This window comes from Chenopodium album, chromosome 4 (assembly GCF_948465745.1).
Source record: "Chenopodium album chromosome 4, dcCheAlbu1.1, whole genome shotgun sequence".
Classification (NCBI taxonomy): Eukaryota; Viridiplantae; Streptophyta; class Magnoliopsida; order Caryophyllales; family Amaranthaceae; genus Chenopodium; species Chenopodium album.
In genome coordinates, this window is record NC_137837.1 from 79987485 (window position 1) to 80050409 (window position 62925).

Here is a 62925-nt window from a genome sequence, read left to right on the forward strand (position 1 = left end):
CATAATTTGTACGTATATGCATTTAGATTTTTGGTTATGAATGGAAAAACAAAAGTATGAACCCTTCCATCCAAAATTTTACCTAAATTGTGTGGTCAAATACTCTACTTATTTATGTTTATTTTCTACCCAAATGAAATGAAAGACAGTGAGAGTGACATAATTAAATGTTGACCAAAGCTAACTTGGGAAATGGGAAAGAAGATGCTCTAAAGAAAAAGTGGAATTTTTAAGGTTAAAAAAATATTGATCAAAAATAACTTGGGAAGAAAGATCTTCCTACATTATTTTAATCTTAGTAAAAAAAAAAAAAAAAAAAAAAGAGAGTATCTTAATCGGAAATTCCACCATTAAAACCGAAACCCCTTCTTTTGATCGTCAAATTAATTCAATTCAATCAATTCTAAAAAAAAAAATGAGTTTTCTGGCGGGGAGATTGGCGGGGAAGGAAGCAGCCTATTTCTTCGAAGAATCTAAACACGCCGTAAGTCGTCTGGCTGAGAAAACCACGAAATCATCCAAAACCCCAATTCATTCAAATTCAAATTCGGAATCTCCGGATATTCTCCCGGAGATTCTCCGTCATTCTTTACCGGCGAAGATTTATCGGACGGAGGTTTGTTCTGATTCATCACTGTCAACTTCGGCAAAATGGGCACTTCCCAAATCCACAAAAGCATCTGTCTCCCCTGATGTTTTGAATCCTCTCACTGGCTTTCTCTCTCTTCCCCAAGTTACCTTTGGTCCAAAGAGGTTCTCTCTTTTATTCATGTGTTGATCTCTTTTTTAGATATATATAGTCAATGTCATGGTGTGTATGCAGGTGGCAGTTGCCGACAGCGCAGTTATCGGCTACAGCATCAACAGCCAATGAGTTGCGCCTCCAACATCAAACACACATCAATCCTGATAAAGCCAGAGCTGCAGGCCTGCAGCCGAAGGTCTTGCACACAGTATGCATTCTTTTCCTTGTTCCTTGCCTTCATTCTCTATTCATTTTAAATTCAATTTGATTTACCAAACCTCATGCTGCATTCACTCCAACTTGTCAAACTATTGGATAAATCAATCTCTTTGCCCATTTCTTTAGTAATATTGTTGATTATTTTTGCTTCTAGTTGGGAAAGCCTTTGCTGTTGCCACTGCAATTATCTTTGGTAGTGCTGCGCTCACATTCGGATTCTTTGCATCACAGCTAGACCTTCATAATGTAATTCACTCAATTTCTCTTTCTTGCAACCATTTGTGTATCTTGATTCTTGAACATGTTCTATTTCCTTCCTAAAGCCTTGATATTGATATTTCAAACTATTCCAAGGATACTTGTTAGATTGAACAAGTACCAGGATAATGGTGATTTTGATGTGACTTTTGTATGGTTATAATAATATTTCTGACAGGAATTAAGGGTACTTAAGAAAGATCATATAGCACAATCCAATTGCTCATCAACTTTTGGAAAGATTGCATATTTGCATCCTTTTTTATTGACGAAAAGCTTATCTTGTCGGCTACTAAATCATTTAAATGGGAGCCTTTGTATGTAGACTCCATATTAGATGTGCTCACTGTTAGAGTTTGTGCTGATTCAACCATGTCCAATATTGTGGATCCGGGATTTTGAGGAGTCCAACGTCTCCAACCTAAGATGATCAGGGATATAAGTGTAGGGTAATATTTATTATTATCACAAATTCACAATAGGTACATTTTAGAGCCTGATGCAACAATTGACACAAATTGAAAAAAGCTTGCTAGTGAATATTTTATGGATAATGCCTGTTTAGGTTAGCGTTGCCATAAAATTCATTTGAACCTTATTAATGTTTTAGTTTCTATCTGATTATGTACATAGATCTTTTACATTAAAGCCAAGTCAATTAGTCAAGTTGGACTTAAGTTTTGAACCTGTTGGAATCCTGGTCTTATGAGATACAGAGTAGTATGTTTCTTTGATTTGTTTGCTTACATGAAATTAATACATTACAGACTGATGATATTCGGACAAAGGGAAGGGATTTAGTCCGGCCAAAATTCGAGAATATCAAAGAGCAATTGCACCCCCTGAAAGATTGGGTACATACTAGCTTTGCTTGATGAGTTTATTTTGTTAAGCTTTTGTTTTATGCTTGTGTAAATGTGTAATAAGACTAATAACTAGAAGTTTGCTATTTTAGGCTGAAAACACTTCAAAGAAGTGGCACCTCAAGAATGAGCAGGATATAAAAGAGAGGCCCATTGTAAAGGAGCTTTCAAAGATATTACGTGCAAAAGATTCTGCGTGACCTGAATCTGTTGTGTTCTTCGTTTTCTCCTTGTCTGTATATCTCTGTAAGTGGTGACTGGTGACTGTGTTGTTGAAAAGAAGAAGCGTAATGGCAATAGATTCCAGTGTTGTCCTTAAAAGAAGTCTAGATGTTTCCATGCATTTTTATTTTTTTTAAATGGCTCTCTGTGTTTCAGATAATAGAGGGATATTGAATGTAAAATTTTTTGTTTTCACTTGAAAATTTAAGCTGGAAAATGTATAATATCCTGTACAAAGTTATCTTTTTTGTTTATGTAGCACTGTGGCAGAGACCTTAAATAATCCTACTTGTCAAATTCTCATGTAATATACACATTAGTAAACATTTTTTTGACAATCACATTAGTAAACATTAACTCACTACATCGCAAGTATATGCTTCTGTAGTTCAGATTATGGATTGTTGGCCACCTCTACACTCAAGTGCTGAAGCAAAGTCTCTGAAAAAGCAAAAAAAAATCATAGGATAGAGGTTAAAGCTTCTTTATCATGATGGAGGTGCTGAGTAGCCAGTTCTGAATTGAATATGAACCTCATTCTTGGAGTTCTGGCCTTGTGTTTTGGGCTACCTTTTACCTTGTTTTGCTTTCGTTTCCTACATAGTGTTTCTTTTCTTTTCTTTCTTCAAAATTTGTACTAAGTTGGTTGTGTGTCTGATTTGTTTGCTGATTAATTATGTAATGAAAATCAGCAAATGCAAAGAAGATGAGAGAAGATTGGGAGATTGACACAAAGATATTATGTGACAAGGACTATTTTGGCCAGTAGAATACCATTCCAATATGGATAGGGGTATTCACTATTCAGGTAGATGGCAAGGCCAATTACAGTCCAAGCTAAAAATAAAAAATAAAAAAAAAAGCACTAAATTGGGCAGTGCTCTTTGTCTCATTAAAACGGTCAGTGCTCTCGCTACCTATTTACAGTACTACAGTTTCTGATATCAGGAGTCCACTGTCCAGAAGAAGTGTCGCGTATGCTCCGATCCAGGAGGAGACACTCTGTATTTGATTAGTCATTTAAGGTCTGTTTTTGAACTTTTAAGTTGAATAGAAAGTCTTGTTGAAGTTTGGTGGAAGTTGAGTATAAACTTGGTATGACATACTCTGCCATTTCAATCTATCTCGCTTTTTCTGCACATCACCGGAAAACAGGCAAAATGACAAATAAGATGATCTCACAGTAAATAATCTTATGCATTTATAGCCATACTTATTTTGGTGCTGAAAATGACATGTGAAATGTTATGCATACATTTGGCATTAAGCTTCTCCATGATTTTGTTGTACCCATACTACATTTCCAGAGGATAAGATAATATTTTATTATATAGCTGAAAACTACATGTATGTCGATCAATACTTATATTGAAAACAAATACTTTTGTAATGTACTCTATTATTGAATGCAATCAATGTTTTTGTGGAGTCTAGTCTACATGAATTGAAATTAAACATCTAATTAGATGGACTAGTGCACTATATAAATTAGTACTATTACTGGTTGATTTGGATCACCTTTATAGATTAGAAAAATCTGGTGATGGCTTAGATTTAATGTAGGTTGAAGGATTCAGAGACAGGGACATGTATTGTGTACTCCTGTATTTTAGCACTCACAGATTCCTCTCTTTTTTGTCAACTTGCTTATGCAGCAGCCTTTTCTCTCCAATCAGGAATTTGCCTTCTTTTTGTTAAAAAAAAAATTCTTAAAGTGGTGGTGAGAAGATTCTCAATGATTCCAAATCTTCATATGTGGCGTACTCTATTTACTAATCAATTTTCTATCCATATAATGGGGAACTTAAATCATACGAAATGTATTTTTTTAATACAAAGATTTTGTTAACAGTAAGTAGTATGATATCTTATTTTAAAAGTTGGTTTTGGAGATGATACGCATATATATAAAATATGTTGTCCCAATACTACTCACAATTCATTTGGTACAAGATTGTAATAAGGTTTGAGTGAGTGATGATGAATTTGATGCGTAATTTTGTTCCTAAATTTGTGGTATGATGTCCAAGTAATCCGAGTATATTTCAACTCTAACTTGTGTATTTTCATTGCAATGTATTACCAAAATTTTAAACATTGGATTCCTTCATCTTGTATTTGAAAATATATATATATATATATATATATGGAGAGCAATAAGTGTGAATGGATTAAATATATAAAAATTATACTCTCAACTTTGGAGAAGATATAGAGAGAAAAGTCATCAAAATTAGAGAGCAAAAATCCAATTTAAACAATGTGAACATAAGAATGTGTTCTTCCCCTATCTTTTGAATATATTTTGTCTAAACTAAATATAAGCGGTAGTAGTTCATTATGTTTGCCTTTGTTTAGATGATAAATATGTGAATTAATTAAAAATAAACAACAAATTAAGATGTATTAGGGAAAAATGCATGTATGAATGGTTTGGATTGATTAAGATGTATTGAGCTCCAAATGTCTTTATGTAGACGCTTACAGAGAATTGGTCCACATAAACTTAAAACAGCAATTAGTCAATTAAAGAAGATGGCCCACATTGATTAATGGGTTGTTGCTGAAAGTGTTAGATTTTGGTTGGTTCAATGGTCGTTTTCTATTGGTTTGTCAAGAAAAAGGTGAGCTACCATTTACCCTGAATATTATGATATCATGCCATGGTTCCACATGTCACTCTGCTTTTGTTAAACCCTTCTTCACAAGCCATTTTGATGCAACCTTACCTTACATTCATCTATCAAACCATTGATGTTTACAACCTCAATCTTTACTACTTTAATCAATATGGATAGAGTATTAATGTATGTAATTCTACTATTAATTCGTTTAATTAGTTTCATTATTATTATTGGATATGTGATGGAAATGAGGTTTTGGATTTCTAGAATGAAGACTGATAAAGTTAATTGTATGATACTTTGCTTCTAAGCCACCAAAGGCCTAAACCAAAAAAAGCAAAATTCTTTACCTTCCTTTAACTACAACTTGAGGCTTACTACTGCAAAAGTTGAGTACAAATCTCATTTAAATATAACTGATACCCACTTAATATCTAATGTCTATTCTACACTCGGGTGTAAATTTGCACTCTTATCCCATTTTATATAGTACTCTGTATGTCTCTAGAATGGAACGACCTCTTAATGATGTTCAAGACAAATAATTAAGTTGAGTTAGGAAAAAATATCTAGTCAATAATAAAGTTGTAAAACGACCATAGTACCCCTAGAAAAAAAGATAGATAAAAGTAGCTACAAGGCATACTGTATGAGTATGTCTGAAAAACAGAGGGGTTGGTTCAGGAAGGCTATTGCCTGGAAGCAAAGGGTTGAAAGAAGAGTGACGTAAAGCAAAAAACGAAAATGGTATCTCAAAATGAATGATTGCGTGCCCGAAAGCACAATCCAAGTGGGGATTAATATTATGGGTCCAACAATAACCTTAATGAATGAATAATATTAATCAGGGAATCTTTCTTTCTTTCTTTGTGAATAAATAAAGAATCTATAACAGAGAAGATAGATGGAGTAAAGAGTAGTGTTATGTGAGTTAGAAAGAGATTGAGCATGCATTAAGAAGCTGCAGTTGTGGCGGACGAAGAAGAGATAGAAAAGCTGGGAAAGGCAGGAGGTGGAGAGTTGTTTGATGGTATATTTGATTGCATCCATGACATCACTGCTGTCATTGCTTCTTCTTCAGCTGGGTGGAGAATGAAGGATTCTGCTTACCGTGTTCATACCACCTCTCGCCTCGCTCAATGGCGTATCGAAAACCTCTCCTCCTGCACTTACCGTCGCTCTGATCCTTTTAAGATTGGTCTTTGGAATTGGCACTTGGCTTTAGAGAAGAATAGAGTGTTGATGTTAAAGTTGTATCCTGAGGTTTCCAATCTCACCAGAGATAATCCTCCCATCGCGTCTTTTTCTATCCGCGTCTTGTCTTCTGTTGGTGATCGCAAGCCCCTCGTTCACCCTGGTATGTTTGTTACTTATTCGTGCACATTTCAATCTTTTTTTTTTTATCATCATTTGATTCTTTCCATTTATAATAAGATCCATCTTGTCAGTGCAGGTATAACAGACCAGCAGCTCAAAAGCAACGACGATTTTGTTTGGCCTATCGACGTTCCACTTACTGGGAAATTCATCATTGATGTTGAATTTCTGGACTTAAAGACTTCGTCTCCAAAAGTAAGCATTTCAATTAATCAGTAACAGTATGTCTCATAAAAAACTGCCTCTAGACTGTATCATGTGCTGTAGATAGTACAATTACATAGAGATTTTTGTTTGTTGAGGTGAAAAATGAAATTGCAGGGTGGGCAGCCTTGTTCCATCTGGGCAGAAGGTTCAAGCAGCAGGAGGTCTAACAGCTCAGCTCTCAGCGGCCTCAGACGGATGCTGACAGAGGGCATCTACACAGACATCACGATCAACACGTCCGATGGGTGTGTTGGAGCCCACAGGGCAGTTTTAGCTGCACGCTCCCCGGTGTTTCAAAGCATGTTCTCTCACGACCTCCAGGAGAAGGAATTTTCCACCATAAACATATCAGACATGACAGTTGATTCATGCCGAGCCTTACTCAGTTACCTGTACGGCTGCATAGAGCACAAGGATTTTCTGCATCACCGCCTCTCCCTCCTCCGTGCAGCTGACAAGTATGACATCGCAGATCTCAAAGAAGCGTGTCATGTCAGCCTCCTTGAGGACATTGACGCCAAGAATGTACTAGAAAGACTCCAAAATGCTTCCCTATACCAGCTGCCTGAGCTTAAAAGCAGCTGTATGAGGTATTTGGTCCAGTTTGGAAAGATATATGATCTTCGCGATGAATTCAATGTGTTCCTTCAATGTGCTGATAGGGAACTGATTGCCGAAATCTTCCAAGAAATTCTTGCTACCTGGAAAGGTTTCTGATTCTTTGGTAATGCCTGATGGACCAGGAGGGCTAATTAAGTTATTGTTTCATGTGTTGATGTACATACAACATGATGTCTGATCTTGAATCAATCATATTAAACCCAATTCGAGTACTGATTTCTTTGTGTTTGGTATGAATGTAAACATATGTTTACAGCTACTGTATATAATACTACTTTGAAGAGTCAAGATTGTAAGCGTATTGATTTGGCAAGTGAGAGTATCTTCTGTTAGAAATAACTTTGGTAATATGGCAACTAATAGGGCATATACTGTCATATTCATAAAATGGGCAAAATGCTTGGATATATGTTTCATTTCATCATTTTGTTTTTCTTCATCTCCCACCCATTACAAGACGGTTATCGCTTAATGATAAAACAAAACTATTATAAATTATATAAATATGAATCGTACACAATTGATTTGCAAAATGTTTTGAACAATAATACCAAGAGTATATTTTCTGTTGTCTTAGATACCACAATTTTGTATTGATTTAAGAATTAAATTCTTGTCAACCTCCAAAAAGAAATCCGGCTGCTTGCTCTTCATTGCCATTGAAAAGCTGGAGAGCTTGTATAACATCATTCCTTGGAAATCCTAGCTCAACAAGCTTTGCGACTTTGGCTTCGAAATCAGGACCCTGCAGCAGAGACATAAATCACTCAGATTCAGCTTTCTATACCCTCACATACTTGTCCAAGAGTCGGAATACTATTTTGGAAAAAGAGAGAGAGAGAGATTTAATGGATACTTTAATATTCCAAGTGAGACTGTTTTGAATACTTATCTAAGAATTAAACTACCATGTCAATGATTCTTTAAATGCAGTTCATGTTGACATACTAAAGTGTACTGAGGACTACTAACTATCCTAAATGAATAAATTGTAACATGACATGTTCAAGCATCATAGCAGACTTAGACTCAATCAACATAGCAATATAGCTCACTGTAGAAGATAGTGAACAAATAGAAGAAAAAGATGAATTTGGGTGATATGTGGTCACAAACAGGCTTTTTGATAAGCATTTCAACAAGATTTAACAATCAAGTTAGCCTAAAATGAGATTACACTCATGCTTAAGACATGTAGAGGTGAAACAATGGGGTTCTTGCTATGTATTCACACCATGTAGAACAAACCCCAGGCCCCAAACATGTACACCTGTGGTAATGGCCTTGGGCCTCAAAAAAACAGAAAAGAGGACTAAATGTTTGATGAATAGCACTATAGTCATTAGAAGCTCACAACACTTTAGCAGCAGCTAAGGACCTATGGTTTTCGATCATGTGAAACTTCAATAACTAGATGGTAGGGTTAGAAAGGTTTCTGCACATACCTGAGCAGGATTCCCACCAGCAGCTCCTGAGAAGAAATTTATATATAAATTAATGGACATTAATAGATACTTGTAAGCAAGACAAATGGAGAGAGAGAGAGAGAGAGAGAGAGAGAGAGAGAAATTGTGTATGTAAACATCGTAATATCGGCACAGCTAGTTAAAGTAATTAGATACAAGCTATATATTGTTTCAAAGACCCCAGTTCGAAGAAGAGATAATTGTGCACATAGCTAACTGAAGCCACCAAAAAAACAAAGATAAGCTGCACGACAGCATACTCATTGTATATCTGATTGCTATCAATTTTAAATACTGATGTGTGTGTTTGACTCTAAAGACTTGCTCTTGCATTTAAAGTTCATAAAATATATTTCAAATTTGCTCAAGACTTGAAATTAAATATATTCTGATACAGATCTGCAGAAAGGCTTTCAATTTGATGTGTTCTAAGAAATACATCTACCACCAAAAGGTTCCTCTCCCAAGTTCTAACTTACAGATAACTCAATATATAAGTTGCAAGTCTTACAGATACTATCTTGTTTCTTATAGTGATAGGAAAGGATGAAAAGGTCACCTTATTAAGTATTTAAATTGTGATTAACTTATTTCTTGTTTCTTATACCTTTTTTTTCCTTCTTTCACAAAAACGTTTTGTCTGTAGATGATTTAAAATGTCATCAATTTCTAAATTGGTTAGATCGTAGATGTTGATGTGCCAGAAGTTGGGGATTCGAGTATTCGTAGGCAAGGCTCCCATTTGTCTTATTTTTATACGAATATGTGTGCATATCACGTGGCAAAAGGTGGCCCTTTGGTAGTAGTAGAGAATTGTGTAGGGGGTAGACATGAAAGAGAAAGCCTTTTAATATAATACGATAATAACATAGACACAGATTATACAGCTAACTAGAATAACTTACCGGAAGATTGACTTCCGATTGGAGCGCTTGGAATATCTCTAGTGTCTTTGCTTCCTGAAGAAACCTACAAGATCCCAAAGTAGTCAATAAAATTAACACAAACAATACTAGAAGCAAATAGAATACAAAGAGAGAATCATTACCGGAGCCCCTGAACTAGAAGCCTGCTTGGCAAAGCTCTCTTCATCCAGAAAATGAGAAGGAATATCCTTTTCTGAAAATAGTATGAGAGATCAAAGAAAAATAAAAATAAAAAAACCACATATCATCTAACTAAACTTTTTATGTAAATTGAACCAAAAATTCTAACCAGGTAAAAATGGCACGGAAACCTCTCCTCCACCAACTTTTAATGCATTCTCCTTCAAATCAATTATGCACTGCAAAGAAAGCCTAGTCAGATTTATTCAGCTTAAGGAGAAGAAACGTCGAAAATAAAACACACCAAAGAAAATTACCTGATGTTTACGAAGCATATCCAAACCAAAGAGAAATTCCATGTTGTCTGAGTCAAGGACTGTAAATGAACAAGGGTAAAACACATTCCCAATCTTCCAAAGACCACAGGGAATGGAAATAAACAATGAAATTAAATTAAGCAACCAACGTAAATATACAGAATAAAACTTACAAAAGCAGATGATAACTGCAGTTCATGTCAAATGTTTAATAGCCGACATAATTAGTTAAATTTTAGAATAATGGTTATGGAGGGTGGTGTGGGAACAACTTCCATGCACACATTTCATAAGCAAGATACCCACCACCTCCACAATTTTTTCTACAAAGCTAAATACGGATTCACATAACAAGCATAGGGTATGCACAGATGTGCACCACGGCCACCAACACACAAATAATAAGAACAACGAGGGAATCCTCAAATAGAAAGTTTTTCTTCCACTACCTTGATGTGAGCTACATGTATCCGACCTAGTATCTCCATCTGACCAACTCCACGAGCAATACCTTTGTATCGTTCATCCAACAGCCTCAACAGTCTGGAGTGAGATAAAGGTACAGAACGAACATAAGTCTGGAGAGTCTTAAAATCTCATTACAAGGAATTCGCATTCCCTATCACCACACATTATGCATAATACACTTAATGACAAGACCCTTGGGATGAGAAAAATTATAATGTTGATCATGAATAATTGAAGACAATGCAAACACAATAAAGTTAACCTAACAAGAATGCTTTTATAGCAACAAGCCCTACATGCAATCAAAACAGCCATAGGCATCCCAACAGAAGCACTTGGGTTAGATACGTTCTACAGTATGGTACTTGTGCTTGGTGCTTGTTGATACAAACCTCAAAAAGGTTTTTTATATTAACTAGAGATATATTGGTAGAGGAGTATTGCTAACACTAGAAACATAGCACGACCATGTTCTAGCAGGAGTTAATACAACCGTAGAAGAAACTTACCCACAACGCTCTGCACAACGTTTAGATATTATAGTTGATTGGGCTCCACTATCAACAAATGCCTGAGACAGAATCAATAATTGCTTGTGAACATTTTGTAGTCAGGTTAAGAACACCAAAAGATACTCCAAAGAGCACAGAGATAAGAGAGAAACTATCTGATAGATAAACAGGAACCCTTCAAAAATATAGGTCTTTTTCAATTTCATATGATAATTCTAGCCTCTTTCACACATCAAAAATCACAGCTATGGTAGGGTGGTGAACAGAATCAGCATAAACTTGCACAATATAGGTTAATAGCAAAAGTTTTAAAACAAAAGGCAGTGATAAAACAGGACCTGAATCAAACTGATACTTTTGGGATTTTTTTTTTTCCCCTATTCTCTTTGAATCAGCTTTAAATTTTATGAGCAAAACTCATTACACATCCCCCCCAAACCCAAACCTTACTAAACACCATGTAGTAACTAGCAAGTACCTTTATTGGGACACCATTTACTTCCATATCCACATACAACATAACCTGTAAAATTAGACAAGGATTTTTGAGTATCTATGAAGAAATTAATTATATCCAGATAGAATCTTAAGAGAAATAAAATATATAAAAACGTACCACTCTAGCAAAAGCTTCAGGGTTGTGTTCAATGGCTGCTGCCCAGTTTTCGTCAATTCCTTTCTAAGAGAGAAAGCAGCAAAATTGCAGAAAGTCACAACGAGAATCCATAAAAGCCTTTATAAACAAATTATGCTAGATAGAGTTAGAAAAGTTCAAATACTCCACAAGAAGATACTAAATGTCTTACCTGGCGAATGGAAGCTTCAATCTTCCTCTGTGCATCCACATCGAAAGGGTCTGCATAATGCAAAGCCTATCAAAACAACAAGATGTTGATCAATGTCCAAACACAATAACCTAACAAGATTACAGCTATAAATGATGAAAGATATTTCACTCCAACCATAATGCTCATTACAGAATTTCTAGATTCTGCTATCCTATGTAATTCACTACCATACTTCGGATTTTTGCTCTTAAGCAACATCAATACAGTAAACAATAAAAATTTAATGCAGCAAGGAATTACCCATCAATTGACCTCAGTCATGATACATGATACTCTACTAGAAGCAAAATTTCAAATTCAGTAGGCACTGGCAAGAAAGTTCAGCATACTCAGCATCAATAGCTAGTTAAATTTTCCAGAGGTAACCAGGAACTGAGAGTAGGTGACTAAAATGCATAAGTGTAAGCTATGTTACTTGGACTCTTTATTTTACCTAGAGCCCCTAATTTGAATAACTGACCCTCAGACATGTGTATAATTTACACTTCATTCTTGGCCCAAAAACATAGAAATTTCATTAGAAACCCTAGTCTGACCCTCAGACACCTACCAGACACCATATCCTGAAGCTGAGTAATGTAGAATGTATCATGCATCACCCTTACAAGATGAGTGATACACCAAAAGATCCAAAGAAAACATTACTAAACTTAGGTCTACTGACAAATTGGCTAAAACTCTACGAACACAGAAAAAGGGAAAATGTAATTAGCAAAAGTTCGTGCAAATAAATTCTTTCACAAATTTTTTTACTCCTAGGCACTTTGCTTAGCAAATTTGAGCTTTGACAATAAAATTCTCTCATAATATATTAAAAGTTATAAAAACAAAATAGCATGAGATTACCCCTTACTCCAATATGAATCCAAATTGTACATTTTATTACAAAAAAGTTAATGACAGATTCAAGTTCTACAACCGATTTCATTGACCTATATAGAAAGCTTATTTATAGGTGTCGAAAGAAAAACATTACTCGATATGACCAGCATTGTTGTACAAGTCAGAAAATTGGGCATATAGGAAGGATCAAATTGGATAGATGTGTAGAAGCATCTTAACAGATAGGGAATAAAGAAATATGGAGGAAGGTTGGAGTTGCAAGCATTGAGGATTAGATACAAGAGCACCTTAGGGCATGTAAGATGTCAACGACATCCACCAGAAGATAAGTGCAGAATTGAGATTATGGGGATTTAAAAATATTTTAGTGAGGCCAAAGATGGTTAAGATGAGAGGACTCAAAGGAGTAGAGAATGATATGGAGATATAGGATTGCACACTAGATAGAAGTGAAAGGAGGAAGAGGATTCTTGTTAACATACAGTGGAGATATTATCTTTGGTTCAGGGAGCCGACCTGATTTTATTGGGATTATGGATTTGATGTTGTTTTGTAGATAATGACAAACTAGTAGTCAAATGTAAATCTAAAATTGCATTACTAACAGCGCAAGGTGCCTTACATTAGGGAATGGAGCCATCAAGGCAGTAGTAATAAACACCATTTCATTGAATAGGTACAGTCTAACTGAAAATATCCTACACTTATATATTGTGCCTGCACAACTTATAAATCAGACATTATCTAAGCGAACACAACATGGCAAAGTACAATGACAAGTAGTTGTGGAGGAATAGCTATTCAATTGAGCTCTACTACGAGGTGTGTGGTTCACAAAGTGGCACGGGTTTGGAAATAAGAAAGAAACCAGGGTATTATGAGCTTGGAATTTGATTAAAACGCCTTGCGTCTGATTGTTGTTCGGATATGATTATTTTACTCATACCTAAAATCTACAAACCAAACATCTCCTTATTACCACTGAATAAAGTTCATTAGAAATCACATGAATTGACATTATAGTTGAAGCTAGCTACAAAGAGAGTCTACTTACAAGTTCCTCCTCTTCTTTTTGCCTCAAAGCTGTCTTTTGATGATGGCGTTGCCGCAAAATCTCCTGTAGTCTATTTAGATCATTCCCAGATATGGCTTGAGCAAGTTCAGGATCACTCTGCAAGTTTTATAGCACACAAAGGTCAAAAAATAAAAAATAAAAAAGGAAGAAACTTACGCAAGTATAATATAGATATGTATTGGGAGTTGATTTTCATGCGTGAACTTGCTCTTTATGTTGTCACTTCATGCTAAGAAATCAACTCTCAATACAATAATGCTTCTATGGCAATCAACAAGAAGAATACAACAATTAATTTACATTTAATTGAGCAGCCTAAATCACTAATTTTTCTCAATAAAGGTTTACAAGGACAAAGTATTAAAAACGAGAATAATAGTTCCAATTCCACAACTTAACACAGTGATAAGAGAGCAATCAAAAGTTAAATATTTTTTGGTCCACTAGTTGTGTAGCAATTGGTATCTAATGAAAGAAGATGATATGAAGACATGAATACCTGATACAATTGAGCCATGAGATTAGAATCTCCACGAACTTGCTGCTGAAAAGCAGCAGGATTGACAGCAGAACCATCAGGACTGAGGGCAAGGTCACTTGAAGATGGACTACAGGAGCAAAGGACAAGTATAAGTTAAACATATTTGTGATGAATCAAACATTGCTTAAAACTAAAGCCGAATTTGTTAAATATTTTATGGTCCACAAATTATAAGAGTGAAAACTCCATGATAAGATTAGAGTAGAGTTTGTAGTCCTAATTCAAATAATGTAGTTGTAAAAGGAGCAATGATATAAAGAAAGTACCGAGAAGGAGGAGCAGCATTAGAAAGCATCATGATCAAATCGCCATCGCAAACACCGAGTACACTGAGTTTGTCATGGTTATTCATCTCCCTGCCATTGTACATCAATTGTTGCTGCTGCAACACCACCCCACTCTGCTCCCCCAAATCAATCAAAAACAATTACTCTACTACAATTCAATTTCATCAAATTAAAATAAACAGGGATAGATAGACTGGTGGTTGTTTTTGTACCTCGACTTCAAGCAAAGCCTTGACATTTTCGACCTGCGAAATTGGATCAAGATCCATTAGTCAGAAATTCAATGCAAAAATTGAAATTGAATTCAGAAATTAGGGTTTAAGAGAAAACTACAGCTTCGTCGGGGTCGACATCTAAGGAGATGAATTTCTCATCGGCGGTCATTACTGTGATCTTCATCTTCTTCTAGTTGTTGTTGTTGTTATTCAAACGAATTCAATCTGTTGTCAATTTTACCAAATCTCAAAACCTGAATAAAATAATTACTAAGAATTCAAGTTTACAAAGTTAATCCTAGTACGAGTATAAATATTGGCAAACCTTTGGTTTTCACCTTGTTAATTCTTGTCGTACACTTTCTTTTCTGAGCTTCCCACTCACCCTCTAAAACTCAACCTTTTTTCTTTTGCTTTTTTTAAAATAACAAAACAAAACAAAGACCCTTCCTTCCTTCCAACTTTCCAAGTACGAGTACCAAGTTCCAACACACAACTACTCAGAAAGTCTACCGTGCTTTGTTTTCTTATTCTCCAAGATTACTTCTTTAATTCTCAACTACCCTTAAATTAATTATGGATTATTTCTGAATTTTTTTCAATAAAAATCATATTAATAGTAGTACTTTGTATATTCTTAGTTTTTTTCTTTTTCTTTGTTTTACCATGGACAAACATATTCCAAGACAGATACAACACCTATATAAGATAAATTTATCCAATAACTATACATTAAAAAAATAATAATAAAATAAAAAACTATACCTTAAAACACTCTTTATTATCTCTAAACAAAAATCTCATCATTGTACTAAGGGTCTGTCACTTCAATGTAATTTAAGTTCAACTCCAATCAGTTCGGTTCAATTCCTAATTTCCTTCTCCCGTAAATATAGTTCGGTAAATGTGAACAGGCCCTAAGTATTTATCAATAGTTATTTTTAGCAATATTATGAGTTCGTGATGTGCACTATAATAGTATTTAACTTTTTAAAAAATGAATATTTAAGCCTATATATAAAGATAATTTATAAAAATCAACAAATCAGGTATTAGAAGGTGGTTGTCTCACTCATCAATCCAGAAGTGAGTTTGGCACATTATGAGATTGTACATAGTTATGATCGACCATTATGCTATGTCCATAACAAAGTTGCCTTATAACTATATAAGGTGTCGCAGTATTGCTAGATAGATAAAAAGACATGTTCGCCAAAATATAGTCGTGAAGGTAGTTGTTAGCTATATAGGTAGCTATTAGTTGTCCATAAGTCGTTAGTTTTGAAGATAGATAATTTAGATATGAGTGTTTGGTAAAGTAGCGATTAACTAGTTGTTATGTTACTTATATATAAAAATCAATATTTAACAGTTGCCTATAACTCCAAAAACTAATATTTCTAGCTTGGTCAAACCACTAAAAGCTACTCAAAAGCTAGCGTCAAACACACCTAACATATATCCACAATAGAGTTTTTTTTATAAAAAAAAAAAAAAGACAATAAAGATTATTTGTTCTCTAATCTTTGAGGAAAAAAGTATCAATTGTGATTCTTGTTGTTAATCACATAGTTGAAGATTTGAGAATACATAATGAAAAAAAGATCATGCGCTCTGTGTTAATTTGAGAATACATGAAGATTTAGTTATCTTTTTTTTATATATATTTTTATCTAACGGCCCTAAAGCGTTCATTAGCTTAAGCCACAAAATTTTCAAGAAGATTACATAAAGAACAAGGAAACGGAGGTAGTACATTGACTACATTATAAGAAAACCCCCAATTGATATGTTTTTCCTTATACATCGTATGAATTAAGGTATATGTAAAGTTTAAGTTTTGTCAAATCAAACAATCATATCATATTATGGTAGAAAAAATAAGTTTAGATTTAATCTAATGTTATACATAATCCCTAAACAAAAAATAAAGTGAACTAAACATACTCATGGAGTCATGGTCAATAGAGCCTTGAGACACATTTTAAACAGGAGAAATTTAGGTTATGAGTCGAAAGCTAGTGTAGCAGATAATTCCCTTGAAGTCTACAAAATTGAAAGTACAGAATCACGAGAAAAGAGGGGAGAGAAAAACAAGAGATACACTATAAAAGTGTAAATACTTCGTACTTGTATAGTAAAAGTAGTACAGTACAGTAGAGACGTAGAGTAATAGAATATAGAATATAGATGTTGAAAGTGCCCTTTTTCTTGAAAAAGGTGTAACTCCAACGGCAATATCCTCAAATCCTCTTCACAATAAAGAATGTAATCACGAATATCATAATAAAAGCCTATACAATGTGTAAGCAGCATTCTTGGCATCAAGGCTGCTGGCACGGAAGATTAAAATCATGCAATGTAGCCATGTAGGAACTAGGAGCCAATATAAGTTGTACTCGTAGGTTTGCGGTTGCATAAGGATTTAGTTTGAGAGAGGGGGTTGGGACTTGGGACTAGCTTATTTTTGACAGGGAATGTACAAGTCCCCGAGCAGATTTGTGGTTTACCGTTTACGGGTTCAAGTGATCAGCAAGGGCATACATGCGTGATGCGTGATGCGTGATGGACAGTCGGGTAATGTAGGGGTCAGGGACTCAGGGGTGGGTACTAGGGTAGTCACATATATACATACATTAGATTAGATACATACATATTGACATATATAAATTATTACATAGAATATTTGGAAGTACTATCATCATGTGGAAATTGCGGTGCATTGAAGCAAAAATCATGCTTGTTCGTTTGTAGTTTCAACTCTATTATAATTTGCACGTGTTGCACAACGGCTTCCCTAGGAAACCGGTGTTATTCTCATGAATCAAGTAATGTTCTTGGCACTAATGTTTCCAGATATCTTGCTCCAAACAAATTAATACTCCGTATTGTAGTTACATCAATCTATTCCGTAAACAAAAACATCAGTAAAACAATTCGATTATCTTGATCGCTCAACTGATGGACAGAACAAACACAAAAATCAAATTCACAGTCAAACCTAACACGGGGTATAATATAGTTAAATTCAAGAAAATTAATCATCTTCTAAATCGTAATTAACAAGTAAAGAGACCTAAATTAAGAAACAATCATCATATTATATTAACGATAGAATAAAAAAAACTAGTAGAAATATTATACAAAAAAAAATGAATCGAACATAATACTGAAAAAATCCTTGTAACCAGAAATACGAAATAACTAGAACATAATAAAAAAAAATAAAAAATTAAAAGAAAGGAGGAGGAGCGAAATACAAATTGTGATCGTAATTGACGCCTAATGGCTGAGAAACATCCATGGTATGCTTCAATTTGTGAAAACCATTCTTGAAAACGCCGAAGCCGAAGAGAAAACCAATGGCGATGACAACCAGAATCAAACAAGTGCAGAGCATGCAAACCTTACTCGGACAGCAGCACATCTTGATTTCTTCTATAAGAGAGGAATTGAATTACAAGAGTTTGGAATTGAATTAAATGAGTTTGAAATTGAAGAGAGTTATACGAAATTCTTAATTGGAAATTAGGTAGGAATATGACTATTTATAAACAGAATTACGGATTATTTATTTTTTTAAAAAAAAAAAACGGAAAAGAGCAGTTGAATTTGGGTTGGAATACAGAGAGGTGAGGTGAGGGTTGAAGATGGGAAATAATGAAATATAACTCCCGTGGGCGTGATTATCTGATGATGGTAACTTGTTTCCAAACTGTTATGTTGCAGTTTTACCGAATATTGTGGCGTTGCGTTCAAGCTCCGTCTCTTTTCCAAATTAAGGCCTTGTGTTGGTCAACCCATTATCCTACATCATGGCCCAATACCCTTTTTTATTATCATTTTTTGGTTTGGATTTGGAATCATGTCGCAACTTTTTTATTATCAATTGAATGTTGATCTATAGATTCCTCCTCCATGTGATTTGTTTCTAATATTAGCATTTTCATAATTTCAAATATTTTAAAAAAAAAAATTAAACACTGAAACATGTAAAAAAAAAAATTAAACACTGAAACAAGCAAAAGTGTATGTTGCAATAACACCAAATAAAATTTTAATCTTCTAATGCTTCATCATCATCATTCTCATCATCTTCTCCTGTATCATCCTCTACGACACCTCCAACCGACTTCCATATATCTTTTGTTATTTTATCCCGAATACGGTTCATAGCTTTTTTCCTTTGGATATCATACAAATTATAATCTGCTCTAGTCTCCATTTCTTCATCCTCTTGAAATAATAGTATCCCTAATTCGTATAGACGGATAAAATTGTGAAGCGTAAATGTTGCAACAATGATAGACAATTGAAATGCTTCATCCATCGGTGGCATCATCTTTAAGATTTTCCATTTTTTCTTTAATACGCCGAAACATCTTTCAATTATTGAACGTATAGAGGAATGTCTTTAATTATATTTTTTATGCAAATGTTACTTTATTCTTATATGAAATAATGATAATAAAACACATAAAATTTTACCAAAAAAAAAAAAGTGAAAAGCAATCTTGTTTAGTAATCTATCTAATCATATCATATCACTAGTATATAAAGCTAAACTTTTACAAATTTATTTTTTATATCATAATATTTTTTGGAGCGAAGAAAGTAGTTCAAAGTGTAAAACATCCATTTATAATATATACTAATCGGTTAAAATTATATACTTCACAATCTAATAGAATGGATACCTGGCAAATAAGGTTAGGTCATGAAACATCTCGGATTGGAACACTTTAGGTTACGAGTCAAGAAATGTCCAACCCTTACCCAAAGTTTTGGATTCAAGTTGATCCAACGTGCTTTGAACATTTAAATTTATTTAGTTTATTTTTTGCTATTTTTTATTTTATTTTATTTTATTTATTTAAATGTATTAAAGCGAACATTTTCACCAACATTATTATTAGTCATTATATGCCTAATAGATAGCAAATCGTCAAAAAAGCACATCAATTCCTAACTAATTTTGTATCAATGATATTCTAAATTTTTAGATATAGATTGTAAATTTATCTTATAATTCAATAAATAACCCGACATTGCATGGGCAGAATTCTATTTTGAATCAAATTTGGATAGAATTTTAGGATAAAATTGTTAATTTAGAGTTTTATTTTCAATAAAATAAAATTTGAGTGTCGCGCCACGTTGGATAGCTTTAAATCGACTTCATAAACAACCCGGATATCGCACAGGGCACAAAACTAGTAACTAATATATAAAGCTAAACTTTTAGTCAGGTCACGAGGCAACGACATTTGGCATTCTAACTTTTCGCCAAGTGTCGCGCCACGTTGGATAGGTTCAAATAGACTTCATAAGATAAAAAAGTTATTTTATAATTCTATTTTGAATCAAATTTTGATAGAATTTTAGGATAAAATTGTTAGTTTAGAGTTTTATTTTTGATAAAATAAAATTTGAGTGTCGCGCCACGTTGGATAGATTTAAATAGACTTCATAAACCACCCGGGCATCGCACGGGGCACAAAACTAGTATATATATATATATATATATATATATATATATATATATATATATATATATATATATATATATATATATAAGGGGGTTTTTTCCCGAGTTTTTAGAGAGCCGGTAGGATCTAATTTTCTCAGCGCGCCATGTAGGATTATAAATCTTAATAGTAGCCAATTAAATAAGAGATTATTAATTTCTTTTAGAATTAAATAATTCAAATGCCATGTAAGCAAAATTGGCGAATGAGTATAAAAGAACAAATATTTTGCCCTGTTCTGTTCACCTTATTCCAATTATTTCAGGGTTAATAACTTCATATAAGGGGTTAATAAGTTTAGATAAGTTCTAAATAAGATAAGTTCATGAAAAATAAGTTCAAATAAGTTGTGGTAAGGGTTAATCAGGGCTACCAAGTTTGCATTATAACTAAAATAAGTTCTAATAAGGGCCCATAAGTTCATATAAGATCAGATATTCTTCAAAAAAAAAAAAAAAAGATAAGATCATATAAGTTTAGATAAATTAAGATAAGTAAAAATCAGGTGAATAGAATTAGTCAAATGATCACTCCAAAGTTGCTTCCTTATAACAAGTGCAAAGTGTTCAATCATCTAATAGTATCACTACATTCACTAGTGGGTGAGGGGAGAGGGGTTTTAAAAGTAAGAGCGTACTCAATTCACCTTACTAGAATGTACCTGTGCAGGAAAAAAGTAGTATACGTGGAAGTTATAGATTTTTTTTGGGGAATGGAAGTTATGGATTTTATTCATATTAATTTGGAATTGTAGCGGTCATTAGTAAGTTGTTCTAAAAAAAAGGAGAGAATGCATATAAGAATTGAGAGTTGGAGTTCTAGAAACTAGAGCATACCCATGCTTTACACGGGATAGATTATACGCGAAAGAAAATTACCTAAAGTGAAATTTGGTGGTTATGGGTATCTCTTGAAAAAATACAAAAAGTTAAATTAAAAAATTAGTGGGATGGATAAGGTAGTTATTGGTGTTTTAAAAAATCTAATATATAATTGCATAGTCGTTTTCACCACAACCCTCCAAATCCCCAATCCTCAAATCTCATGCACGAGGTGTTTTTTTTTTTTTTTTTTTTTTTTTTTTTTTTTTTTTTTTTTAACCAGTAACTACCATTCCACTACTTTATTTATTTGTTTTTTAAACAAAAAAAATATTGTATTTTCTTGAACTTGGTAATGCCTCACTTGACTTGCATTGACTTGAGTTACTTTAGATATGAAATCTTAAATATTAGGAAAACAAGGGAGCCCTAGTTGCTCACATTCAAAGGGTAATTAAGTAATCTCAACTAGTTATTGAAGGATAAAAATGTAATTTGATTTTTACTTGAGGTAACTTTATGAACTCTAGTTAACTTCAATCACCCACAGAGTATCAATCTCCTTATTCCTCCTCCTTGCTACTTACTCCTCCCTCCTCCTCCATTGAAGCTTACATTATTGAAGGCACCACCATTGAAGACCACTAAAGATGACCCCGTCCGACGCTTCTAGAGGCACTGACATAAACGAAAAACCCTAGAAAAAGAGGTGAAATTAAGGGCATGGTCAACCCTAAAGGTTAAGGGTGACATGTCCTCCATTAAAACTAAACTGCTCGGGTCATATTAATGGTGGTCGAAATTGAGTGGTGGATGGTCGAAATTTTTTGGATTTCATAGAGGACAGTGCTCGACACTTACTTTGTTCCATGATAAAATTAAAGATTTTAAACCACCATTAAGGCTCCGATCGCTGAAGAACAATAGCTCCGGGCGGTTACAACAGCAATGCAGAGCCTTCAACAGATGAAAACATGATACTCCACAAAAGTAGCTCGTCCAACTTCGCCGGTGTTTGGAAACTTTTGTTTATTTGGTTTCAAACACCTAAGTTAAGTGCTTATTGCTTAACCCTGGGTTAAGTGCCACATGTATACAAACATATAAAATAGTATTGTTTGCGTTTCCTAGGATACCTATTTTCAGAAATATCCGCTTGATTTAACAATATATGTTTCTCATTGTGATAAACTTGAATTTGCTCTAGGAAAATATATCATTAAATATTTTCCTTATTGATACTAAGTTGAGTTTAAATCAAATTTTGACCGAGCAAACTTTGAGATAGCTGTAACATGCTTAACTTCATTTATTGCTCGACTCAACTCTTAAAGTTCATGCCCACGCTTGCTACTTGTTGAACTTGGTAATGCCTCTCTCGACTCGTATAAACTTAAATTATTATAGATACTAGATCTTAGATATTAGGAAAATGTATCATTAAATATTTTTCTTATTGACACCAAGTTGAGTTAAAATCAAATTTTGACTAAGCAAATTTCAAGTTAGTCGTAAGATGCTTAACTTGACTTGATTGAGACGATGTGACATTATATATTTAAAATATTCAGTTCATACCAAACAGGATAAAACACAATAAAATTTAAGTCAGATTTCAATCCTTTATCGTTGTTTTAAATGTATACTATCACTATTGTATAAAAATTATGTATCCAATTGCTTGTAACAAAAAATAAGTTAGAGAAAATGTTAAATAGCAACATAATTATGTGAACCATTTGAGACAAACACAAGAGATTAAGCATAGAAAATCACAAACCTTAAATGGATCAAATTTGTTGTATCCCATTGAAAAATGAAATAATGAGTCATTAATAGGTGGAGAAAAAAAAGAAAAAAAAGAAGAGGAAACATAAAACGAGTAATTCCAAGGCAATGTGAGTATTGAATATTGATAGAGCTACTCCGTAAGTCCGAAGTAGTGAGTGAGAGAAAGCGAAAAAGAATAGAAGAAGAAGAGCGTGGCCTGGCCTGAATTTGCAATTTATCTTCCCAAATCTCCTTTCTCCCAAATCCTAATTCTCATCACAAAACAAATCCCTACTTTTTTTTTTTTTTTGTTTGTTCGCCGATTTACTGCTCCTCGGGGGTTCATTTTCGGTGCCCCTTTTCAATTCTTTGTGTTTTTTTTTTTGTTTTTCCTCCATTATTGGATCTCAAGGTAGAGTACTACTTTCTCTCTCCTCCTAGTCTCCTACTCTTTTTTTTTTTAAAAATTATTATTTAGATTAGATCTGTTTTTCATTTGTATTTAATTTTTGAATTAATTTTTGATTTAATTTAATTTAAGTGGGGATGTGTTTGTGAATTTGTAGAGATGGCTTCAACTGGGAATCCAAATCAACAGCAGACGGCGGCGGCGGCGCAGCAACAAGCACAAGGCGGCAGCGGTGGTGGAGGAGGTCAATTCGATATGAATAAGTTCTTCAAACCCTCGAATTTAGCATCAGCACCACCACCACCACAGGCGGCGCAAAACCCTAACAATTACGGGCCATCCGCTTCGTACCCTCCTCCGACTGCCGGTCCATACTCTTTCCCACCTCAAAACCCTACTCCTCCTTATTACCATCACTATCCTCCTCAAGATCAAATGCATCACCAAAGGTCTGTTTCTTTCCCTACTCCTCCTCTTCAGCCTGTTCCTAGTGCTCCTCCTCAAAACCCCAGCCCCGGCGCCCGTCTCATGGCCTTGCTTAGCAGTCCTCCTCCCGATTTCAATTACTCTCATCAAAACCCTGCTCCTGTACCTGCCCCTATGCCGTCCTCCTCCATGCCTCCTTCTGTTCCCGTCTCTCCTACTGTTGTTCAGCCCGCCCCTATTCGTATGCCTAGCAGCAAGCTTCCCAGGGGACGCCATTTGCTTGGCGATCATATGCTTTATGATATCGATGTTAGGTCCCAGGGCGAGGACCAGCCTCAGTTGGAGGTTACTCCCATTACCAAGTATGTCTCCGATCCTGGCCTCATCCTTGGTCATCAAATTGCCGTCAACAAAACTTATATATGCTATGGCCTTAAGCTCGGAAATATTCGTGTTCTCAACATTAATACCGCCTTGAGGGCTCTTCTTCGAGGTCACACTCAGGTTTCTTCTCCCCTCCTAACTTTTTTCACGCTTTTGTAGTTTTACTATTACTTACTCTGTAATTGACTATCAACCATTCGCTTTCTTTCATTGTTACGACTTTTTAACATAATGGGGTGGGGGACTGGGGAGCAGGATATGCTCTTCATTCGCTTTTGTCCCTTTTTAGTAAACTATCCTCACTTAAATCCTTGATCTTCTGAATGAACATTGTATTTATGGTAATGCATAAAAGATCAGCTGTGACCGACTAGTGAAAAACCTTACTTGCCAGTTCATACCCTATTACCAAAATTAGAGAATTGATATCGTTTATATTACAAATTATTGATATCTAAATGTAAAAAACATCTTTAGTTTGGACTAGGTTTATATATACAATTGTGTTGTAACATCTTATCCAAGAATACATTAGGAAAACAAAGTTTTATTATTCTCGCACTCGCTAGATTGTTTAATCAGGATATAATAGGTAACTTATACTATTCGTGCATTCTTGCTTACGTAATTTATTCCAGCTGAGTAATTATTTACTTGTATTAGTTATTACCATATGTAGTTGTAATCCCTCCGTGTACAAGCTTTCGTTGCTTTATATACCTTTATTAAAGGCAGACTTTTCATCTTCTCAATTTGTTCAAGTGTGAAATCAGTTTAATAGGTTATATGCCTATTAAGAACTTCATTGTTTAGGATCTGTATGTTCTTGGAATGGTTATATGTTGCGACATACGAATTCTCTAATTACCGGTGTCATGCCTGTCATTTGCTGTAAAAGAGGACCAATTCTGTTATTCGTATCGAGTTTAATGACTTATAAATGAATCTTCTTTTTTCATCAAAGTATTATGGTAAATATTTCTCTGTTTAGCCTTGGAACATTGTTGCCAAATATGTGCCTGATTCATATCCAATAATTAAGAGGAGCCTTTGTGTGCCTGCCTGACTATTCTATATATTTTGACCAGTTTGGGCCATCTATCTGTTGGAAAGGAAAAGATTACTCTGATAATAGTTATTATTCTTTGGTATGACCAGTTGTGGCATCTTAGAAGAAATTGCTTGCTGACTGCTGTAAGCTTGATACTGTAGGCTGTGTAGGAGACTAGGGGTCCTATAAAGCTATTAATTTTGACAATGAGAGCTTTCTTAGTCCTTGTTCACTTCAACTTGTACTGTCAAACTACGTTATATTCACTGAAAATAATTTTAACTTGCAAAATAGTTTCTGTGGTAAACTTTTCCTTTTATTTTGGCTTTGAAGTAAGAAGGAACCCAGATGACAAAATAAACCCAGCAAAATCAGGCTTAATCAATAAATACCATTCTCACTCAATGAAAATAACTGTTAACTAGTATAAATCAATTACTATATTTCAGCTTAAATGTGAAGTGAACATCGCCTTAGTAATAACAATGCTTTTGGTTTCTTCAGATAGTGTTTAATGCCGTATAATGAGTTCTGTATCTTGCTTAGGGTTGCAAGTCTAACTGTCTTTCACTTATGCATCCTACAATCTATGGCTTTTCATTTATCATGAATTTTGAACACCCCCCTCTCCCGAGCCTCACCCCCTTCCTTAATTTTAAATTAATATTTTTTTAATTTCAACAACTGTTTCCAGTAGAAAGTTAGAAGTTCATTTTAGAGATTTACCTTTACCTGGTTTTCTTTTGGGTTCCCCCTTGCACTTTTGCATTTTCGCTTGAAGTGAAACAGCTATGCTTTTTAACAGCTGGATTTCCTGTCTTTTGTTTTTTATTTTTTTTTTCCTTTCTTGTTCTGTAGAGGGTAACAGATATGGCCTTCTTTGCGGAAGACGTTCATCTTCTGGCTAGGTATTACTTGACTGATTATTATGTTTTTGCGAATTTTATCTTTGAGTTAACTGACAAGATTTATGCAGTGCAAGCATAGAGGGACGCATTTATGTATGGAAAATTTCTGAAGGCCCAGGTAAGGAAGATAAGCCGGAAATTTCTGGAAATATTGTGCTAGCTATTCATATAACTGGGAATGAAGGATCTGTTCATCCACGAGTTTGCTGGCACTGTCACAAACAAGTAATTATCAACTTCTAATCTTACATGCTTTTAAACTACCCCATTTATCATTTAACGTCTTTCAAAGAGGTGTTGTGTATTATTTTGTGCTGATTGATTTTGTAAACTATTAAATCTGCAGGAAATTTTGGTTGTGGCCATTGGAAAAACTGTCCTTAAAATTGATACTACAAAGGTTCGCAAGGGTGTTGAATTTTCTGGAGAGGAGGCTCTTGCATGTCCTTTGGACAAGCTGATTGAAGGGGTTCAGCTAGTTGGTAAACATGAAGGGGAGGTTACCGATTTATCAATGTGCCAATGGATGACGACTCGTTTGGTTTCAGCTTCCAAGGATGGAACAGTGAGTCAGCTCCCTTACTATGTGGATGTTGGAACCTGTATTAATATACACATACAATGTCAATCTATCAATCAAACTCTTAATCCCATAAGTGGGGTTGGCAATATACACATACATTGATTAATAAAAAATTCTTATAAAAAATTAATGTTTAGTGAAAATCAAGTGAAAAGAATTGGGCCTTATATGTCACTTTTCTGGTCAAATTTATGTTTCCAGATGAAGAGTTTTTTAGGCTCTCTCAATTAGTAGTACCTAAGGCGTCAGGTATTTGAATCTATAGTTGTTTTCAACGAGTTTCAGTTTTTCACTTTGGTAAAATTGAGACTCTGTTTCTGTTTGCTCATAAATCCAAATATTGCTGTCGTCAATAATAGGGAATGTATTAGTTTTTTACCCTCTTGTTACCTTATCAATGGTTACTAAGTTACTTTGAAGTGAATTGTTTTTCATTCTTTATAAGATGAATGAAAAGCTTGTGATATAACTCTTAATTTACTAGTAGAACTAATTGATCCTTTTATGAATTATACTTAATTTTATACTATTATTATAAAACACTTATTTTGTTTATATATTCTAAGGCTTCAAGCATAATGTTTACTTGTCCTTCTGAGTTATGACCAGTGACTTTTGAAAAAAACTCTTGTTTAGTAATTGTTCCTCAGTTTTTGAACTTGCTATATTTTCATATGTAATCAGTGATTGATAAAGTTGACAACCTTAATTTTCAATCTTTGCTCTTCAGATTAAGATTTGGGAAGATCGCAAGGCAGCGCCACTTCTGGTATTGAGGCCCCATGATGGTCATCCTGTTGATGCAGCCAAGTTTTTGGCTGCCCCACACCGACCAGACCATATCATGCTGATCACAGCTGTAAGCCACATCCTTTTCTCTTAAATAATTTCTTTATAGGGCTCATCGTGATTATGTGCTACCTTCTAGAATGCAGCTATTCTTTTTAGCTGGTATAAATTTTATTTTCTTTTGCTTCTTACATGTATTTTTTTAAAAAAAATCTCAGTTAATGGGGAGTTCTATACATCTTGCTTGAAATTTTGGATGTTCTATGGCTAATATTGGCCTGCTAGAATAATTATTTGTTTGCTAATTTTTATCTAACTTTTGTTATTCCTAATTCAGGGACCACTTAATCGAGAGGTGAAGCTTTGGGCTTCTTCTGACGAAGAAGGATGGTTGCTGCCTAGTGATGCTGAATCTTGGAGGTGCATACAGACACTAGAGCTGACAAGCTCTGCTGAACCTGAAGCTGAGGAAGCTTTTTTCAATCAGGTTGTGACCTTGTCTCAAGGGGGACTTCTTTTACTAGCAAATGCCAAAAAGAATGCTATATATGCGATTCATTTAGAATATGGTGCCACTCCAGCAGCAACCCGGATGGATTATTTATCAGGGTTTACAGTCACTATGCCTATCCTAAGCTTTACTGCTACAAGTGATGTTTTGCCTCACGGGGAACACCTAGTTCAAGTTTATTGTGTCCAGACACAAGCCATACAGCAGTATGCTTTGGACCGCTCACAATGCTTGCCACCACCATTGGAAAACTTGAGTTTAGAAAAATCGGAATCCACTGTTTCTCGTGATGCAGCTGAATGCGTTCCTGGCTTAGAGCCATCTGGAAGCAAATCTTTTGAGGTTCCCTATTCTGCAGCCAAATCAAGTAACCATATTAGTGGTCTAGGGAGCTCACCTGAGATTAAGTGTCCTGCGAATGATGCTTCTGATGCAACATCCGTGCAGGATATCACTACTGCAAATGTGGATTCCAACTCTACTTCGTTATTACCAACATCGAGCAATGCTGATGTTGTGTCTGTTGCACCACCTCCTCTTCCTCCTAGTCCAAGGTTATCTAAAAAATTCAGTGATTTGCGCGGTGATCAAGCTGCTACTGATTATCCTGTTGATAGGCAAATGGATAGTGCACAGACTAGTTCATCGGCTTTGCCTGCCTCAAATGAAGATAGCCGAACTGTACAAGGGAATACTTCTGATGCTGTTCCTACCATGTTTAAACACCCAACTCATCTTGTTACTCCTTTTGAGATTATGGCTACATCTTCAGCTGATGCAACCCGTGTGTCTGAAAATGGTGAAAATGAGGCTAAAATTCAAGATGATGTTGTGAGTAAAGATGTAGGAAATGTTGAGGTTGAGGTTAAAGTTGTAGACGAAACTGGATTTGGTAACAGTGATGAGTCTTCTCGGCAAGTAGATCCTCAAGTCATACCAGACAGAAAGGAAAAATCTTTCTTTTCACAGGCATCAGATCTGGGGGCTGATATGAGTCGGGAGTGTTGTGCATTACCCTCTGAGACATCTATAATGGAAGAAGCTAGAAATAGCATAATGGAGGCTCTAGCGCAACCTTCAAACTCAGGTGAGGAGGAAGGAGATGAAGCCAATAATGATGTGTCTAGGAAAGCTGCAGACTATGCTGCTACAACACCGGTGCCACAGTCTCCTACACCAGGTGCCAAAGGGAAAAAACAGAAGGGAAAGAACTCTCAAGCATCTGGTTCATTATCTCCTTCACCTAGTGTTTCAAATGCAGCAGATTTGTTTCAAGCGGGTTCGGGTGTGCAATTTGTGGAGCCCTCTTCTAGTTCACAGATGCTGGCTATGCACGAAACACTTAATCAGGTCATAATTCGAACTTTTTAGTGCATCATAGGATCTTGCACAGTATAGATTCGTAATTTTTCATCTGTTGGATTACAATGGACAGATATTAGATGGCTTTGTAAACTGTGGTGAATATTTATAGTGAAGCAGCCTATGATAATTTTATATTGATTCAAGGGTCACTAGGAAGTAGGAAACAATCTTTCTGTTATGAGTGTTATCATATGGGTTATGGGTAAGGTTGTGTCTTGTGTATGTCTTATCCCCTTACCCCGCTTAGCGCAGTAGGCTGTCTGAGTCCTTAGGGTGATGTAACTGATGTGAACTATTTGATATTTCTTTATGCTAAACCACTTTTGGCCTTAGCCACAGGTACCAAAATTGAATATCGATTCCTGAAAGTATTAGCATCTCCTAAAGTTATGCTGCAATAACTATAGACTGTATGGTTCTATTCTGTTTGACATAGGAACTTATCTCTGTGTGTCGGTATTAAGTAAATTAAGTCAACCAAAAGTCTAGCGCTTGAAAAATTCAGGCAGATAATCTGATTTGCCTTGTCCAATATTTAAAAATTTGGGTTTAGATGCTTAATAACAAATGTTTTTTGTGGGGGTGTTGGCTAAATCTGATTTCATTGGAGTTTGACCTGAATCTTGATGTATTCAACTTCAGTCTGATTTTGTTGGATTTCAATAGTGAGTGAATCTGTCCAACCTTTAATAAGCGTGCAGTAGAATCCTGGTTATCTCGAGGTTGAAGGTTATGTTAATTTTCTTCAGTTGTTGGTTGAGATCTTGTTTGTGCCAACTGAATCACCCATATTGACAATTTTAGTTTTTGGGGTTTGCAGTCTGGTCATTATTTCTTGCATTTTGTGGTTTTTGAAAAAAACACTTCTCTCAGCCCCCTTCTTCATTTAGTTGTGGCTTGGGAGGAGCGGGGGAAAGAGGCCAAGAGCTAGACAGTGACTTACAGACTAATACAGAGCCTGATAATATCATGTGGCGTTTGCTTTTTAATATAAATATGTTTGTGTTAATATAGATAAAAAGTAAATGATGTGCCTGTTGTCTTTGCTCCTATCAATTTTGTATGTTACATTGTTATCTTTACTTTCTTCCAATCAATTACAACAGCTTCCTGCATTTCTACTTCAATATTTCCACGAGTCAATTCATACTTGACATTTGGCTGTATTTTGCGTTCTATGTTCCATCTCACAGTTCCCAAATCATTTTCTGCAGATATTAAATGCGCAGAAAGAAATGCAGAAGCAGATGAATACAGTTGTTTCTACACCAATTACTAAAGAAGGTAGAAGGCTAGAGGCGGCTTTAGGACGGAGCATAGAGAAGGCTTTAAAGGCCAATACTGATGCTTTGTGGGCTCGCACACAGGAGGAGATTACTAAACTTGAGAAGTCGTTACGAGAACGTATGCAGCAGATACATGGTTTGGTAAATAACATGGTGAACAAGGACTTTCTTGCCGTGCTTGAGAGAACATTGAAGAAAGAATTGGCTGCTGTTGGCACAAATGTAGCTCGTACAATAAGTCCAGTTATTGAGAAAACAATTTCTTCAGCTATCACAGATTCCTTCCAGGTTAGTCCCTTTGTTGAAATTAATTTTTGACGACCATGATACAACATTGTAGCATGTGTTAAGTGGATTCAGTTGATATAATATATTTTAGGATGTAGGCTTATTATTTGTGTATTATGTTGATTAAGAGAAGAGTTATGAAGCACATAAAGGTTCCCACAGTGACATTTCACTGTTTCTTGTGCATTTTGGAGTTTAAGCATTTTAAAGCAAAATTAGTGTCAGCAATGTGTCCAAACGTTGAGTTCCTCAACTTTTAGGAGGTAGTGTTGCAGTGTTTCAATCAATAGGAATGCCTAGTGAAACATCTGAGGATATGCATAGGAAATGGAGTTCAATTTCATAGCCTTCTAACTCCGTAGTATAGGAAAAACAGAAATTCATGCCTGATGGAGGTTAGATGCTAATATATCTATCACACAATCACACCTATTTGTTCAGTCATCGTTCGGAGATAAGGTATCCTTTATTTAAAATTTGAGATCAGATTTTTTCATCGTGATCTGACTGAAACTGTTTATTTTGTTAGGATTGAATCCTGATTTGTTCAATATAAATTAGAGCATTTCTACATTGGTTTGGTAAAATGTGCTTCCACCTGAAAGCAAAATGATAGGCTATCACTGAGTTAATATAACTATACGCTTAATGTATTGCCTATCTTCGTTTTTTACCTTCTTTTTTTGAGCATGGATACTTGATGCTCACATGTATTGAGGATGCTCACATTTATAGCATGTAGGCCGTGTACTCACCTAAACATTGAAGACTAAGATAACTTTGAGCTGTGATATTTTGCTTTATTGTTAGGTGGGCTAAGATGCTTTTATCGGAAAGGAATAGTTGCAGTATACTTCTGAAAAATTTCTTTTCGCATTCTCCATCCCAAAAGCTTACCTTACCACCACCACCTACTCATCCTATTACCATTATATGTTCTGTAAACAACAACATTCCAGCGGCTTTGTCACTGAAAACTTAAGAATATTCTAAGGGAAATCAATGAAATAGGCCAATAAGGGCAGTAGTGTACCCTGTTGGGGATTTAGTGATTATTTGGGGAAAAAAATATGTTCATTAGAAAGATTGAGGGATGAGGAGGGAGAGAATCAAAATCTGATATCTTGATTTCAAGTAAAAAAATCTCTAATTTTTCTACTTATATTCCTTTCATTTTGCCCACTTTCTCCCAACAACTAATTGAATATTGAAAGATGAAATCTATTTAATTAAAAAAAAAAAAAAATCAAGATATTCTGGGGGCAGTGCTCAGTTCAACATGAAGGGGAGAGTATTTTTTTAATAGAACATGTAGTCAATGTAGAAGATGGTAATTGAAATTTGAAACATGTAGGAAGAATTGCAGAGTATCAACATTGTGTCAGTCTGAGGAAGTACTGGACCCTCCAGTTCCTTTTTAGAACCAGAGGGTAACCAAATCTTAATCAACTTTTCTCTTTGTCAAGTTTATGATGATAAAATTATCAATATACTTTAGTTAGAGAGAGAAATTTAAGCTATAAACAGAGCAAAGTAAAGGGTAGATTTTGGATGATCTTTTTAAAATTAACCTTTACTTTTTTTTCCTCTCCCCCCCCCCCCCCCCATAGTATTTGACTGAAATTCTCCAACTTGGAAACCCTGATACAGAAACAATTGTTTTTAGTTTTGGTCAAATTGTCACGAGACATGCAATTTTTTAAACTTACTTTTTATCTGTAACCTTTACTTCTGTCCTTGTATTGATTCTAAATGAAACAAGTGGATGAAAGCCTGAAATCTCCATCTTGGAATGCTTGATAGAGAAACATTTATCATAACCGAAACAATTGATTCTGTGGTGTCGTGTCTGTTAAATTGTCAAGAGACCTGCAATTCACATTCATAGCTTTCTCCTAATTTTTCATTTTTCTGCTGTATGCTTGTAACCCTATCTGATTACAAATTTCAAGTTAAAAAACCGTAAAAAGATTGAATTGAGGATTGTTAAAGAGACTAAATTCGAAAAGTTTAAGTAAGCTAAATCAGAAGGGGGAAATGTCATTTTCCATTTGAATTTTAACCCTTTCTTTCTCTCTTTCATCTAATAGCTGAGTCGTTTGTCGAGATATAAGGGAGAAAAAGGAGATCTGAATAGTGGTTATGATGGGGGTAGGTGGAGCCATGTGGGTCTGCCTCAAAAAAACCACAAAAAGAAAAAGTTGAAAAAGCAATTAAAAATGTAGGATATGGAAAAGAATAAAAATTGGAAGACACAAGTGGATGGACCTAAATGCTACTTAGGAGATAGAGAGAATACCTACAAATCTACAATTTATCAGAGCATTGTAAAAGGTTTCTTAAATACTCGTTTAGGCATTTGGCCTAATGCAGATAGCCTAACTTAAAGTTTTTGTTTTATTGTCCAAATGATCGGTTATAGGTTGTAAAGTCATTTTTTTACATAATAAACTTTTGTCTGGTGAAAATTGATGTAATTTTTTCTTCCGGTACAAAATGGATTTTCTGTGCCCATTGACGATCTTACTTGAATTATAGAGTGTTCATTTGCTGACAACCTGCATGTACTTTTTTTTTTTTTATTTTTTTATTTTTTAATTTATTTTTTATTAAGTTGTAGTACATGGGCTATATCAATTTCCATTATTTGATGTCAACTGTATATACAAATTATTCTTGTACCATCTTTAAAATTATTTGTTTTTTTTTTCTTCTTTTTTTCAAATTATGTATCCCTAGGGCTAGGAGTGTGCTATTTTTTATTGAAGGTTTATTGGTGCTGATGATAATGTTAGTCGAATTATATGAACACTACCAATTCCTAATGCAGTTCCTACAAAATCTTGTTCTCTAATTGCAATGGTATTTATGCATGTGTTTTGCTTACCGCAATTTATTTCTTCGTATAGTTTACTAGTTATATCTTTTTGCTATTGATAATGCTTTCTTTGACTGTTACACAGCGAGGGGTTGGTGACAAGGCAGTGAATCAATTGGAGAAATCTGTAACCTCAAAACTTGAAGCTACTGTTGCCAGGCAGATCCAAGCTCAGTTCCAAACTTCTGGCAAACAAGCACTTCAGGTATATTTGGATTCTTATCTACATCAATTCACTTATGTATTGTCCTCTATATAAGGAATTTATATGATGTGTACTGTTTCAGTTATCTTTGACCGCATAACAATATGCTAATTGTTTGTAGGATGGATTGAGGTCTTGTTTGGAGGCTTCTATCATCCCTGCTTTTGAGATGTCCTGCAAAGCAATGTTTGAGCAAGTTGATTCTGCATTCCAGAAGGGAATGTCTGAACATACAGCAGCAGCACAACATCAAATTGAATCAACAAACTCTCAGCTAGCCCTTACCCTTAGGGTATGATCTAACACTGTTAATGATGACTGTGACATGGGATATGTTTTATTGTTGTGTTGATCTTGTTTCATCTTGGGTTTATAGTACTGTTGGTTGCCATGCTGCCAGCTTGTATGTACATTATGAGATTGCAAAATATCCCTATAGAGTCATGGCCTCATGGGCTTTGTCCAAAGTTTGATTTGTGAGTTTGAGGTGGCATCATTCTGTTTTTTAAGTTCAGACTTTAGAATAATATAAATTTGCTTTATCTTCCTCTTAATAATAATTAACATAAATGTGGTATTTTGCTTCTATTGTTCTGATATTATTTCTTATTGCTACTTTTATGTTGTATTTTTATGGCAATTCTTTTCTGAATGTTGTCAATCTTTCTTGGTGAAGAATTGTGAGTTATGGAGTGTTATGAAGTGCCTTTTCTGTTTTGCTTTATTTTATTTTCTTAAATCATTAACATTATAAGCTGTTAAGAATAATCATACATGGTTGTGTTATGAGATGTTTGTCAGTTAGGTGATGCTCTGAATGTTCAATTAATCATATAGGCATGTGTGAGAAAGTTTCTCTCTTAGGAATTGATGGCGAATCTTGTTGTCATTCTTCTTATTTTCTGTTCAACCTGTAAATGGTTCTGCACTGTATTGCATTTATATGTAGCTGTTTCATGTTTTTTGTATGTTGCACTTGATGTATCATCTTCATCCTGTTTCACTTAGTCTTTCATAATGGTTAAAAACACTAGTTTTGGGTGGTGAAGGGTCGTCAAAGTTTTTTTTTGTTGGTTGTACATATTGTGATATTGTTGCTAACACTGCACTCATTTCCAATTACGCAGGATGCTCTAACTTCAGCTTCATCACTGACTCAAACCTTGAGCGGAGAATTGGCTGATAATCAGAGGAAGTTGTTTGCTCTTGCAGCTGCTGGTGCAAACTCCAAAGCAGGAAATACGCTGGCCACTCAATTGAGCAATGGACCTTTGTCGGGTCTACATGAGAAGGTCAGCTAATGACTTTATGCCTCTTAAAGGATTGGTTAACTTATAGTTCTAGGCCTTGTTGGTTCTTAATTTTTACATTGACCTTTTTATCTATTGCATTTGACGTTTGCACTGTTCTCATACCATACTTTGACCATATTATTTTTACCATTATACTTTTATAAAAAATAATTGTTATTGTGGAAACTGTTACGAAGTGTTGCTTTTTCTTAGTGTATATCTTCATATTATCAACTTTTAACATTATGCAGTTAAAAGACATTAATGGTCAAAGTTGTGCTTTACAAACGTAAATATTAATTAGAACAATAAAAACAGGAAGATATCTATTTAGACGACTGTTTTGTTTGGTTAACTTGGATATTGAGCAATCTCATGTGTGTCATAGGTTGAGCAGCCATTTGATCCAACAAAAGAGCTATCTAGACTCATCTCTGAACACAAGTATGAGGAGGCATTTACTGCAGCTTTGCAAAGAAGTGATGTGACCATCGTCTCCTGGTTATGCTCACAGGTATGGCTTATGTTTTTGTGTAGAAGTTATTGAACATTATTCTGGTTAAGATTGGCCGATAGAGCATGTAGGTTGGTAAACAGTTTTAGATATGAGATACGGAGTACTATTATTTCTGATTGTCCAGTGTCTTAGATGTACTTTATATACTCCGTAGTAAATATGTTGAAATACGTAATAGGACTGTGAAATGCCTGATGAAAGGGGACTTCAATTGTGGTTTCACTAATAAATTTCTAATTGGCTGTTTGAGTGAGGTGGCTGTAGAGTGGAAAGAGGGAGAGAAACCTGACTGGATGGGTAAAGAGATTGATTAAAAGCTTGATACTGAAAAAGAAAGGAGGGGAAGGAGAGACAGGGTTGAGTGAAAAGTATAGTTTTTAAGTCAATATTTTAGAAATATATCTTGTACCAATTCTTTTCATATATAGAGAAATGCAGAGTATTAGTTTTTGTTCATTTGTTTTTTAGATATTATGTTTGATGCCATGCTGTAATACCTAATATGTGAATAGCTCTTTGCTGCTGCTAAATTGAGCCTGATAGGAGATGATTAGTTGATATAGCAGAAATAGTTCCTGCTTTTACTTTCCATGTGGAAAATTGTTGATACCCAATACAATTCTTTATTTTGTTAGCAATAAAATAGTATAGGCTTTGCTTTAAAAGGTGTGAGGCGCACATGAAAATGTTACATTACTTTAAAAACTTTGAAGAGGACACTCGACTACTTCAATCAGTATGTGTGGGGTTGGATCGTTGGGGTCCCTACCCGGCACAGTGAAACAATAAGGGAGGAAAATAGTCAAATCAAAAAGGTAACTGAAGAGAGGCTGAAAGGAGTAAAAAGATGGGTAAAAAGTAGGAGGCACATGAAGGTGGACTTTGTTCAGTATTAGATAAATAAAAAAATGTTACCTCCGTAACCTCTGTTTAAAATTTGGATTTCCTCTCCCCTCAAAATAGATTTCTTCTTTCGCTTGCATCATAAGAAAAGGCAGCCCAGGCAAGGCAGCCTGAGGTGCACGTCTTTTGGAACGCGCTGCACCTTACGAGGCCAATGCATTTTTTCAGATGGCGCCTGGGTACACTTTTCTATACTAATTACTAAATTTTGGAAAGCAGAAATTGAAGGGGAAAAAATACTCTGCCTTGTTGGATGAATAATATTAACTTGTTCGTTTTTCTTGCTCTATGCTAAGACCATTTAGGTACCTTAGATTGTTTGTTTCGGTGGATAATCTTGGTGGATTGCTGACTATGGTGGCTTGAAACTTGACGTTACACATTTAATCAGCATAGTCTGTCATTGCTTTCATTAATTGCCTAATCATTTGCAGTTCCGTATAACCCTTAACTGGCTGTCTTGATACTGTTTTAAGACAGATGCTCATGTAGTTATTTGCTCAATGTGGCTATCAGGTTGATCTACAGCGTCTTTTGTCAACGATGCCATTGCCTTTGAGTCAAGGTGTCTTGCTCTCACTTCTGCAGCAGCTTTCTTGTGATATAACAAAGGATACAGCAAGGAAGTTAGCGTGGATGACAGATGCCGCTGCATGCATACACCCGCATGACCCAATGATTGCAGTGCATGTGCGTCCGATTTTGGAGCAGGTTTACCAGATATTGAACCATCAACGTAGCCTTCCTACAACCTCATCCTCAGAGTTGTCGAGCATCCGGGTTGTGATGCACGTCATCAACGCCATGTTGCTGACCTGTAAATGATCCATGCAATGTACCTGTTTCAAGTTATTCTGTTGATTTTGACTGTGAAGGTGGATATTATGTATAGGTGCGCACTTTTTTTCTTCTCCCTCTTGTCAAGGGTTGGAAACTTGGAAATTGGAATTGATGTATGGTTTAGTAGTTTTTACTTTTTATACATGCTATGAAAAGATGAACTTGATGCTGCTGATTAAGGCTTATAATTAATTGGAGAAATAAAAGTAAGATGGAAAACAACTCCATCTCGATTTTTTGCCTTCATTAGAGTTGCATCAAAATCTTTATTCCAGTTTTTCTTATATGCACTCACTTTATAACCTTGCTAAATGAAGGAACCTAAACCAAACCTGATAATTGACATGAGACTATACACTGCTAAACAATTTAAACTAGTTGTATGTTTTAAAAAAATGGCAAAACTATGCCATGTTGCCACCTATGTATTGATTTTTAGTTGAGAATTTGAGATTTGTTGATTGAAATCATACAATAGTAATGATAATTATTTGTAAAAGAGAAGATTAAAAATGAGTATCTTTTGTTTAGGAGCGTGGCATTATGAAGGTAGTGACGCAACAACAATATTTCGAGGATTTTGGGTCACCAAAAATGCATGGATGTTAGTCAGAAAATATAGGTCTTTTGCTGATTTAGTGCTCCTATTTCAGATATTTCCTCAACCCTAATTTTCTTTGGTCATGCGGCGCATTGATTTACTTTCTTACCAACATGTAGTCCCATACTCAATTATTTTCTCTCTTGTTTATAGTTGCTTGTGCACTTTTTAATTCTCAGCTTTACATACATAATGCTTATCTAGAGATATTTCAAGACATTTTTCTAAGTCTTAAATCTTAATGTGTACTATAAAGTATCACGGGTTAGGTTTTTTTATTTTTATTTTAAGGGTATTGTTATATGTAGCCCTAAGGGCTATATATAAGCATTAGATTTACTCTGGGAAATTGTATAAAATTCGGAATTCATGACAAAAACACGCGTAAATTAGTGTTATATCTATGTATAACATTTTCCATTTTTTAATTTACAATGTTTATCAAGACATATTTTAAGATAATTACAGAATAAGTTGTGTATTGATAACTAAAATAACTAACATGGAACAACTAATAAAGGCTACAACTTTAGAAATCAATAAGGTTAAAACGTTGCATCTAAAACCAATGTAGCAAGCAATCCATAATTACAAAACGTGGCCGGAAATATGGATGGCTTGCTATAATTATATCGGAAATTGTGATTTGATGATCCGAGTAATTAGAAATACAAATTAGTAGTACTCCTACTTCGTAACAAGTAGTGTACTTTTGTTATTCACCAAAAATTGGCCTAAACTAAAGTCCTACCCTCCACCAAACCAAATTCATGAATTCCACAAAATTAACCACTTTTATAGAAAAAAAAAAAAGGATGAAGAATGTACATTGATGGTTTTTTGTTTTTACAAATTTTTTGCTTGACCTTGATTCTTCAAAGAGAAAGATCATACATAATTTTTTTTTACAGGAGTAATCAATTCATAATACAACTCCTTGATAGGTCATTTCATACTACCTACTACTAATGCATACTAATTCATACTAATTGTCAATTGTCTTTAATAGAAAAACAAAAAAAAGTAATGCCTACCAACACTGATCCGTTTCCCACCTTCGGGTGGGGCGACGACCAACTGTATAAAACGACGAGTTTGGATCTCCAATTCCAATACCAATACCAATTCCAATTCCAAACCCTAACGACAAGTCGTAGAGAGCTCGAGCAGCAGGATCAGAGAGAGTTTCGTAGGCGTTATGGATCTGGATGAAATCACCGCCGTCCGATTTGGAAGAAGAGTCAGGATGATAGAGCTTCGCTAAGTTCCGATACGCCGCCTTGATTTCAAGGGCGGAAGCGTGGCGGTTGACGCGGAGAACTTCGTAGAAGCTGCCGGATTTACGCATCGGCGGAGATATTGATTGCACGGCAGCTCTACATCGGAATCGATGATTGGAAGGCGTCGGCGTCGGCGTCGGCGTGGGCGGATTGCAGGGGAAATTTAGGGTTTGCATCATGTAAAATCGAGAAGCAGTCTCTCTGCAATTGTAATTATATAAATAGAAATACAAGGGAAGGGAGGTTTAGAAAGGAGGAGAAATTGGCGGAGAACAAGGAGGAGAGGAAATGGTGTGTGTGTATCAACTATCAAATCATGTGTGTCGCAACCTCTTTTGTGTGACTTCTCTCACATTTATAGGACATTGGGAGATTCTGTTTTTTTTTTTTTTTTTTTTTTTTCTTTTTTTTTTTTTCTTTTTCCCAAGGAATTGAGAATATATTTTATTGGAGTTGATTTTTATTTTTATATTTTAAAAAAATAGAATATGAAGGAGGGGTAGTGTAGGTCATTGGATAGGTTTGCAACTTTTTCCATGTTGGCTTGTGGTGGGGTCATTGTTTTTCATGTCTATTGTATTCAATTGAATTGGAAGTGTTCTAGAACCTGTTGTCCTTTTCATTTTCATTGTCATCTTTATTTCATACTCATCCTTCACAACCTTAGATCATGGATTATCTTCTCATCTTTCTCTCTTATCCCTAACCGCTTTATACTAAAATTTATCTCTATTGTCTTAATGATCATTATGTTTATTCAAATATGAGAATTTTTTACTATTGTAGCTTATATGGTTAAACTTTAGAATATTGTGGAGAAAACGGCTTAGCCTTTATATTCTATTAATCACAAATATATATACTTAATACAATAGAATACATAACTTGTCTAAAACTCCTAAACAAGATAAACTTTCCAAATATACAATATTAACATAATTAAGAAAAACAAACTCTAATATGTGGTATCAGAGCCAGACTCACGGTATGTGACCTCTAATGGTTTGAGTATATTGCCAGGCCCAAAGTTTTGGACTTTTAATGGCATTAAGTATTCTGGGCCAAATTGAATTAGATCAAGTGATCTTTGATTTAAAGTGACCTTACATGTGAGGGGGAGTGTTGAAGAATAAACCTCTCAAGTGTCACCACATGTAAATGTCTCACATTGGTTGAGTAAGAGAGAATTAAACACTTTATAAGGCTAAGGGGCTACTCCTCCTATCGTCATATGATTTTGGGATGGAACCTCCTTAGACTTGTGAAGTGAACTTTCTCTCTTGATTTGCCCAAACCCGCGTTTAATATATATTGCAACACAATTTAGCAAATACATATTTCTCAGATTAAAGTTTGGAATATGATATATGTTATTTGATTGGGATATAGCATATTAATTTTTTGAATGAGCAATCTAAATTGATTCAATTTAAATTCAGAGCAATAAACAGCTCTAATAAAACATGCACACACATAATTATTAGTGAGTAGAAACAAAAAAAAAAGGGGTGATAAAATAAAATTTCCCTACAAAGTAGAAAGCCCTAATGAAGTATTGTTGAAAAGATAAAAGAAGTGAAATGGTAAAAAAATGTAAAAGTCAATAGTATGGCAAAAAGAAAAGGGGGCAAAGTAAGATAGTATAGGCAGATGAACCTTGGGAAATGGCAAATGGGATAGATGATGAGCTTAAATTGCTAAACAACCGGCGCCAATTATATTTAAAACGGGCTTTGCAAATGGTTTCTAGAAGCCCATGGGGCCCACCAACATCACTCACGTCACGTGTATGGCTCTCTCATCACTTTTCATTCTTCCCTAACTCTCTACACTCTCTCAGTCTAGCCAAGTTGAGAATTGTGAGTGCTAGTGTATGTGTGGTCCTTAAGGTGTTCTAGAAGAGTTATAATTGTCTGAAATGTATTCCTTAAAAATACATGTCCCTCGATTACCATTCGCTGTGAGATTGCGATAGGGATATTTGAGATCACTCTAATTTGGATCACTAATACAATACTCTCACTATCTTAGCTACAATTATTTCTATTGTCCTTTTACATCTTTTTCTTTCTTTCTAATAAAAAATATATTCCAACTTCCTACTTTTCCGCTCATCATTTTTCTTACGAAATGATTGTACTTGATGTCAATTAGTATTATACAACTAGTGCTTATACCGTATGAAAACTAATGGATTAAAAACTAAAAAAAGGTTTTACTTTTTTTTTTTTAAATAAAATAATTAAACCCTACAATCAAGTAGTATTTGATAAGTTTGTTTGATGGTATGGGGAAAAAACAAAAGAAAAGGCCGAGTTCAAATTGAGTATTACTCCGTACAAGTGCACAACACAACACAACACAACACAGTGAACTTCCCCAAAGATAAGGAGTGATTATAGACAAATGACTTTAGGTCTTCGATTAAGAGCCTTGCATTATTCAAATTTGTAAAGAAAAAGGGCTCATCACAAATAATAATCAAGACTAGGATGATATATTAGTGGATGGTATGTAATTCAAGTAATACGATCGAGTAGCTAGGTTACACGTACTATTATTGCCTCATTGATTGGAATTTGGTTGAAAATTGCATATATATTTTTTAGGTGGAGACATTGGATTAGAGTATTTGTTGAGTGAAGAAGATGGTTGAACTAGAGTGTAGAGGTAAACAGGGATAGATAAAAAAAATGACAGATCGTAGAAGAGAAGTAAACGTGGGGGTGTTGATGGGATTATACAAGTTTGGGGCAGGCTCGGCCCCATGTATTATGCATATGAGTTGGATCGATCAGCTTCAGGCTGGCTGCCTTAGCTTGGGAGCAATAATGTAGTCATCTAAGGAATTAAGCTTATTGGCCTTATTCCATCTTATTAACATAAATAAATACAGTAGAAAAGAAATAGAATGATGTAGATAGATGTACATAATGATATTAATAATTTGAGGGGGATAGATCATAGATGGATCGGATTCGGATAATGTAATTAGGCGGGGGAAAATAATGTATGCTAGCATGGCATGTGGCTTACTGTTGAAGCGTTTCTCCAGCTCGATTTTATGTCTCATCTTATCAATATTGTTGCTTTAAACTGGATGACAATATTGATAAGGTCCGCTACCAAATTCATTCATAATTGTCAATTGTGCATGCATCTCTTAATTTAAAAACCAGACAACCATCATATCATTCCTTTATCCACACTTGGTAATTGCCCACTTTTATGTAATTTTTTTTTTTTTTTTTTTGAGGAAAATCGGATGGTGCCTTATATTAATAATTTGTCCATCAAAATGCATGGAGCAACCTCACAAGGACTTTGGTTCTCCCAAATCTGTTCTACACCAGAAGGCACAATGCCGGCTAAAAGCAGCCATAACTATTTTTTAAAATTTTTTATTTCCATGGTTATTAATTGTGTGAATATGTACATGGGCCAGGACATTGTATAATTTATAGTCACTAGACTGATGTTAAGATAGCCATGCATTGGTTCAATGGGCCAAAAAGCCCATGATCATTGTGACCCAAATATGCATGGGTAAATCGTCATTTCGAATACAATGATTATGAGTCAATGATATTAGGATCTATTATGGAATACCAAAAATCCAACACTATAGCGGTATAGCCTAAGGGTTACACCTGTCCCTCTTCCAAGTAGACTCAACTAATAGACTACAAATGAATGTTGATTATTATTGGTCATATTATGAATAATAACTAGTGTTAGTCCCGGGCGATGCCTCGAGTTAATGCATTATTTCCATGACAAAAATCTTTATTACTTCGTCTTTTCTTTTCTACTAAATATGTTTCTTTTATCACGCTTGCCAATGCAAAACTTTAACAATCAATAACTTAAATTTTCCAAAAGTAAAAATTATAAAAGTTATATATTATGATAGTACTTATTGAGACGAATTCAAAAAGATCATGTATGAATATATTTTTCCTTATATATTATTCACAAAATACGGTCAAAAGAAGAGTGGTGAATAGTGTAAAAGTGAAAGCGGGTCAAGTAATAAAGAACGGAGGAAGTAATATTTATTTTTTATTGAATGACTTGTAATATGGTAATAGCTTAGTGACTAACAAGTTGAAACTTAACTTAAGGTTGTGGGTTCAAATCTTGTAAGAACCATATTTTTAGCCATGGAGTGAAAATTGGATTAAATGAGGGGTGCGCCACGTGGCACCTAAACTTCTTTAGGAACGCCTTGAAGAGAGCGCCACGTGGCATCTAAACTTCTTTAGAAACGCCTTTTAATATATAGTATAGATAGTATAGATTACTAGTTGTTCCAATAATCTCACAAGAATGCAAGCTCCAAGTCCAACAACTTATGGCAACTTAAACTAGATTGACTCGAAACCTAACTTAAGAAATGAAAACCAAACATTTATCAAAAATCTTTAGTATTATCTCAAAATGCCATTAATGTGAGTTAGACGTAGTGATTGACAAGACTAGGTTTAGAATTATACATACATGTATTAGAATTTCTCTTAGCTTGCAATAGTTGAAAACAATGTATAGGAAGTTTCCTTAAAAGCAATTAAGAAAACTAAAGTCCTAAATTTCAAAGGAATTATACATTTTTCTTAGGTCATGGTACAATAGAAACTATCGATCTACAAGGTAATGTTATCTATCTCACGGCATAGGTACATTACAATCAAGCAGGATTGAATAGCAAAAATTGACTTAGGGTTTTAGCTAAACCAAATATGTTATTATATTTACCTCTGTTTTTTTAAGTTGACACGTATTCCTTTTTAGAAAGTTTTTTATTTTTTTTTATTTTAATTTGACACGTTTTCTTTTTTTGGTAAGCTTTATACCTTGTTTTTTTAAGTGTACCCCACTTGGTCTATTATTCTCTCTCACTCTCTCTCCTCTCTTTAATATATATGTGTGCTTAAATTGAACGTGTCAACTAAATAGAAACAGCCCCAGAAGATGGGGAAAAGATTTGGAACGGTAGGGGGATGGATTATGAATTTTTGACACTTTGGTACATCACATATTACCCTTATTGCTCGTTTTTCGAGGTTGTTTTATACCAGGAATGTGCTAATCACTTGACCCCGGGACATGGTGATTGAGGGACAGTTTGTGTTAATTGATGATGGAATATGAGATGAGATATGAAATTTAGATTACAAACATGAATAGTAGTATGATCACTATCCATAGTCTACTAATCGACACATCAATCAACACACATGTGAATAGTAGTATGATTATCCATAGTTACACCATATATAACATGTGTTCTTATCCAATCCCAATCCATATAGTGTGAAGTCACATCACACCAATATATGGCTATATGTCACTAATATTTTCCTTATATGAGATTATTATGCTCTTATGGCATCACTATTGTCAAGTCCCATTGTTTTGGGTAAAATTACCCATACCAAGTGGCCTAATAAGATGGTGACAGGTGTCACCTTATAAGAGGTCTAAGATGGACCAATTGCTGTTCGACACGTGTCCCTCAAAGAATGTTGGGAAAAAGGCAGTCTTTACGGCCCAAATCTCGAGAAAGCCGCAATGCGGTGCAACCTATCAGAATTAGGTCAGGGCAACCTAAGAACGGGCATATTTACCAATGATCCTATAAATAAGGAGATTCCCCCCATTTTGGTGGCACGTTCATTTATTACCGCATACACACATCTCTAACATCAGAGAATTCATCACATGATCTCGTAATCCGGGAAAATCTTAATTTTACCTTTTCGCACTTTTAATTTTTTCGACCGATACTAACTTAATCGTCAGAGGTGGAGCTCCTAAAAACCAAAGTCTCTGTATTTTGCAGATACATACCGCTCCGGACCAATCTTGGCAATGTAACTCTCCCGAGTGACCAAAACACACCCAAAACAACCATCATATTATGACATCACATTGTTATAAATATAATTACATAATATGATATCATTATACTTTTATGCCATCGTTAGATTTATATGACATCATTATTGTTAAGTCACTTCACTTCAATATACATTTATGATATCATTACATTCATATGACATTTTTATTGCCAAATAATATCACTTCCGTCACATTCATATGACATCATTATTGTCTAGTCACATCACTTCAATATACATTTGTGACATCATAATATACATTTATGACATCTTTATATTCATATGACATCATTATTGTCAAGTAATATCACTTCAGTATACTTTTGTGACATCATTATATTCCAAAATTTAAATATAGAAACATAACTCATTCTTGTACTTTATAGACATCTTAATTGGTGTGTTATAGTTTAAAACCTCCTTGTATGACTTCGGGGGTCACCCCACATATTAAGTTTAGTTTTTGAAAGATGTCAAAAAATGACCCAAAATCGTGTATTACATCCTTCAATTTTGGACAATTTTTCACTTTTTTAGCCCCGAAAACAAAAATTGATGAGATGCTTCCCATGTACCCTAATGCACCCCGGGAGTTCATTTGGGTGGGTAAAACCATCCAATATACCTTCAAACTATCAATTTACCCGTTTACAACTTGCACCAATTTCATAAACTCGATGCTACCACGAACATTTTTGGCAACATATAATGATCATTTATGGTTCCAAACGACATTATATGACCCTGGGATGTATCCACTGATATCTCGAGACTTTTCGACACCAGGTCCCAAAACCTGCAAAATTGGCCAAAAAGCGTGTATTATAGCCTTCAATTTTGTCAAATTTTGACTTTTTTTTACTTGGAAACTAAAATTGCCGAGAAGATACCTATAGACCCTAATACCCTCCGGGAGTCCAATTGGGTGGGTGGAACCATCCAGTTTACCTTTAAGCATCCAATTTATTAGTTTTCGTACATGCTTCTTGTATTGGTTATAGTCTCCCACAGGGCCCTTTTGTAACTGAATTATTGTCGTATACGGGTCCAAACAACATCATATGACCTCGAAATGCATCCCGTAAAATTCCATGAATTTCTGATACCAGGTCCCGACACCTTCTGAATTGATCCGATTTCGTGTATTATAACCTTCAAATTCGACTTCTGTACCTCATATTTTCACACGGCAAGATTATGTATCCAAGTAATTCCATGGGATCTCAAAGGGCTCCGGGAGTCATGGATACTTCCCAGAACCGTCCCATTCATCCTTAATCACCATATATTAAGGCAACGACGACATACCCACAAACGACAAAACTAGTTTTTTGTATGCCTTGTCCTTGGGTGCATGATGGGCGTTAGAACGGTCGCACATTCCACACTCAATCAAATACACTTATAAACAAACATCCTACAAACCAAGCACAATGACAATTAAGAGTTCGGTCCATAAGGAACGGGATATGGTTGCTAAAGATCTTAACACTTAAGCTAATTCGGAGTCTTTGGTGAATTGGGGTTCATCAAGTAGACAAACAAACTATGGTTCTAAATCGACGGATTAAAGACAATGGGGAATGACATCCATTCAACCAAGGCAATTAGGCAAACGGGGAGTAAAATATACAAGATATAACAAGGACAATATGTAAGATCAACCTAATGCAATTAGAAAACAACTCACACTACTAAACTTAGATTCCTCATTAGTTTAGCAATAGAAGATACATAATCAAATTGCAATAAGTAATGCCATTCTCAATTCACATTTCCATGTTAAACTAAGCATATCATGCTATAAAGATCCTAAGTTAAGGGTAGCTAATCCTATCATGAAGAACTAACAAGCAATCTCATACAATCAATTTAATTGCAATACAAACATCAATGCTTCTCCCACATTTTCATAACTAATCCAAAAGGTTGAGCTTCACCCAACCCCTAGAAAGAAAACTACTCACAACTCATATTAATCAACATGCAAACAAGTATTAGGGTTCTAACTACTTCAATAATTGGGTAAAAGTGGTTAACAATTGAATACACTATCATCCAACAACAAATTATCAAGAACTAAAAGGATTCAAGTAACATGCAAACACCAAATAAAATCTGAAATTAAGTAGATGAAGGTTGAAGAAATTACTAATTGAAGCTTCAAACGTTGATTACAAATTGCCAAACCTTGAGAATGATTCTTGAACTTCACTAATACAATGATTGGATTAATGAAAACTAAGCTAAATTATCAAAGAGAAATGTTTCAAACTAAGAGGAACTAATAAAAACTAGGCTACTGCTGTCTGAGTTACAAATGAGCTAAAGGGGAAGTATTTATATTCCCCGAATTACATAGGTTAATCCGTCAATAAAGAACGGATTCCCAATGAGGAACGCCCGCTCCATAATGAGGAGCGCTCGCTCCTGGGTCTTGCACGCCCTCTCCATCAGGCTTTAGAGAAATTCAGAATTCAAAACATCGGGGAGGAGCGCCCGCTCCAAAGGCTCTGCACGCCCGCTCCCCTGTTCTTCAGCACATTGCAGAATCAAGCTTCAAGGGGAGGAGCATCCTCTCTAAGGAGGGTGTACGCCCGCTCCCCCCGCTTCACCTTAAGGCAGATTGTATCGGAGCAGCTAGGAGCGCCCGCTCCAGCTAGGCCGCACGCCTGCTCACACTATAGGGAGGTTCATAGCAGAATGTCTTCACTTTGGTGGAGCGCCCGCTCCAAGAGAGGTGCACGCCCGCTCCAAGTAGGAGCGAGCTCTCCATTCTTTGTCTTCAAGCCTTGAGCATCACTCTATGCTTTAAGTGCTTGTAAAATTTGAGATATAATACTTGCAAAACATGGACAAACACAAGCAAAGAGGGGGCGAAGCCGAGATACGACATTTTCATTCAAAAATGGGTTAGAAAGAGGGGAAAATAGTGCAAAACCAGGTTTAAATGAACACAATAATTGGTCAAATAAACCACTTATCAGTGCACATGTCTTGTGCACATGCCACACAACCCCTTGCTCCAGCCCACATCCCAACACTTAAGCTTTGTGACTTGTCTCAATCCACTATTTAACATTTTTTAGCATATAAGAAGCAACGCTAACCACATTTTCCAATATTATGGCTATGTGACACCAATATTTTCCTTATATGAGATTATTATACTCTTATGACATCACTATTGTCAAGTCCCATCATATTATGACATCACATTATTATAAATATAATTACATAATATGACATCATTATACTTTTATGCCATCGTTAGATTTATATGACATCATTACATTCATATGACATTTTTATTGTCTAATAATATCACTTCTATCATTAGATTCATATGACATCATTATTGTCAGGTCACATCACTTCAATATACTTTTATGACATCATAATATCTTTTTATGACATCATTATATTCGTATGACATTATTATTGTCAGGTCACATCACTTCAATATACTTTTATAACATCATAATATCTTTTTATGACATCATTATATTCATATGACATCATTATTGTCAGGTCACATCACTTCAATATACTTTTATGACATCATAATATCTTTTTATGACATCATTATATTCATATGACATCATTATTTTCAAGTAATATCACTTCAGTATACTTTTGTGACATCATTATACTCCAAAATTTTAAAATAGAAACATAACTCATTCTTGGTACTTTATAGACGTCTTTATAGGCGTGTTATGGTTTCAAACCACCTTATATGACCCTGGGAGTCACCCCACATATTAAGTTCAGTTTTTTTAAAATGTCAAAAAATGACCCGAAAACGTGTAGTATATCCTTCAATTTTGGACAAATTTTCACTTTTTTAGATCCGGAAACAAAAATAGCCGAGATGCTTCCCATGGACCCTAATGCACCCCGGGAGTCCATTTGGGTCGGTAAAACCATCCAATATACCTTCAAACTGTCAATTTACCTGTTTACAACTTGCACCAATTTTATAAACTCGATGCTACCACGAACATTTATGGCAACATATAATGATCATATATGGTTCCAAACGACATTATATGACCCTGGGATGTATCCATGGGTAGCTCGAGACTTTTCGACACCGGGTCTCGAAACCTGTAAAATTGGTAAAAAAACGTGTATTATAGCCTTCAATTTTTCTAATTTTGACTTTTTTTTACCCGGAAACAAAAATTGCCGAGAAGCTACAAGTAGACCTTAGTACCCTCCGAGAGTCCTATTTGGTGGTTGGAACCATCCAATTTGCCTTTAACCATTCAACTTACTAGTTTCTGTACACGCCTCTTGTATTGGTTATAGTTTCCCACAGGGCCTTTATGTAACAGACTTATGGTCGTATACGGTTCCAAACAACATCATATGACATCGGGATGCATCCCGTAAATTCCGTGAATTTATGACACTAGTCCCGGCACCCACTAAATTGATCCGTTTTCGTTTATTATAGCTTTCAAATTAGGCTTCCGTACGTTATTTTTTCACCCGTTAAGATTATGCATCCAAGTAATTCCATGGGATCCCAAAGGGCCCTGAGAGTCATTAATACTACTCGAACTATCCCATTCATCCTTAATCACCATGTCTTAAGGCAACGACGACATACCCTCAAACGACAAAACTAGTTGTTTGTAAGCTTTGTCCTTGGGTGCACTTGTCTTATGCACATGCCACATGACCCCTTGGTCTATCCTTCATCCCAAAATTTTGGCTTTGTCACTTGTCTCAATCCACTACGTAGCATTTTTTAGCATATAAGAAGCCACGCTAACCTCGTTTTCCAATATTATGGCTATGTGACACCAATATTTTCCTTATATGAGATTATTTTATTCTTATGACATCACTATTACCCATCATATTATGACATCACATCATTATAAATATAATTACATAATATGACATCATTATACTTTTATGCCATCATTAGATTCATATGACATCTTTATTGTTAAGTCACTTCACTTCAATATACATTTATGACATCATTACATTCGTATGACTATTATTGTCAAATAATATCACTTCCATCATTAGATTCATATGACATCATTATTTTCAAGACACATCACTTCAGTTTACTTTTATGACATCATTATATTAATATGACATCATTATTTTCAAGTAATATTACTTCAATATACTTTTGTGACATTATTATATTCCAAAATATTAAAATAGAAACATAACTCATTCTTAGTACTTTATAGACATCTTTATAGGTGTGTTATGGTTTCATACCACGTTATATGACCACGGGAGTTACCCCACGTATTCAGATCTATTTTTGAAAAATGTCAAAAAATGACCCTAAATCGTGTATTATATCCTTCAATTTTGGACAATTTTTCACTTTTGGACAATTTTTCACTTTTTTAGTCTCGGAAACAAAAATTGTCGGGATGCTTCCCATGGACCCTAATACACCTCGGGAGTCCATTTGGGTGGGTAAAACCATCCAATATATTCTCAAACTGTCAATTTACCTGTTTACAACTTGCACTGATTTCATAAACTCGATTCTACCACGGACATTTATGACAACATATAATGATCACATATGGTTCCAATTATATGACCATGGGATGTATCCACTGATATCTTGAGACTTTTCAACATCGGGTCCTGAAACCTGCAAAATTGGCCACTGATATCTTGAGACTTTTTGACTTTTTTTGACCTAGAAACTAATGTATCCACTGATATCTTGAGACTTTTCAACATCGGGTCCTGAAACCTGCAAAATTGGCCACTGATATCTTGAGACTTTTTGACTTTTTTTGACCTAGAAACTAAAATCGCCGAGAAGCTACCTATAGACCCTAATACCCTCCGGGAGTCTAATTTGGTGGGTGGAACCATCCAATTTTCCTTTAACCATCCAATTACTAGTTTCCGTACACGCCTCTTGTATTTGATATAGTCTCCCACAGGGCCTTTATATAACCGACTTATGGTTGTATACGGGTCCAAACAATATCATAGACCTCGAGATGCATCCTGTAAAATTCCGTGAATTTCTGACACCGGGTCCCGACACCTACTAAATTGATCTGTTTTCGTGTATTATAGCCTTAAAATTCAGCTTCCATATCTCATTTTTTCACCAGGCAAGATTATGTATCTAAGTACTTCAATGGGATAACAAAGGGCCCTAGGTGTCATGGATACTGCCCAGAACCATCCTATTCATCCTTAATCACCATGTCTTAAGGCAACGACGGCATACCCTCAAGCGACAAAACTAGTTTTTTGTATGCTTTGTCCTTGGGTGCACATGTCTTGTGCACATGTCACGCACTCGACCCCTTGCTCTATCCCACATCCCAACACTTTGGCTTTGTGACATGTATCAATCCACTAATTAGCATTTTTTAGCATATAAGAAGCAACGCTAACCTCGTTTTCCAATATTATGACACCAATATTTTTCTTATATTAGATTATTATACTCTTATGACATCACTATTGTGAAGTCCCAGCATATTATGACATCAGATCATTTTAATTATAATTGCATAACATGACATTATTATACTTTTATGCCATCATTAGATCCATATGACTTCATTTATGTCAAGTCACATCACTTCAATAATAATATATGACATCGTTACATTCATATGACAATATTATTGTCAAATAATATCACTTCCATCATTAGATTCAAATGACATCATTATTGTCAAGTCACATCACTTCAATATACTTTTAAGACATTATAATATACTTTTATGACATCATTATATTCATATGACATCTATCATTATTGTCAAATAATATCACTTCATTATACTTTTTTGACATCATTTTATTCCAAAATTTCAAAATAGAAACATAACTCATTCTTTGTACTTTATAGACATCTTTATAGGTGTGTTATGGTTTCATACCACCTTATATGACCCCGGAAGTTACCCCACGTATTCAGTTCAATTTTTTGAAAAAAGTTAAAAAAAAATGACCCGAAATCGTGTGTTGCCTTCAATTTTGGACAATTTTTCACTTTCTTAGACCCTGAAACATAAATTGGTGAGATTCTTCCCATTGTACCCTAATACACCCCAGGAGTCCATTTGGGAGGGTAAAACCATCCAATATATCTTTAAACTGTCAATTTGCTTGTTTACAACTTGCAGCAATTTCGTAAACTCGATACTACCACGAACATTTATGGCAACATATAATGATTATATATGGTTCCAAATGACATAATATTATCATGGAATTTATTTCCCAATATCTTGATGCTTTTCGACACCGGATCCCGAAACCTGTAAAATTGGCCAAAAAACGTGTATTATAGCCTTCAATTTTTCCAATTTTTGACTTTTTTTCACCCGAAAACAAAAATTACCGAGAAGCTACCTATAAACCCGAATACCCTCCGCAAGTCCAATTGTGTGGGTAGAACCATCCAATTTGCCTTTAAGTATCCAATTTACCAGCTTCCGTACACGCCTCTAGTATTGGTTATAAGCTTCACAAGGCCTTTATGTAACCGACTTACGGTCGTATATGGGTCACACAAAGGGGCTAGATCGAGCATTAGAGGACGAGGCCCATCACGGGCCTCATCACTCTAGGTGGCCGGCCATATGGAGTGGACAAGGGAGTTTTGGGCTTTGTGCCCTAGTCTAATTATAATGAGATTATAAATAGACTAGGTGCCTAGGTTTGCAGATAGTATGCACTTAACTGATCAGTGAGATCAAACCCTAATTAGCAAACACGAAACCCAACCTCTCTCAAAGTCCTCTCTCTCTCACGACTTTCTCCTCCTAGGCGCCGGTGGTGTGTCACGGTGGTGGTGGTTCGTGCGGTGGTCGGTTGTCCGTAAAGGTGGTGATCGCGGTTCTCCTCAATCACTCGACCAATCTAGTATTGGTGGACGGCTCGTTCGAATCTCGTGGACTAAGTAGAGGAGCAACGCTTGGGGATCTATTCTCTCCCTGATTTGCATGTCGAATAGCTTCGTGGAATTCACGCATCAAAGGTATGATTATGTGTCTTGTGTGTTATGCATGTGATTCTTGGGATTGGTACTAGATTGAATATGATTCATGTTTTTCCGCTGCGTAGTACCTATAAACTCCTACATTTTTAGCATATAAGAAGCAACGCTAACCTCGTTTTCCAATATTTTGGCTATATGACACCAATATTTTCCTTATATGAGATTATTATACTCTTATGACACCACTATTGTCAAGTCCAACTATATTATTGTAGGGTTTTTAGGTACTTTAATCTTGAATTTCACAAATCATATTTGTTCGCACCTAAACAGGATCTACAAGTATAACACATAAAGAATCACATAATACATACCTTTGACGCGTGATTTCCACAAGCGATTGATTGTCAATTAGGGAGATAATAGAGCCCCAAGCGTTGCTCCTCTACTTAGTCCACGGGATAGGATTGAACCTCCACTACTGCTAGGGAGTTGGGCACGAACACTTCGAACCACCTTCTAAGGAGAGGGAAGGAGGAAAACTACTACGAACACCACCACACCACCACCGTGCATCACCTTGCACAAGGAGGCCGTATTGTTGTACGGATGGGAGGAAGGGAATAAGGTGAGAGATTGTGTGAGGCTAGGGTTTGGTTGCTCACTAGTCAATTCTCAATTGATTGGTTAAGTGTGTTATGTCAAACCCTATGCAAGGCCTCTATTTATACATCATATGTATAATTAGATTCCAAACTAAGCCCCACAATTCTCTCCCTTTACAACACATATGGCCACTCCATGAGGCCAAATAATGGGCTTCTTTCTTTTGTTCAATCCAGCATCCTTTTGTGTGACCTTATAGGATCCATTCTATTGGGCTTTGGACTATTTTACTAGCCCAAAGAACATTGATCACGTCTAGCAACAGATAATGACGACTTAAAAGAAAAAATTTAATTATCTCCATAATTCGATCCATTATATATCTAGTAATTGCACTTGACGAAGACACAAATCCTTCAATTATGACATCACATCATTATAAATAAGATTACAAAATATGACATCATTATATTTTTATGCCCTAATTAGATTCATATGACATCATTATTGTCAAATAATACCACTTTCATCATTAGATTCATATGACATCATTGTTTTCAAGTCATATCACTTTAATATACTTTTATGACATCATTATTGTCAAGTAATATCACTTTAATATACTCTTGTAACATCATTATATTCCAAAATTTCAAAATAAAAATATAACTCATTCTTGGTGCTTTATAGACATCTTTATATGTGTGTTATGGTTTCAAACCACCTTATATGACCCCGGGAGTCACACCCGTCTTCAGTTCAATTTTTTAAAAATGTCAAAAAAATGACCCGAAGTCGTGTATTGCCTTCAATTTTGGACAAATTTTCACTTTTCTAGACACGGAAAAAAATATTACCGAGATGCTTTCCATGAACCCTAATACACCCGGGGAGTCCATTTGGGTGGGTAAAACATTATACCTTCAAACTGTCAATTTACCCGTTTACAAATTGCACCGATTTCATAAACTCAATGCTACCACGGACATTTATGGCAACATATATTGATCTTATATGGTTCCAAACGACATTATATGACACTAGGATGTATCCCCTGGTATCTCGAGTCTTTTTGACACCGGGACGCAAAACCTTTGAAATTGGCTAAAAAGCATGTATTATAGCTTTCAATTTTGCCAATTTTTGTCCCGAAAAACAAAGTGCCAAGAAGCTACCTATAGACCCTAATTCCCTCCAGGAGTCCAATTGGGTGGGTGAACCATCCTATTTGCCTTTAAGCATCCAATTTACCAATTTCCGCACACGCCTCATGTATTGGTTATAAGCTTCCACGGGGCCTTTATGAAGCCGACTTATGGTCGTATATGGGTCCAAACAACATCATATGACCTCGAGATGCATCCCACAAAATACCTTGTTTTCCAGACACCGGGTCCCGACACCTAATAAATTACTATGATTTCGTGTATTATAGCGTTCAAATTTAACTTCCGTACGTCATTTTTTCACCCGGCAAGATTGTGCATCCTAGTACTTTCATGGGTTCCCAAAGGTCCCTTGAGTCATGGATAATGCCTAGAACCATCTCATTCATCCTTAATCACTATGTCTTAAGGCAACGACGACATACCCTCAAACGACATACCCTCAAATTTACTTTGAATTGTTAATTTCATCCTCAATCTTGTTTAATTGTTGTTGCATGTTCAATCTAATTTGTTCTTACTACTTTTCTCAACTTGTTAATTTAATGCTAGAATTAGAACTTGTTGTTATGATGTTCTACTTCACCATGATTAGTGAGTAGTTAGTTAGCTAGGGGTTGGGTGAAAACCTAACCAAGCCATGGGTTGACTGATGTTTGTGCTTGCATGTTTATTTTGGGTTGATGATTGATTGTTACAGAATTGGTTAATTACATGTGTAATTGGATGGCCACTTATTTCTCAAGTATTCACTTCTATACTTGCATTGAGAGATGGAGTCTAGTTGTGAGCTTTTTCTTATATGATTATGCTAAAGTCCTTTTGATTACGGTTCCCTGTTTGGATGATTTAGTAATCTTTGTTGCAACAATTAGGTGAGAAAGCCCAATTTCTTGTGCCTTAATACTTTCCTGGACCAATTGAAAGACAAACCCGAGTTAATAATCTACTTCCCATCGCTAAGACTTGATTGGCCTATCTTGTTAGTTAAGTTTGGTTTAGAAATGCTTAGTGTTGTGGCTTCGAAAGAAGGCAATGTTGAGTACCCTTTCTATCACCCAATTTGTGTTCATGTTAGCCTATTGTTTAGATCTATTGGTTTAGTTGGCGTCGATTCTCCCCTAGTGTTTGTCTCCATAGTAGTTATTTAATCAAAACCCCCAATTTGTGACCGAACTAGCTTACAATCGTTTCATACGCTTGGTGTTCTTGACTCATTCCCTGTGGATACGATCCTTTACTTACCCTAGACTTGTCTTAGGTTGGTTTAGGTAGAAATATTGTTTGGTTTTAAGATGATTGACCAACAACCGAGTATCCCTTTACCACCTTGTCCTTGGGTGCACATGTCTTGTGCACATGCCACACGACCCCTTGCACCATCCCACACCCAAACACTTTGTCTTTGTGACTTGTCTCAATCCACTACTTAGTATTTTTTTAGCATATAAGAAGCAACACTAATCTCGTATTCCAATATTATGGCTATACGAAACCAATATTTTCTTTATATGAGAAAATAATACTCTTATGACATCAATTTTGTCAAGTCCCATCATAATATGACATCACATCATTATAAATATAATGGCTATTTCACCAAATGTCACTGAGTACTTACAAAATTAACCAAATGCCATCAAAGTTTTCAAAATTCATCAAATGTCACTGACAAACAATACAATGAAACCTCGTGCCACTAATAGCATATGGGCGATAGTTTTCCGTTAATACAATTCTAATTTCACCAAATGCCATTACTTTGGAAAATTATTTCACCAAATGCCATTACTTTTTAAAAATACACAATAATTATTTATTTTAATGAATATTTTTTTCGATTTTTGTGACGAATATTGTTCGGATAAAGTTTTGAGGGTTATTTTGTCTCTTTATGGATACAAATTAAACTCGAAATTGGCAAAAAAAAAAAACGTAAATACCCCGTTTTGCATTTTTTTCCGAAAAATATTTACGATATCGACATACAAAACGGGGCATATATGTTATTTTTTAGTCAATTTCGAGCTTAATTTGTTACCATAAAGGATCAAAATGACCCCCAAAACTTTACCCGGTCAATTTTGATGATTAAAAAATAACGACACGCTAATCGAAATATTTTTCAACACACAAAACAGAGCATTTACGTTTTTTTGTCAATTCTGAGCTTAATTTGTATCCGTAAAGGGTCAAAATGACCCCCACAACCTTACCCAATCAATTTTGATGGTTAAAAAATAACAACATGCTAATTGAAATATTTTTCAACACACAAAACGGAGCATTTACTTTTTTTTTGTCAGTTCCGAGCTTAATTTGTACCCATAAAGTTCAAAATGACCCCCAACACTATACCCGAGAAATTTTTTCCACAAAAATGAAGGAAAAAAAAATTATTTTTTTTATTAAAATAAATCATTAAAATGAACCGATCATATTATGACACATGTCAAGATTTAATCTTAATGACTAACGGAGTTAACGACCGTTAGTCATTAATGGCATTTGGTGATTTTCTTAAAAACTCGATGGCATTTGGTGAATTTTGAAAACCTTGATGGCATTTGGTGAATTTTTTAAGTACTCAGTGGCATTTGGTGAAATAGTCGTAAATATAATTTATCACATCATTATATTCATATATGACATTTTTATGGTCAAATAATATCACTTCCATCATTAGAATCATATATATGACATCATTATTGTCAAGTCACATCATTTCAATATACTTTTATGGCATCATATTATACTTTTATGACATCATTATTGTCAAGTAATATAACTTCAATATACTTTTGTGATATCATTATATTCGAAAATTTCAAAGTAGAAAACAAATCATTCTTGGTACTTTATAGACATCTTTATAGGTGTGTTATGGTTTTAAACCACGTTATATGACCCCGAGAGTCACCCCACGTATTCAGTTCAATTTTTGTAAAATTTTAAAAAATGACCAGGAATCATGAATTATAGCCTTCAATTTTGGACATTTTTTTCTTTTTTTAGACCTGAAACAAAAATTGCCGAAATGCTTCCCATGGACCCTAATATACCTCGAGAGTCCATTTGGGTGGGTAAAACCATCCAATATACCTTCTAACAGTCAATTTACCCGTTTAAAAATTGCACCGATTTCATAAACTTGATGCTACCACGGACATTTATGGCATCATATAATGATCATATATGGTTCCAAACAACATTATATAACCTTGTGATGTATCCCTTGCTATCTCGATACTTTTCGACACTAGGTCCCAAAACCTTCGAAATTGACTAAAAAACGTGTATTATTCAATTTTGCCTATTTTTTATAATTTTTTACCAAGAAACAAAAATTGCCGAGAAGCTACCTATAGACCCTAATACCCTCCGGGAGTCCAATTGGGTGGGTGAAACCATCCAATTATACTTTAAGCATCCAATTTACCAATTTCCGTACACGCCCCTTGTATTGGTTATAGGCTTCCACGGGGCCTTTATGTAGTCGACTTATGGTCGTATATGGATCCAAATAAATTCATATGACTTCGGATGCATCCCGTAAAATTCCATGAATTTCTGACACCAGGTCCCGACACTTAATAAATTGCTTCAAATTTGGATTCCTTACATCATTTTTTCACCCGGCAAGATTATGCACCCAAGTAGTTCCATGTGTCCCCAAAGGGCCCTAGGATTTATGGATAATGCCCAGAACCATATCATTTACACTTAATCCCCATGTCTTAAGGCAACGACGACATACCCTCATAACGACAAACTATTTGTTTATATGCCTTGTCATTGGGTGCGCATGTCTTGTCTACATGCCACACGGCCCCTTGCACCATCCCACACCCCAATACTTTGACTTCGTGACTGGTCTCAATCCACTACTTAGCATTTTTTAGCATATAAGAAGCAACGCTAATCTCATCGTTTTCCAATATTATGGCTATATGACACCAATATTTTCCTTATACTCCCTCCGTTACGAGTTACTCGCAACAAAGAGGGAGTTTGCGGACTCCTAGGCAAAACTTTAAGAGGGTGTATTAAAGAGTAAGGGTATGAAATTAGGTGAGTTAAAAAAGGGCCGGAAAAGAAGTGGTCCCAAATTATAAGGAAACCATGTGCCTTCTATTTTTTTTTTCCCCTTTCTTTTCCCTCCCTTTTTCGACTGACAGCATTAGGAGGGGATTTTCCCCCCCTTTTTTTCCCTCCAAACTTTTCATGAAAAGTTTGAAAACATTTCAAATCAAATTCAATTTTTTCCCACAAACCAAATTTGACTACTAAAAGCCCCTTATTTATAGGGGTACCTGTTTCATATACTTTTGTGACATCATTATATTCCAAAATTTAAAAATAGAAACATAACTCATTATTGATACTTTATAGATATCTTTATAGGTGTGCTATGGTTTCAAACGACGTTATATGACCCCGGGAGTCACCCCACATATTCAGTTCAATTTTACAAAAAGTCAAAAAATGACCCTAAAACGTGTATTATAGCCTTCAATTTTGGACAATTTTTTACTTTTTAAACCCGGGAAAAAAATTTCCAAGATGTTTCCCATGGACCCTAATACACCCTGAGAGTCCATTTGGGTGGGTTAAACCATCTAATAAACCTTCAAACTATCAATTTATCCGTTTACAAATTGTACCGATTTCATAAACTCAATGCTACCACGGACATTTATGGAAACATATAGTGATCCTATATGGTTCCAAACGACATTATATAACCTTGGGATGTATCCTATGATATCTCGAGACTTTTTGTCACCGGATCCCGAAACCTCCGAAATTGGCCAAAAAGCATGTATTATAGCCTTCAATTTTGCCAATTTTTGATAATTTTTTACCGGAATCAAAAATTGCTGAGAAGATACCTATAGACCCTAATACCCTTCGGGAGTCCAATAAGGTGGGTGGAACCATTCAATTTACCTTTAAGCATCCAATTTACCAATTTTCGTACACGCCCCTTGTATTGGTTAGTGGCTTCCACGGGGCCTATATGTAGCCGAATTATGGTTGTATATGGGTCCAAAAAACATCATATAATCTTGGGATGCATCCCGTAAAATTCCTTGAATTACTGACACCGGATCCCGACACCTAATAAATTGCTCCAAATTTGGCTTATGCACATCATTATTTCACCCAGCAAGATTATGCATCCAAGTACTTCCATGAGTTCCCAAAGGGCCCTGGGAGTCATGGATAATGTCCAGAACCATCTCATTCATCCATAATCACCATGTCTTAAGGCAACGATGGCATACCTTCAAACGACAAAACAAGTTGTTTAATTTTGTATGCTTTGTCATAAGGTGCACATGTCTTGTGCGCATGCCACACGACCCCTTGCACCATCCCACACACCCCAACACTTTGGCTTTGTGACTTGTATCAATCCACTACGTAGCAATTTTTAGCATATAAGAAGCCACGCTAACCCAAAAACTTTTGTATACATCCGGTTTACACTAATATTAGTGTACATCGACCAGTATAAGGGTAACTTTTATCTAATTTTAGGGTAACTTTTTTCCTGTTTTTGGGTAACTTTAAATATAATACAATTTTTATATAAATAGACAACAAGAAAAGTTTTATAAAGGTAATTTAATTACATTCAATCACTAATAATTGATTTTTAGTCATTTAAAATGTGATTCGTTACTAATAAAGTGTAGGTAGTTTTTATTTGAATTGGATTACTTTTACGCATATTGGGGTAACTTTTATTCATTTCAGAGGTAACTTTTAATCACTTTAAGCTATATTTATAATGGATGTACAATAATTGTTGTCCACCCGATTTTTTTAAAAGTTTGTAACGCTAACCTCGTTTTCCAACAATATTATGGCCATATATCACACCAATATTTTCCTTATATGAGATTATTATACTCTTATGACATCCCATCATATTATGACATCACATCATTATAAATAAAATTACGTAATATGACATTATTATACTTTTATGCCATCATTAGATTCATATAACATCATTATTTTCAAATCACATCACTTCAATATACATTTATCACATCATTACATTCATATGACATTATTACTATTGTCAATTAGTATCACTTCCATCATTAGATTCATATATATGACATCATTATTGTTAAGTCACATCACATCAATTTACTTTTATGACATCATACTATACTTTTATGACATCATTATATTCTTATGATATCATAATTTTCAAGTAATATCACTTTAATATACTTTTGTGACATCATTATATTTCAAAATAAAAACATAAATCATTCTTGGTACTTTATGGACATCTTTATAGGTGTGTTATGGTTTCAAACCACGTTATATGACCCTGGGAGTGTCTCCACGTATTCAGTTCAATTTTTGAAGAATGTAAAAAAATGTCTCGAAATCGTTTATTTAAGCCTTCAATTTTGGATAATTTTTCACTTTTTTAGACCCGAAAACAAAAATTGTTGATATGCTTTCCATGGACCCTAATATACCCCGGGAGTCCATTTGGGTGGGTAAAACCATCCAATATACATTCAAACTGTCAATTTACCCGTTTACAAATTGCACCGATTTCATATTCTCAATGCTTCCACGGACATTTGTGGCAATATATAATGATCATATATGGTTCCAAATGACATTATATGACCCTAGGATGTATCTACTGCTATCTCAAAACTTTTCGACACCGGGTCCCGAAACCTCTGAAATTGGCCAAAAAGCGTGTATAATAACCTTCAATTTTGCCAATTTTTGATAATATTTCTTTGGAAACTTTAATTGCCGAGAAACTACCTGTAGACCTTAATACCTTCTGGGAGTCCTATAGGGTGGGTGGAACCATCCAATGGGCCTTTAAGCATCCAATTTATTAGTTTTCGTACACGCCTCTTGTATTGGTTATAGGCTTCCACAGGGCTTTTGTGACTTGTCTCAATCCACTATTTAGCATTTTTTAGCATATAAAAAGCAACGCTAACCTTGTTTTCCAATATTATGGATATATGACACCAATATTTTCCTTATATGAGATTTTTATACCCTTATGACATCACTATTGTCAAGTCCCATCATATTATGACATCACATCATTATAAATATAATTACATAATATGACATCATTATACTTTTATGTTATCATTAGATTCATATAACATCATTATTGTCAAGTCACATCATTTCAATATACATTTATCACATCATTACATTCATATGACATTTTTATTGTCAAATAATATCACTTCCATCATTAGATTCATATGACATCATTATTGTCAAGTCACATTCCTTCAATATACTTTTATGATATCATTATATTCATATGTGTAGAAACCTGATTGTGTCTCCACAAAAACCAAACCTAGTGATGAATATATTTTACGTCATTGAATATCGAGCAAGGTAAAAATGTGAAAAGTCTTGTGAAGCGGTTGTTTTAATAAAAAAAATATTTCTTTCTGTATTCAAAAATATTTCTTTTCATACTCTATTTATGAAAAATGTCCAGTCTAGCGTCCAACAATAGTGTAGTTGGGTTGGGCTCGAAAAGAGATTTCCAACGATATCTTATAAGCCTAATTCCAATGAAGAATGAGGAATTTATGGCCAAAATACTAAATTGGGCTTAAAATGGTTTTATACGGACCAATGATCAAGTGAAGGGCCCATTAATTATTATTCCTAAATTCATTAGGATTGGCTTTAATCTTCATTAATTTAGAAGGTTCTTTTAAATTTTAGTGGGATTATGATTAATAATTTTATCTTTTAGAAAATAAAGAGTTTTATTTGGAATAAAACAAGTGTTTTAAAAGATTAAATTTGATTTAAAATGAGTACGGACTCTAATTAATCTAATTTAATTAGATTAAAAATTT

General features: G+C 35.0%; 3 protein-coding genes and 1 pseudogene across 6 annotated transcripts; 3 read left to right on the plus strand and 1 right to left on the minus strand.

Annotated features, from left to right (window-relative positions):
* Nucleotides 1–266: 266 nt before the first annotated feature.
* On the plus strand, nt 267–2615 carry LOC145627490 (uncharacterized; annotated as a pseudogene). The gene is made up of 5 exons (XR_014111398.1): nt 267–753; nt 824–953; nt 1119–1210; nt 1990–2076; nt 2178–2615. The product of XR_014111398.1 is annotated as an uncharacterized LOC145627490 (transcript).
* Nucleotides 2616–5598: 2983 nt separating this feature from the next.
* LOC145629511 (BTB/POZ domain-containing protein At1g55760-like) lies at nt 5599–7497 on the plus strand. The gene is made up of 3 exons (XM_081682131.1): nt 5599–6288; nt 6385–6503; nt 6630–7497. The coding sequence occupies exons 1-3, from the start codon at nt 6024–6026 to the stop codon at nt 7230–7232; spliced, it is 987 nt and encodes a 328-aa protein (XP_081538257.1). The 5' UTR covers nt 5599–6023; the 3' UTR covers nt 7233–7497.
* A 111-nt stretch (nt 7498–7608) lies between these two features.
* LOC145629510 (protein DNA-DAMAGE INDUCIBLE 1-like) lies at nt 7609–15266 on the minus strand. Of its 3 annotated transcripts, none has more exons than XM_081682130.1 (17): nt 15093–15266; nt 14873–14979; nt 14752–14784; nt 14519–14652; nt 14211–14319; nt 13691–13807; nt 11752–11817; nt 11562–11624; nt 11424–11468; nt 10943–11004; nt 10415–10508; nt 9966–10058; nt 9818–9887; nt 9651–9721; nt 9508–9571; nt 8582–8607; nt 7609–7881 (listed from the first exon to the last, which is right to left on the minus strand). In XM_081682130.1, exons 2-17 carry the CDS (start codon nt 14936–14938, stop codon nt 7753–7755), a joined length of 1242 nt encoding a protein of 413 aa, XP_081538256.1. In that variant the 5' UTR covers nt 14939–14979; nt 15093–15266; the 3' UTR covers nt 7609–7752. The 3 variants fall into 3 exon arrangements, with proteins under 3 accessions (XP_081538256.1, XP_081538255.1, XP_081538253.1); XM_081682129.1 differs by having other exon boundaries at nt 14873–15008; XM_081682127.1 differs by having other exon boundaries at nt 15080–15266.
* Nucleotides 15267–22981: 7715 nt separating this feature from the next.
* LOC145629512 (enhancer of mRNA-decapping protein 4-like) lies at nt 22982–37754 on the plus strand. The gene is made up of 13 exons (XM_081682132.1): nt 22982–23285; nt 23440–24212; nt 26002–26051; nt 26120–26276; nt 26398–26616; nt 27365–27493; nt 27761–29284; nt 30514–30873; nt 33837–33956; nt 34078–34248; nt 35084–35248; nt 35637–35762; nt 37185–37754. The coding sequence occupies exons 2-13, from the start codon at nt 23442–23444 to the stop codon at nt 37491–37493; spliced, it is 4101 nt and encodes a 1366-aa protein (XP_081538258.1). The 5' UTR covers nt 22982–23285; nt 23440–23441; the 3' UTR covers nt 37494–37754.
* Nucleotides 37755–62925: the final 25171 nt, after the last annotated feature.

Bases quoted from the DNA above. Each gene is read 5' to 3' on its own strand.
- LOC145629511 (XM_081682131.1), top strand. From the start codon at position 6,024: ATGAAGGATTCTGCTTACCGTGTTCATACCACCTCTCGCCTCGCTCAA. The intron at 6,289-6,384 runs GTATGTTTGTTA...TTGTCAGTGCAG, and splicing joins CAAGCCCCTCGTTCACCCTG to GTATAACAGACCAGCAGCTC. The intron at 6,504-6,629 runs GTAAGCATTTCA...ATGAAATTGCAG, and splicing joins TAAAGACTTCGTCTCCAAAA to GGTGGGCAGCCTTGTTCCAT.
- LOC145629510 (XM_081682130.1), bottom strand. From the start codon at position 14,938: ATGAAGATCACAGTAATGACCGCCGATGAGAAATTCATCTCCTTAGAT. The intron at 13,808-14,210 runs GTATTCATGTCT...TAAAACTTGCAG, and splicing joins TCATGGCTCAATTGTATCAG to AGTGATCCTGAACTTGCTCA. The intron at 11,625-11,751 runs GTAAGACATTTA...TTTCTCTCTTAG, and splicing joins TTGAAGCTTCCATTCGCCAG to AAAGGAATTGACGAAAACTG.
- LOC145629512 (XM_081682132.1), top strand. From the start codon at position 23,442: ATGGCTTCAACTGGGAATCCAAATCAACAGCAGACGGCGGCGGCGGCG. The intron at 27,494-27,760 runs GTAAGCCACATC...TTCCTAATTCAG, and splicing joins ATATCATGCTGATCACAGCT to GGACCACTTAATCGAGAGGT. The intron at 33,957-34,077 runs GTATATTTGGAT...AATTGTTTGTAG, and splicing joins CTGGCAAACAAGCACTTCAG to GATGGATTGAGGTCTTGTTT.